The sequence below is a fragment of the Sceloporus occidentalis genome, unplaced genomic scaffold (assembly GCF_023333645.1).
Source record: "Sceloporus occidentalis isolate IW3139 unplaced genomic scaffold, rSceOcc1.0.p SCAF_4, whole genome shotgun sequence".
NCBI lineage: Eukaryota > Metazoa > Chordata > Lepidosauria > Squamata > Phrynosomatidae > Sceloporus > Sceloporus occidentalis.
The window spans coordinates 82,317,328-82,389,416 of NW_028316984.1; the positions used below are offsets into that span (position 1 = coordinate 82,317,328).

Here is a 72,089-nt window from a genome sequence, read left to right on the forward strand (position 1 = left end):
TTGCTTTGCATACTGATATTCCAGTCTGACATGGATATTTCAATTCTACCTTGTTCGTTTGTTCTTTCACCTTTACAGGCATGGTAGGATTTTCGGTTATAGGTCCTAGTAGGCGAAGTGCCTCATCCCAAAATAGGCCAAGATGTGCTCTCTTCTGCTCGGACTGTAATCTGTCTTTGTGCAAAATTCTAAGTCAGCAAGAAAATATCCTGTTACCTGAGATTCAAAATCCACAAAATAGTGATACCTTTATGGGACCAACCAAAATGTACAAAATACATGAAAGCTTTCAAAACTCAACTGGCTTCTTCATCAGGCAAAGGTATTAAAAATCATAAAGGAGAAAGAAGAATATCACAATATTAGAGTCACAGGCCCACATGTTGACAAGATGTTGTTATTGTTCTCAGTTAAGATGGTATGGAGGGATATTCATGCAGGCAAGCCAGTCCACCTTCCTAGAGCCATGTGGGTTCTGGAAGACAACTGTAAAGTCTAGGAAAGAAAACTCCATTAGCAATACAAAAAGATACTTCCTTTGAGATCCATGTTGTCTATTGCAAGGCTACTAGCCTCTTTGTTGGGCAGAGAATGTTGAATTTCTCCAGAAGCCTCCATGCAGTTGCATTAGGAAAACCTTTGGGTGCTGTTTAGGTAAAACAGGCCAAATGCAGTCTCAGGTTTTGTTTTTTTTAATGTTTTACCTTTTTTGGAAGTAGAAACCTCAAAAAGTAAAGTCATGAGAGTAAGAGTTACTGAATTCATTGGGACTTTTTATAAGAATAAGATGTTAGTTTGCAATCGTATGGAACAGGGCCCAGTAAACACAGAGGAAGTTACTTCCTAGCATGCATAGGGTTGCACTATAAAAGTATTTTTTCCTTCTGTTTCCTGCATCTGTAAAGTTAATGTAAAAAAAATGCCTGCATTGTTTATACATACATTTTTTACATTTCAGTGTAGTTCTTTTCCTTCTAGCCTGAACTGACATTATGCAGAGCATTCCAATGCATGTTTACTCAGAAGTAACCTGAGAGCTTTTGAGGATACAAAATCATATCATGCAAGGCGAAGGCCCATAAGCCATTCATTAAGTGGCAGTTACATTTAGGGCTGTGGTCCTATAAGGTTACTTACTTGGAAGTAGGCTCACTGAACTACTTTTCAGTCAGTGTGCATAGGACTGTTGGCTCACAAAGGATGATGTCTTGATGTTTTCTTGAGTGACTGGTTGGATTTTCTGTTTAGGCACTCCCTCTTTGCTAGAGTTGTTGGGCTATTTGCTTCACTGTTAGGGAATTTAATTTTTTAGGAGCGCCAATTTCAGGGAAAATGCACGGAACTTTGAATCAAGGCAGAGATGCTTTTACACAAAGGACATGACAGCCATTGGCAAAATATATACGGAGAAGGTAGGGTTGGAGAATTAGTGCCCAGTATCTTCCTGTCAACAGCTAGCATGGCGTAGTGGTTTGTGTGTTAGATTTTGATTCTGGAGACTGGTGTTCAGTTTCTGTCTTGGTCATGCAATTCACTGGTTTCTTTGGGCAAGTCCCAACCTCAGGGGAAGGCAATAGAAAACCTTCTCTGAACAAATCTTGCAAAGCAAACCCCATGGAGTTTATCAAATGGAACAGGAGGCTCTCAATTTCGAAAGAGAAGATAGTGAGGTCAATTCAAAAATTCACGCATTTACGTGATAACTTATCACACCTTAAATTTGCTGTAATGGCCTCCCCGAACATGACCCAGATTCTGTGTAAAGTAAGCCATCACATTGGTGGGTTCTTATTTGCGAACTGGCACCCTTGCGCATGCTCAGTGAGACTCCAGATGATTGGAGCATAGCATATTTATTATTATTATTATTATTATTATTATTATTTATAGTATTTATACCCCACTCTTCAGCCAAAAGGCTATCAGAGCGGCTTACATTGTTTTAAATTAGACATTTGCCTGCCTGAGAGGGAGGAACCAAGGAACTCCACAATTTACAAAAAAGGGGGGGGGAAGAATGGTTGAAAGAACATGCTCTTTTCACGTTAAAACGAGCATATATTCACTCTTGTCACGTTAAAATGTGAATATAATGGTTATTCAATAGCTCCCGGTCCATGCCTCTTAATTAGCAGGCAGCAGCCCTCTCTCAGCAATGCTGAAGAACAAGCGGAAGCAAAATTGAAGCGGAATTGCAGCAAGGCTATATGGCACCCCCCCCCCCCCTTCTGGATGGGTGTGTGTGTGAAACCAGGACCAGAGGAGACATGCACATCACACCAAACAACAGCGCACTGAGTGCGAAGTTGCCTAGGGATAGGGTTTGTGACTTCGCTAGTTCACCGAATTTACTTGTGGACTGACGCGTGATTGCGTTCGGAGTGCGTTCAGACTGCCAGCGATCATGTTTGGTAACCTTTTACACAATAACGTGAATACGCATGATTGTGTTCAGGATGACACTGGATTATACTTCCAATTTCAGTTATGTGATATCCTCCCATGACAGGGTTGCCATAAACTGGAAACAATTTGAAGGCATATAGCAACAAGAAATCTTGTCTCACTTTTTCTTGATGCCTGAAGTCCTTTTGTGCTCTGTTCCTTACTGCTTATTGATGTAGTTAGTTACAGGTTTCTGGCTAGTCCTGTGCTTCTAGTGTTTTTTTTTTCCCCCCCTTCTTGCAAGGTCAGAATTTCCCCATTACTTTGTCATTGGAGGCCGTGTACTCTCTGTCATAACTGAAAGTTGTTTTCTCAAATCTCCTCAGCTTTAAGAGCCAACAGAAGAAGAAAAGGCCTTTGTTATGATTTCTCTCTTGGCATAAGAGCTATGCACTCACTCTACCAAGCACAGAAATCTGGAGGGAGCCTTGTAACCCACCTATTTATTTCTGATACACTTTGCTCAGTGCAGAAATGGCAGACCTAGTGCAACCCCAGTATATGACTGTTCAGCCTTGACAGGAAAATTTCCACTGAATAGAACTGACCCCATGGTCCTCACATACCTTCCTCACATACCGTCTTGATTTGGCAGTGAAAATCCAGATTAATCTTTACCATCCTAGTTTTTCAGATGCTTATAAATATCTCAGTTTCTTTCTCTCCTCCTCTTCCTGTCCTCCCTTTGTCTTCATCTGACTTCATTTGCTGCAAATTGTTCAAAGTGCAAATACTGGTTTGCACTCAACTCTGACTCAGTATCAGCAAGGAAAGAGGAGGGGCAGAATCTTGCCCTTCCCAATAGACTCAGGCAAAAGCAAATTGTTGCAGTATCTGTATCACCCAGTTTGTGTGTTCTTCCTCATTAATACCTTTTACCCTTGGCTACACTCTAGTGTTGTTTGGCCACATGGTTTTCTATTAGGGTTTGAAAAAGTAGGAAGAGCCCTGCTGGATCATATGAAAGATCCAAATAATAAAGCATCCCTCTCCTAATAGCAGCCAGACAAATGCTTTGAGGAAAATCACAAGATGGGCGTGAAAGCAGCTGCCTCCCCCATCTCACTGTGCCCCCCCTCAGCTGGCAGTCAAAGACTGCAACAGAAGAAAGGAATTCTGGGAGCAGATTGACATAAAGAAACACTTGGAAGCTTCAACTGAGACAATGCAGGGGGAGTATAAATGTAAAACAACAACAACACTAAATACAAATACAGGGGGTGTGAGATTTCTTTGCAAATTTTCAAATACGTATTTGACTGCAAAAATGGATTTAGGAAGATTTTCCTGCATACTTACACTATAAAATGTTTGGTTAAACTCTGACTCCCTGAGTTTAACTTATCTGTACTGGGAGGTGTCTCTCTGTGTGTTAATGCAGAGGCAGACTAACAGATGCATCTAGAAAAGACCAGAAAGTCCCTGATTTTGTTCCTGTTCTTTCCAATTTTACTTTAGAAAGATCAATACATGTTTCGTTATCTTACAATATTTTCTGCCAGCTGATGGTATGATCAAATACTTTTTATATCAGTTCTCCAGGTTGGTTTATTTTAAGCCAGTATGAAGTCGGAAAGAACAGGAACAGATTTTTCAGTCATCCTGGATGCCCCCTGAAGACTGCTGGCTGAGTTTGAAGGGAGAGATTATCTCACCAGATGTGGAGTTGTGGCAAATGAGGATGATGGACAGTTATTGGCAGGAGAATGATGATAGGAACCCCCAATTCTGGGAAGTGATGGGACTTCCCCTCTCACCCCCACTCACTTCCATTACGTACGCTCACATGCGCATACCATTACACACCCAAAGAGACGTCAGTTGGGTGGAAATGTGTTGGAACCAGACATGACCTTTCCCTATGTTGGGAACAAGCCCTTTCGTAAAGGGCTCTGACGTCGGGAGCCTCCGTGGTTTCTTGCAAGGCCAAAAAGGCCACTGTATTGTTTTGGTCTGGCTCCTTCTCTTCCCCCACAAGGATTCCCCTCCAACAACCAGCCTCTTCCCTGAGTCACCACCATGTACTCCTTTGGACATCTCTTTCCCTAATTTTGCCACATCTCTCAACTCTGCTTTTTAGTTAGTTCTTCAATTGCAGCCTGCGCTTGGAAACTGTCTATTATGGTGACATTCAGTGGCAAATAGGGATTACTTTCCCCCAGAGCTTCCCATCTTCTTGGCTGCTTCCCCATGGGATGTCTCTCCCTCCTGGAATCAATCCACCCCCCCATCCCCTCATTTTTTTTAGAATGAAGATTTGGAAGGACTGGGGGCAGTACTTTCAACCCCTCCCTGCATCAAGGTCTGTTTAGTCTGCAGGGATATAATAACCCCCCTTCCTTAGCACCACTGTAAACATCTGTCAGGGTCAATCTATCCCAGGGTCTTGCCAGGCACAGCCTCTTTTGCCCCACCCCCATCACTTTTGCCTGTTTCCTTCCTCCTTCCTCTTGTCTCATGCCCCATACATGGACAAGAAGTTAAAGGGATCCATTCACTCAGAAACTCCTATGAGGAAATGGGGCTTATGCCTCCTCCCCTCTGTTCCTTTATAGTTGTTGGAGAAGGCTTCACTGTCCCCTCCAACCATTGAAAAATTAGCATAAGTATATTCTTGTTATGTGAACCAATGACTCATACTGTTGTAATGAGCAATCAAAGCTATTGACTGAATGAGGCATGACCCCCCCCCCCCAATATTTTTTTAAAATGCTGGCTGCAAAGTATTTTAGCATATGCCCTGCTTCTGGCAATACTTTTCCATTCTGCCTAATGGCAAGTTCTGTATAACTCAAAAGCTTGCAAACTCCTGCAAGGATGAAAAAAAGTATTGTCTTACCCACTTTGTACCAAGAAAATATACAATTTCCTGCAACCCACAAACCAGATGTTTGCATTTAGATATCACAAATCACAGGCACATTCATCATTATCTCTCAGTAATTTATCTTACAAATACTAAAATCAATATTAATTAATACACTTATATTTGAGATGCTTAAAAATTTGTTGTTGTTAATTGCTGTCAAGTAGACTTCAACTGATGGCGAGCCCATGGCTGATAGACCTTCAATTTGTCCTATCATCAACAGCCTTGCTCAGATTTTACAGGTTCAGGGATGTAGCTTCCTGGATTGAGTCTATCTATTTTAATGTCGACTGCCTCTTTTCCTACTTCCTCCCACTTTACCAAACATAATCATCTTTTCTATTGAGTCATGTCTTCTCATGATCTGGCCAAAGTCTGACAGTCTCAGTTTAGTCATCTTGGCTTTTAGAGAGAGTTGAGTCCTGATTTGTCTTTTTAGCAGTTCACAGTACTGTAGAACTCTTCTCCAGCACCTCCTTTCAAATGAGTTTCTTTTATTCCTATCAGCTTTCTTCACTGTCCAGCTTTCACAACCATACATAGAAACTGGAAATACAATGACACCGAGAATCCTAACTTTCATATTCAATGATATATCTTTACACTTTGAGATCTCGCCTAGTTTCTTTATAGCTGCCCATCCAAGTATTAGGGTTTTTTTTTTCCTGATTACTTAGCTGCAGACTCCATTCTGATTACTGAGCCAAGGTTCATCATTTACTTTAAAGTTTTGTAACTCATTATTTTTGTTCAGCCTGCATTTGTTCCTTGACTTTCTTCAGCAATTCTTTCAAGTCTTTGCTATTCTCTACTAGTAGTATGGTATCATCTACAAAGCTGAAACTGCTGAAGTTCCTTCCTCCAATTTTCACACCTCCTTCCTCTGAGCCTTATCCTGCTTTGTGTATGTTACATTCAGTGTACAAGTTAGACAGCATGATAAAATGTAGCCTTGCCTGACCTCTTTGACAATTGGAAACCATTTCATTTCTCCATATTGTGTTCTGATGGTAGCCTCCTGTCTAAAGTACAGGTTATGATCAGGACAATAAAATGTTGTAGCACATCCATTCCTTTAAGAGTGAGCCATAGTTTTTCATGATCTTTGCTGTAGTGTATAAAGCACAGACCGGTTTGTTCTTTGGTGTGCTGTTATCCCATGTATGCTTGCAATATGAGCCCTAGTGCCTCTTCTTTTCTTGAACCCATCCTGAACATCTGGCATTTCTCACTCTTCCAAGTCTATGATTCTTTGGCTCTTTACAGACCACCGAAATACGGCGGTCTTCCAGCTCTGCTCTTTGCTGCACGAGGGAGCCGCTGCATGCAAACCGCGCGACTCCCTCGCGCAGCAAAAAAGGAGCTCCAAAATGGAGCTCCTTCTCGCGGTGCGGCTATGATGCCGCGAAACGCCGCTGGCGCACTCGCGGCATCATAGCTGCTGCGACACATGCGGAAGCACAGCGTCCGCTACATAAAAATGGCAGTGGCCGTCTGGAACGGCCGCAGTCATTTTTTACGCACAGAGCACGTATTAGGGTTAGGGAGGTGCGGAAGCACCGCACCTCCCTAACCCTAGTACGCGCTCTGTGCGTACTTTAATGGCGGTGTGTAACCCACCTATGTTTCTATTTTAAGTCTTTCCTGTAGAATTTTGGGCATCACTTTACTTGCATGGGAACTTAATGCAGTGGTCATATGGTTAGTGTAGTGTAGTCCTTTTCTGGGACTGAATTTTATATCGAGCATTTCCAATCTGAGGGCCATTGTTTTGTTTTCCAGATTTGTTGACTGTTACAAATAGCAGGCACTATTTGCAATCAAACAAGTGCTCTTAAATAAACTTTTTGTGACACAAGAGTGCAAGAGGTAAGCTTACAACCTGTTTGCAATGGGGTATAACCTGCTAGAGAAAAAAGATATGATCATATGCAGTGCACATAATATGTGACTTTTGCTTCCCTCATAGTAACTTAACTGCAACATAAGAGTTAATATACCAAGTACCTGGATTTATGAGGAAAGATTTCCAAGACGGAGGCAGGATTTTCTGACATGCCTGGACCCCCCACATCTGTTGTTATAGAAATAATAAAGCACCGGCCTCTTCAGGACCGTTATAATTTGAAGTATTTGTATCCTGCCTGCTCGCAGTACCTAACACCAGAAAGAAATTGGAGACTCTAGATCCTATTGTAGAATAACCAACACAGTTTCAAAATCTACAGATAGCTGGTCTGTTGCTGCTAAAACACTGGAACTGTGGGCAGCTCCCTTTCTGGGGACGTTAGACTCTGACATTGTCAATCGCTGGCCTATAGATGAGAAGGGGGGTGGGTTTCAGCAAAGTTATTTGCATCTGTAATCCTAGGGACAGGTTTGCAGGAATCATGGGGCATAAAAGGAACTATTTACAGGGAGCTGAGGATTAGAATAGCAGGATGAGGGTGGAATCACAGTATGGAGTCAGTACTATTTTTAAGGGGAGCCCTGAACTGGAATAGAAGTTGGCCAGCAAATTGGGGCTGAGGCTCATTTTCAGAGACTGGGAGAACCGTGTGTGTGTGTGTGTGTGGGCAGGGGCAGCGTTCAGTCCTGGAGGATGGAGATGGCCCGTTTCCCTCGCTAGAACATTAATAGTCAATGACTTCAAGCAGCCAAATATCCTTGTGGTGTCCAGTGAGGCAGCTGCTTGAAGACCATATAAAGGATTGTTTCCCAACTTGCTACATAGTAAGGGAAAGCTGTTCTGGACTGAGCTCGAGTCGCCCAGCAGGGTCAGGTCACACGGTGCCTGCTGTGCCGGGGAACGAAGCCCAACACAAGCAGAGGCCTGGCAGACGGAGCACAGCTAGATGCAGCAGCCCCAAGTAAGGGATGCCAGGGAACCAATAAGACCATTTATTAATCTCCCCCAGCTCTGAATACATTACAGAAATGAATAGCCAAATCATGTACATGGTTGGGATCCCAAAAAAGATACTCCTAAAACACTTTCAGAGCTTCTATCATACAGACACCTATGGATATTTCCCGGATCATCAAAAGCTAAGAACACAAAGCTGGCCTACACATCTCCTACAGAGACAGTGTATTGTGTGGATGCAGAGTGAATGAAAGTGTCCTTGATAAGACTCCCTCCCTGTCTTGCATATCATTATTAACAGTAATTTGAATGCCAGCTGGCTTTCCATCTTTCGCTTGCTTTCCATTTTGGGTCTGAGGCTATATGTGAAGGAGCCTTAGCAGAGAGTGCAAACATGTAAAATGGAAACCACATGAAAGTTCTGTTTGCTTGGGTTTGACCTATTGTTGTTGTTGTCTACCTTCAAGTAATTTCTGAGTTATGGTGACCCTAAGGCAAGCCTATCATGTTTTTGGGGGGAGGAGCATAATTTGTTCAGAGGAAATTTGGCCTTGTCTTCTTCTGAGGCTGAGAGCATGTGACTTTTCCAAGATTACCCAGTAGGGTTTCCATGGCCCAGCGGGGATTCAAACTCTGGTATCCCAGTGTCCAGGTCCAACACTCAAACCACTACACCACACTGGCACTTGCCTGATATGTAGTCTTCTACAATACAGTATTAAATGCTTCAAAACTTCAGTCTCTTTAAGTCAAAGTGAAAAGATACTATGATGCACAGGCATGACTTTACATTTACTGTCTTAACATTTGTCATGTTTTATCAGCTTCCACTTCCCAACATCAGCACGTCTCTACCACTTTTTATTCCACCCACTATGCCCATTATTTCCATGAGTTTGTGGATAGGACAAGTCTAAAGGATGCAGATCTTTAGGCAGAATTGATGCAGTTTCTCTCTTTGTACAATGTATTGCTGTTTGTTTCATCCTGCGTTGATAGCTAACCCTAACAAAGATTCTTGTTTGCACTTATCTCTTCCACAACCCTTTACCAGTGACTTTACCCCCTGCTGATCAACCTTGAAGTTTTACACATAGCCTTCTTATGAGCCCACCGTTATTGACCTATCCTATTGGCCAGAACTGAACTGTAGGTATGCATGCAATTTATGAAGCTATTTATTTATTGTGGGGATTTATGTCCCAGTCTTCAACTACATTTCCCAGGAGACTTAGAAAAATCCAAAACACAATTTTTGAAAACTTACAAATCAAAACATAGAGCAAGCTACTAAAAGCAGTAAAGTCAATAGGAGCAGCATAGAAATAACAAACCCTACTTTACTCAGATAAAAAATTGTCAAATGAAATTGAAAAGACCTGAGAAAATAAGGCAAAATATATGACAAACCATCTATTGCCACCCCAGTATCAGGCATTATTTCTCTTAAGTGACTGGAGTAAAATGTTTCCTCAGGTTTAGAGTGAGGAAACTTAAAGCCAGAGTGTTGCAGTGGTTTGAGAGTTGCTCTAGGACTCCAGGAGACCAGGACTGTTGCCACACAGCAGGGATAAAGAAATTTGGTGCTGCTTTAACTTCCATGGCTCAATGCTATGGAATTCTGGAATTTGTAGTTTTGTAAGCTATTCAGCCTTTCTTGTCAGAGAGCACTGGTGCCCACCAAATGACAAATACCAGAATTCCATAGCACTGAGTCATGGAGGTTAAAATGGTGGCAAATTACTTTATTTCTGCAGTGTGGCAGCAACCCTAGGTTCAAATCCCTCCTCTGCCATGGGAATCATTGGATGACCCTGGCAAGTCACACTGTCTCAGCCTTGGGGGTTATGGCAAACCCCCTCTGAACAAATCTTGCCAAGAAAACCCATGATAGGATTGCCTTAGGGTTGCCATAAGTCAGAAATGACTTGAAGGAACACAACAAGAAGTAAGGCATTTTAGTCCCTGCTTTCTTTGCAAGATTTTCATGTCATGGCACATCCTTCTGTTGGTGTACAGGATGACTGGATTGTGAAAGCAGCCAAAGTCCAGCAAAACTGTATTATCTGCAACCACAACCAGCATATTTTGATGGTTGTGTTCTGGATGTTTCAATATACCACCTTTCAGCCCAGAAGATCACTGGCAACTTTGTTGTTTTCTATCAGTGATACTTACAAAGGCTTCCTACCCAACACAAATGTGTCGCTTTTGATTACTGCTGATAGAAAAGAGGTATTTTTCATTTGAATATAGCTTATAGCCAATAATGATACAACCTAAATGCACAGTTGTTCCTCTGCTTTATGAAACACAGTTCCCACTTATATTTTACGGCCACTGCTTTTCTTTATCCTGCTGGTTATCAGTTTGTAGCAGTTGTGAAATGTCAAAAGCGGGACTCTTTTCTCAGCAGTGTGCTTCAGGCTTTTCCTTTTCCCAGTGAAGTTTAGATGAGGTGGGGTCAGGCACCCCATCGCTTCCCAGATGTTGAAGGGAACACACCAGCAAATCTGGAGCTTGTTCACAGCTCCAACATCACTTCCAGCCTCTTGTGTGATACATGCTGAGTTCCAGCAACTTGATGGCCTCCTAGAAAATGCGTGTTCCCTTGTGTCCCAACTCCTACATCACTTCCAACCTCTTGTGTGATAGGCTTTGAGTTCCGGCAACTTAAGTTCTAGAATATTGACCTTCCCTTGTGGCCTGCCATGTGGGAATTGACAGCACTTAAGAGTGGGTTTTTTGTGTAGAGAGAGATACAGCCAAAGCATCCCATGCTGGCTGGGGACTGGATTTCTTTCACGATTCATATTTTTGGGAGTCAGTTTGGCCTCTCCAACCCCTTCCAGTTTGCTGGTTTGACTGGCAGGTCAAGAGATGTGTGCCTTGGGCAACAATACAGTGAGCCTTCCACATTTCATGGGGTTAGGGGCACAGGATGCCCATGAAAGTGAAAAAACCACAAAATAAAAAAATACCTTTTTTTTAACCTGAGAGAACACCTCTGTAGTAATCTCTAGGTCCTCTAGCACATCCCTGGGATTCATATCTAAAATCTAATCTCTTTTTTTGATAAAATTACCAACTTGATAGATGAAAGCAATGCTGTGGATATACTATATCTTGATTTCAGTAAGGCTTTTGCCAAGGTTCCCCATGACATTCTTGCAAACAATCTTGTAAAATGTGGGCAAGACAAGGTAACTGTTACAAGGATTTGTAACTGGTTGACCGGCCGAACCCAAAGAGTGCTCAACAATGGCTCCTTTTCATCCTGGAGAGAAGTGACCAGTGGGGTCCCAAAGGGCTCTGTCCTGGGGCCAGTGCTATTCAACATCTTTATCAATGACTTGGATGACAGAATTGGGGGTTTACTTATCAAATTTGCAGATGACACCAAATTAGGAGGAGTAGCTAATACCCCAGAGGACAGGATCAAAATTCAAAATGACCTGAATAGACTAGAAAGCTGGGCCAAAGCTAACAAAATGAAATTCAACATGGAGAAATGTAAGGTACTGCACTTAGGGCAGAAAAATGAAATGCACAGATATAGGATGGGGGACACCTGGCTGAATGAAACTACATGTGAAAGGGATGTCATATTGAGCAAGCTTGTTTTCTGCTGCTCCAGAGACTAGGACCCAGAACAATGGATGCAAGCTACAGGAAAAGAGATTCCACCTCAACATTAGGAGGAACGTCCTGACAGTAAGGGCTGTTCGACAGTGGAACACACTCCCTTGGAGTGTAGTGGAGTCTCCTTCCTTAGTGGTCTTTAAACAGAGGCTGGATGGCCATCTGTCAGGGATCCTTTGATTGAGATTTCCTGCATGGCTTGGGTTTGGACTGGATGGCCCTTGTGGTCTCTTCCAACTCTGTTCTTCTGTCTGCTGGAAGTTGACCATGGCCTGTTACAGACTGCCAAAATAAAGCTGCTTCAGGTCTCTTTGGAGATATGCTATTTAAATGATGCATGGGTCCTAAGAGTCCGGAGGTCGCGCCAAAGCCACACTCCATTCTTAAGCACTGGAGTACAGCTTTGCTGCAGCTTCTGGATTCTTAGGACCCATGCATCATTTAAATAGCATATCTCCAAAGAGACCCGAAGCAGCTTTATTTTGGCAGTCTGTAACAGGCCCATAGAATTGCATTGGAGGACCTACAAATGCCTAGAGAAGTGTTCTCTCTAGGGATCTCTAGGTTCTCCAGTGTGACTTCTCATGGATGTTGACCACTGAGTCACATTGGAAAACCCAGAGATTCCAAAAGAGAACATATTAATCAAATCCGTGAATAATCAAAGCTGTAAAAGTCAAAGCTGCAAAGGTGGAGGGCTGACTGTACAGGCTCTGCATACATATAGAACAGAGATTCCCAAGCTTTGGATCTCCAGATGTTTTGGACCTCAGCTCCCAGACTGCTGACCAAGATGGTTGAACTTTCTGGGAGCTGAAGGCCAAAATACCTGGAGGACCAGAGTTTGGGAATCACTTACAGAAGGTTGATGTAGGTCCAAAACACACACTGCAGAAAAAATCCAGTTTGAGACTGAGCAAGGAATGGTACGGAATTCTAGGGACTGTAGTTTTGTGACTTCCCTGTCAGAGGGAGCCCTGGTGCCACAACAAACTATAATTCCCAAGGATTCCCCAGTTAAAGCGGGCTCGGTGGTAAGGAATAATTCTGAGAAGTGCAGTTTGGTGAGACACCAAATAGCCTTCTCTGTCAGAGAGAGTTGTGGTGCCACCACAAACTAGAATTCCCAGGGATGCCCTAGCACTGGATGCTTCTTCCTGCAGCCGTTGTCTGTGGTTGCGGGGAAAGAGTTGGGTGGGCTGCTGCTCCCTCTTCGTTCCCTCTGCTGCTGGTAGGGCTGTGTGTGGGTCGAGGAGGAGGAGGAGGAGGCTCCTGCTGCTGCCCCCTGGGTCCCCTCTCCTCCAGGCGGGGCTCCTGCAGGGCGGCCAAGGGACCCAGGTGAAGGGACATGTGACACCTGCTTTAATGGGCTGCCGGCTTCCTCCCCTGAACCCGGGCCAGCTCCACTCCGGCCCTGGGCCAAGGCGGCCTCGGGGAGGCAGGCAGGGAGGGAAGGAGGGAAGGAAGGAGGCCAGGCAGGGGAGCCCAGCCAAGCCAAGGCAGCCTCCAGAGGAAGAGGGGGACAGCGCGAAACTCGAACCCCGCGCCCAGAACCAGTGCTGCTGCTGCTGCTCCTGCAGCCACACTGGAGAAATAACCCGGTTTGGCAGCGCTTGAACTCTTTGTCTGGCTCTTTGCTATGGAATTCTGGGAGTTTGTTGTGGCCCCAGAATTTCATAGCCTTGAGCCAGGAAGAGTCAAAGCGCTGCCAAAACGGATTATTTCTCCAGTGTGGATGCAGCCCTACTAGAATCATAGCGTCGGAGGCGCCACCCAGTCCAGTGCCATTCTGCCACGCCATCATTCCTTTGAAATATATAGCCTACAGCACCTGGTCTATTCCTTGGTGGCCCTCCCATCCAAGTATTAACCAGGACCGGCACTGCTTCGCTCTGACTGATGGAGGACAGGGGCTCAAGGGCTGCCATGCGTCGAGGTAGACTCAAGGGCAGATATCAACAACATCCACAAGCCTCCTGGCAGAAGCGGGCAAGAGCAGTGGGCAAAGCAACCTCCTTGGGAAGCCAGGCCATTAATAAAGCCTCAAAAGCATAATGCACAGGGGCAGGAGTGGGCATATATTGTTACATGGGGCCCACAGACACTTCTCAAACCACATAGGTGCCATGAATAACTTTTCAGGGACTTTTCAGTTCTCAGGATTGTCAGAGAACCTGGAGAAGAGTAAGGACAGGAGTTCTCAGGTAGCCTTGGAGGGGGAGGCCACCAAGGAATGGTATTGTAGCTATGGCCTGGTACAAACGGGCCTTACCAAAGCCCTCGTCATGGGCTAGGGCTGCCTGGGGGCCCTGCAACCCTCGCACATGACAAGGGCATAACAATGGCGGCGCCCTGTATACATGGGTGCCACCATTGTTACATAAGTGCCGGGCGGCATCCGCACAGCGCCTAACGAATGCGCCAGTGGCACACTTGTTATGCTGCTGCCACAGCTTGAGAAGAACCCACTTTTTGCGGGTTCTTTTTCTGCCCGTGGGAAGCCATGCGGTTTGGCGGCTGCAGCTTCCCTCCAGCGGAAAAACAGGTGCCAGGAGGACACCCTTTTTGGATGGTCTGTACCACGCCTAAATTTCAGAGGAATTTGGCAAACCAGCTCTGTGTATTCATTCCCTAAGAAAAGCCCTGTTCAATTTATGGGGTTGCCATAAATGGACAGGGGGATGCATACAAATCTCACTGAGGATGTATTCACACTCCACGGTTACAGTGTTTTAATACCTCTTTAACAAACATGGGATTTGTGGTTTGATGAGGGATGTAAAATTTTCTAAAGCACTCTCCCCTGAATTACAGAGCCGCTGCTCTTTAGCTGTATTAGGTTCCTCACTACAGTTCCAAACTACAGTTCCCAGGATTCCATAGAATGAAACCATGACAGTTAAAGTGGTATCTGACTGCTATACAGTCATTGTGTAATGTGGATACACCCTGAGTTCAGCAAAAGATTGATTGGTTGCTGTGCAAACGTGTGTGGTTGGAACCCGACTAAGATGATGGTGTATTGGTTGTTGTGTGCCTGCAAGCCGTTTTTGACTTATGGTGAGCCTTGTTGTGTACCTTCAAGTTATTTCTGAATTCTGGCAACCCTAGGGCAACCCTATCACTGGGTTTTCTTGGCAAGTTTCTTCAGACAGGTTTTGGAACTGCCATCCTCTGAGGCTGAGAGAGTGTGACTTGTCCAGGGTCACCCAGTGGGTTTTTATGCTGAAGGAGGGAACTGAACCTTGATTTCCACAGACATAGGCCAGCCTTCAAACCACTACACCACTGAATGAATGGGCTTCACATAAATGTTGACTCAGCGTTCAGTAATTGACTTGATGGATCAACTGTAGTTGGGACTACCAAAAGGACTGAGTCCAGTGAGTCCCAAAGCAGTGTATGCAGGATGATACGCATATGTCTTTCTGACTACAGGCTTCGCACCAAGACTACTAACTCAGTATCACCAGTATTGTGCCAGGGTTACTGATGTAGAATACATCCAGACAGGCTGATTCTGTAGCAGTTACTTTGCAAATGTACTCAAGAATTTGAGTGCTTATCAGTGCCACTTAGGCTGGCTTAGGACAGTCTTTTTAAAGCTATTTGATGTTGCAGAGCGGTAGGTACCACCACTCCCAGTATGTCAGGGATTGGCACCATATTTGTGCCTGTGACACATGCCTCTCCAGGCTGGCCCTACAATTCCAATCCTTGGGTGTGTCACTCAACTTGTGTGCCTGTCACTCAACCCTTTCCCTTTAAGGTCTCTCACTGGACAGGGTATTTGGACCATTGGGTTCACCGCTGTAAGTGTGACCTTATTAAAAGTGTGGCTTCTATTAAAAACTGAACAAGAATAACCAGGCACAGCTGGAAAAAAACAACAATAAACAGGTAGAAATGTACTAATACACAACTGGACCAAATATTAACCTCTGAACTACACAGGTCCCTGAAACCCTATTCAGTTCTTTCCCCTGGCTGGCTGTCCTATCTTTATGCCATCTTCCTTGCATCTGCCATCTGTCAGAAACAAGGCTCGGTTTTGTATTCTTTCTCTCCCTAGCCCTCCCTCACAGTATTGCCTGGGCAGTAATCTCTGCACCCCCCAGGCTTGCCTGGCTTCACTCTTCATGTCACCCACTGTTGTTGTTGTGTCTTCAAGTCTCTTCCGACTTATGGCAACCCTAAGGTGACCCTATTGTAGGGTTTTCTTGGCAAGATTTGTTCAGAGGAGGTTTGCCATTGCCTTCCCCTGAGGCTGAGAGAGTGTGACTTGCCCAAAGTCACCCAGTGGGTTTCAGCCAGTGGTATCACTAGAAGGGTGCAGACTGCACCAGGTCAGGAGTGTTGTCAATTTACGGGTAATTCTCTGGTTTCTGGGTAATAAAAAGTGTTTCTGGGTAATTTCTGGGTATAAAAAATTTCTGGGGAATTTCTGGAAAATTAAATTTTATTGTTGGGTAATTAAAAGCCTTTCTGTTTATGGGGAATTATTTCACTTCCTGCCACCCAAAAATGGCCAACCCGGAAGTCCTCACCCCCCCATGGCCAACCTGGAAGTCCCCACCCCTTTTGCCTTCCCCTTGACCCAGATGCCCTGGGGAATTTGGGGGTATTTCAGGGATTTTCAGGGGGATTTCCTTCGAGGGTGATTGGCAACTGGTTGCCAATCACCTTGGAAGGAAATGCCATGATTGGCTTCGTGGAATGCCCCCAAATTTCCTGGAATGGGGGTGGGACTTCCGGGTCAGGGGCACAAGGCACTATGGGAAGGCTAAAGGGATGGGAGGTATGTCGGGAGGTTTTTGGGGGGCGGGAAGGTATTTTTGGCTGGTTTTTGGGGGGCAGAAAGGTTAAATTTCCCTGAATTTCCCAGAATCTTCCCAGAAATTTAGCAATCCCGGAAATGACATGGAAAAACTTTGAAATTCCCGATTTCTTGGGGGGGGGGGGAATCCCAGAAATTGGCAATACTGTTGGCAACATTGACCAGGTGACACCTTAAGGGGAGGTGACACTACGTTCCCTCAAACAGCTACCTTTGGGCAGAAATGGGCTGTGGCATTCACCTGCTTCCCTTTAAAATGCTTTAAGAGATGGTGGGAGTGGGGTGAAGCTCAGTGGAAGGAGAAAGGAAAGCAAAGGAGAAAGGAGAGGCCCCAGAATTTTTTAAAATTAAAATTTCAAATTTCAAAATTTATTTTTTAAAAAAATCACAATTTTGAAAAAAATCTTTTAAAATTTTCTTTAAAAACATCCCATTTTAACCAAATCTTCACTATGTACACGAAAATACACTTAGGTTGTGCATATGATACTGTAATTGGAAGGTTTCATTTTAATTTTGCGAGTTATTGATGTAACATCTGTTAGCATGACATTCAGTGGTATATGGGAATGATGACTGATGAGTCACATTAGTGCAAAAAAGCATTACTAAGGATTCTGTAGGTGACACCAGCCCTAGAAACACCACTGTTAGCAGCACATGGAAATATTACTGGGGAGGGGCACAGCTTTCAGAATCCCCCCCTCCCCAACGGCACATCTAGGAGCAATGCTGGATGTGGATTTTCTGCAGATTTCCTAGATGACACACCCCTCAGGTAACATTTCACTACCCCCACCCCACTTCCAAAGTAACATTTTCAAGCTCTGGACACTAAGCCCCATTTTTCTGTCTTTGCTGAATATGTCCAAATGGGTTTTTGGTTTGGCAATCAGGAGCCTAATGGTAGATAGAATTGACATGGATGAGTAGGATCATCCAAGCCATGCAGCTGTATCACTTTAGCCTTACCCTTGAGGGGGGGGCAAGACAATACAGATTTGGGTTCCTGTGACTCTCTTATTTCAAAATGGCGGCTTCGTCTGCAGGGATGGAGCAGGGGAAAGGCAAACATTGTTCATTTGCATATGTCAGTTCATTAGCAAGCAAGAAATTTTATAGTCACACATTCTCTCACACTAAGGTTGAGCAAGAACAGTGATCACCAGTACTGAGCAAATTGATCACATGGCATCCCACAATTTCCATCATGTTATACTGAAGTCTAATTTCAGGCAAGAATGTGGAAACAGTTTTGGATTGGTGCTTTATACCCACCTAGTCTTTTCCAGCCTACATTATAAGCAAAAGGTTTTGAGGTGGAAGGAAAATGGGTGGCACAAACCAAGCCAAGTGGGAATTACAGTTGCTTGCCTATTTGGATCCACTGACAAAGAAGTCTTACACAATTTTCCAAGTTGACTATTTCATTTGTCTACTAGCAAAGCCACATTCATGTAGCACTGAACAGGGTTGTGCATATATTTATATGTTTACCATTGCTGCTCTATATGGGCTATGGCTCTTAATCCACTACTAGGATTTTTTTTCTGTAGCTCAGTGGCAGGGATCTGAATTTTAGAAGCAAAAGAGATTGAATTTGATCACGGCTGCTACCATGATGGGTTCCAGATGTTTGCTGCTTTCTTAACATATACATTTTAAGTCACTTTCCATACCAGTGCAGTTCAGGCACATCTTAGGAGCAGGACTGATTAAACAGGGATCCTTTCCCCAAGTTTCCTGTAGCAGTGGATGAAATACTAGGGCTGTAGATTGTATTCTTATATACCATATAAGAACTTAGTCTATAACCCATGTGATACATACTGTACATAATTTTTTGGATGGTGTGCTTCTGGCAGGATCCCATTAGTCTGGAAAAGTATCTTTTTACGCACCCCAATATTTAGATCCTTCATGTCTTTTCAAATACTGGGTCAGATAAAAAAAGTAGGTATTTCTGTTCTATGCAATGTCAGCCTCTTGGTCTAATGGCCCATTCCTGTTCAATCTTGGGAAGATAACAAAGAGATTTTCTTAGTACAGAAAATATCTTGCATTTTAGGCAACTTATGCAAATTCAGAATAAGTGACAAGAAATGTCAAAGAATGTAATAAATAAAAAGAGGCATACTAAACAAAATAAAACACTACAAAATTATCTTTTTAGGATCTTTGGTTCATGTTATAGCAGAGGGTGGGAATATTGCAGACTTGTGGTGTGTAGCTGTTACTGTTTTATTAGAACTCTGAGATCCATCAACCAGAGCCTGATACAAAAGACAGTCATTTAGAATTTAAGACGTCTGAGCACAGGAGTTTGTTCTGAGTGCCAGAAGAACTGAATGGATCTTGCAGAATGCCACACACACACACACACACACACCACTCCCCCTTACTTTAAACTTTATCCATTTTAGCATTACAAGTGCATGTGTGGGAGAGTGTAACTTTGTTACTGCTATTGTTAAACAACTGGGAACCAGATATCCTTGCCAGTTTACTGGAGGTGAGTCAGATATCTTTGGTAAATCTAAATGTACCTCTCATTCACACCTCTGCTACAGTGCACTAGTGTTGGTGTCACTGGCTATGGTAACTCATATTGACCTCCTCCCATCCCAAACCATCCAGAATCCTTAGGAATGTTTTTTGTACGAATGTTAATTCATACAGTCATAATTCCTGTATATCACTGAATGTCATGATAATAGTTGTGACATAAACAACTAGCAAAATTAAAATTAAAGTGAAAATTTGGTAAAAGGTATTTTTTAATTTTTTAAATTTTTTTAAAAAAATTAATTTTAATTTTAAACCCCCCTCTGCTCTACTTTGTCCTTCCACTGAGCCTTACCCCAATCACACCATCTCTTCAGCATTTTAACAAGGGACAGGCAAATGCCCACAGCCAAAAGCAGATGTTTTCTCTCGCTCTTTATTTGAGTATCTTACATCACAATTATTTTCTTTACATTTATCATTCCAGTTGACAAATTGTAGTCAATACATTTCTAATACAAAATTTCCCTACCTCATATCTTTCTCCTTCCCACACACACACACACACACACACACAATGTCCTCTGGAGGACATGCCTTCTTTTCCTTCTTGTTTTTATTTCCTATTTTTCTTCTTTTCATTGTTATTTCCTCTTCTTTCTTTTTCTTCTTTTATTCATACACACACACACACACCCCTTTCTTTCCCCCATATAGAGAGAGGAGTGAAGTAAGTGCCAAGAGAACTAGAAAGAACCCAACAACCACAGTTAAAGAAAAATTCAAAAGAGAAAAGAACCAGTCAGGCAACAGTATACATCCTGTTTATTCCTTTCTTATAATATTTTTATCCGTATATCTATAATTACTAGCTGCCAACTTGTCAGTCTTAATTCAGTTACATTAGTCTTATCTTACTTCATACTCTCTTGAGAGGAGTAGAAGGAATTCCTGTCTTTCCTACCGTAATTCTTTCTTCCTCACTGTTCACCACTGCTCCCAAAAACAGATGTTTGAGGAGCAGTGGTTTCATCCCCCCTTAAGGTGTCACCTGGTGGGATCCATACCTTCGGTGCCCCCCCTAGTTACGCCACTGCTATAGTATAGTGAACAACCCCTCCCAATTTTTTGTTCGATTGATTTTATATCATGGTGTGCTGCCCAGCAGTGATACTCAAAGAGGTGGTCTCTGGACACCAGGGCAGGTCCCTAAGCCTGGCAGGTTTCCAGAAAACAGTGATAGCCAATGGACCCAAATGCAGTACCAGTTCCTGGCACATTGCGGGGGGGGGGGGAGTTTCTGGTCCATTTCCTGTTACGTTAACTTGATACAGTCTTTTTGAGCAATTCGTTGTGATACTGTAAAGTCTAATCATTTTGCAGTTCAATGAATTAACATTTTAACTAACATATTACATTTCTTTTTTCCATCCATCCAAGGGTTTATTTATTTATACCCCGCTGCCAAAATTTTATTAAAATGCACTCAGTAAATGAAATAAGCTAAACTGTTACAGCAATAGAAACAATACAATAATAACTTTTATCTTAGCGATCTGGGCCAGTTCTGGAAGATTTGCTTTCCTTATTGCTAGAGTTTGTAATATCTGACCAGAATCCAGGGCTGCATCTGCACTGCAGAATTAATGTGGTTTGACTCCTGCTTTAACTGTAATGGATCAATGTTATGGAATTCTGAGATTTGTAATTCTAAGAGTTATTTAGCCTTCTCTGTTAGGGAGCTCTGGTCCCACAACAAAACCAAATTCCAGGATTCCATCAGATGGAGCCATGATGGTTGAAATGGTATCAGACTGCATTAATTCTACAGTGCAGATGAAGTCTGAGATGGGACTGAGGTGATCTCACAGTTTGCAATATTGTATTCATAAGTTCATAGAATCAGAGAATTGGAAGAGACCACAAGGACCACCCAGTCCAACCCAAATTAATGAAGCCATTTTTCAACAAAAGTATAATTATTTATTAGTCCCTTATTTACTTTCATACTATCTGACAGATTCTCTAAAAGCCATAGATTCCATACTGTCTTCCATCAGGCATCTCAGGAAACATTTTCAGTTCTCCAACTACTAGAGATTTCCATTTCAGCAGCAGTAATGAGGAAAACAATCAAATTTTTATGTTTCAAATGTCTAATTTAAATGGATAACAATAAATGTTCAGTGCAATATTTAATATCTTATTTAGTAATTATTTTAATTTAAAACATTAAGCCAGAATGAGTTTATATTAACTCGGAACAGTCTTTTTTCAGCAATTTGATGTGATACTGTAAAGTTTGGTTATTTTGCATTTCAATGAATTAACATTTTAACTAACATACATTTCTTAGAAATTTAAGATAAACAAATCAGCAGTCCTTAACAAACATGCCCCTTCTGCTGTTAAAAACAGGCCAACCAAACTACTCTATGCAGAGCTCAGAAAGGGTGCTGTTTTGGACTACAACTCCCAGAATCCCCCCAGCCAGCATGACCAACTCAACTAGAATGAATACAGTCAGCCCTCCATATTTGTGCCATTGACATTTGTGGATTTGGAAAATTGCAGATTTGATTATTTGCTGATATGATTAATATGTTCTCTCTGGGAATCTCTTGGTCCTCCAGTGTGATTCTGATTGAAACTGACCATAGATTTATGTTGGAGGACCTAGAGATTCCTAGAAAAAACAATTCTCGGAGTGCCTGAGATCTGGAAACCCTAGGAAGGACTAAAAGCTGGGGGAGGGGGGGGTTGATGCAGAGAGATTTGTATGATGTGTGAGGAAGAAGAGAACTTAAGATGCATTGCTATATCATGGAGGCACAGAAATCAGTAGTGGGGGAAAACAGAACAATCACAGGACCTGCAAAATAGGAAAGATCTGTAGTGAGGGGAAACAGAGAGAAAATAAATCACTGAACACAAGGAAATGGAAGAGGTGATTGAAAATTTTTACTGTGGATTAAATGTGGATGAGCCTGTTGTTGTTACCATTTTAATTCGTGTTAACTGTATTTTTTAAAACATTTTTATAAATATAAAAATGGCTCTCTGGATTATTTGAGTTGTATACTCAGCTGCAGTCTTAATCCTCACCAACATTTACATCCCTCAGATTCACATCAGAGGAAGCAGACCTAGGCCCTATTCCCACTCACTCATTTGCCCTGGATGGAACTGGGCAGATACGGATCCCCCCTCTTGAATCTCTCCAGAAACAAGTGCCCACTATCTTTTACCTTGATCAGGGTAATTTACCCCTCTGAAGTTCACATTTGTGGTACCAGTTTAAAATGAAGGCTGTCAATCAAATTCACTTCCGCTTTCGTCAAAGGTGACGTTTCCTACAGCCATTGGCCAATGGAATGGGTGCTTCCCCCCTCCTTTAAAAAAAAACTGGCGGCAGCATGCACATAGTCTGTCAAATTTAAAAACCTCCAGGTGTGTGTGTGTGTGTGTGTTGTGTGTATTTGGGTCATTACAGATTATGGCAACCCTAAAACGACCCCATCCTGGGGTTTTCTTCTTGGCAAGATTGGTTCCGAAGAGATTTGCCATTGCTTTTCCCCTGAGGCTGAGAGACTGTGACTCCCCTTCGCTTCCAGCCCTTGCCTTCCCCCATGCCATGCTATCCCGTTCCCATCACAACAACAACAATAATAATTCCTTGCCCCAGAATACCATCTCTGCATCCTCTTGCTTTGTTTTCCCTCCTTGTGACCCCAGAATGCACACACATACATATGTAGCAAAAGCATTCATATATTGTATCAATTTGCCAAATTGAAAGGGAAACATTTGTAACATTTGCATTGTAGCATTCGCATATTACACAAAAAGAATAATAATAATTTTAAAAAGCCTCTTGCAAAGTGAGGTGCCATGCCAGGAGCAAACAGAAAGGGAAATGTAGCACAAGCACACACATTCTATCAAAATGTATCACCCTGTAGCAAAAAGCATTCACATACTCTGTCAAAAATAAAAATACAAAAAAGGGAGATAAAAAACAAGGAAGCTTGTTCGGTTTTCTGCCCTCCCTCTGCCCTAATTCCCTCCCCTGAACTTGACCCTTTGTCCTGCTCCTTCCTCCTCCTCCTCCTTCGCCCCGATTCTTCCCTCCATGGCTCCCTTCCTTCCTCCTCCTCCTCCTCCTCCTCCTTCGCCCTGATTTTTCCCTCCATGGCTCCCTTCCTTCCTCCTCCTCCTCCTCCTCCTTCGCCCTGATTCTTCCCTCCATGGCTCCCTTCCTTCCTCCTCCTCCTCCTCCTCCTTCACCCTGATTCTTCCCTCCATGGCTCCCTTCCTTCCTCCTCCTCCTCCTCCTCCTTCGCCCTGATTCTTCCCTCCATGGCTCCCTTCCTTCCTCCTCCTCCTCCTCCTCCTCCTTTGACCTGATTCTTCCCTCCATGGCTCCCTTCCTTCCTCCTCCTTCTCCTTCTTCAACCTGATGAAGGGGAGGCATGTTCCGCCCTCTGCCCTCCTCTGACCTAAATCCCTCCCCTGAACTTGACCCGATCATGACCGGGGCAAAATTCATTTGCTGGACTCGGTTTTTCTGAAAAGATACAGCTTAAAGTCTACTTTCAAAAGACCCGCACCCATTTTTGGGTGGCAGGAAGTGAAATAATTCCCCATAAACAGAAAGGCTTTTAATTTGGGTGTGGAAGCCTCAATTTCGATTGTGGAAGAATCAGGGCCAATATGAACTTCCCGTGGTTAATCTGGTTTCTGAACCGGGGTAAAAGGTAGTCTGAATGGCCCCTTTGTCAGAAAAAGCTAATGCTACAACTTATTTTGCACTTTCAAAGGAGCTGCAAGATTCCTCTGCATTCACGTCTCTTGCAAACCATTTGCAATTTTTTCTCTCTGGATTTGAAAGATCTTTCATCAGTAGAGACATGGTAGGAATTACTCTGCAAAGGTACGCTATGACTACAACAAACTCTCACTTAAGTTCTGCATCTAATTTTGTTCTCATTCCTAGCTCAGGAAAGAGAAATGTTAAATACAGGGGAGAACAAACTACAGTATCTCATGGGATATAGCACAAACTATAAATGTGATTAATAAAATGCATACTAGAACATGAACCAATGGATTCCAGTTACAAGCAAAGAGAGTTAACATAAACATTAGGAAGAGCTTATTTACTATAAGAGCTGCTTGGCAGTGGAATAGACTGCCTGGGAGGATGGTAGACTCTCCTTCAGAGGTCTTTAAACAGAGATTGGATGGACATTTTAAAAAATCTTAATTGTGAATTCCTGAATGGCAGGGGATTATACTAGATGGCCCTAGCAGTCCCTTCCAGTTCTACGGTTCTATGATTCTAAAACTAATTAACTAAAAAGATAAAGAGTACCAGGTATATGGCACAGGAACACTATGTAATCATTTTAAGGCACAAGCTTCTTGCCTGTTCCTTTTAGAGAACCCAACAATCACTTTAAAACTATTACAACAGTTACAATGTCTGTTCCTGCTGAATCCCATAGGCTAAAGGTGGCTTTCATCCAGAAAAATCCCAATACAAGAATGCAAAGAATACACAGTGCAATTTTTAAAAGGCCTATTAGGTTATGCTTATGGGAAAGCTGCAAGGGACCATTATGCAACATAGATACTAACGATGCCTGTGGCAAAAGAGCGATGTGGTTCTCAGGATACAGCTTTTAATTAAAATGGTAGCACATGCAATGAAACTATTCTTGTAGCCACCAAATTCACTGGGGGGTTTGTGTGGGTTTTCCCCGGCAAGTCCCCCTGATAATTGCAGAACAGCATTTGCGCAAGCACCAGCAAGCAAACACTGTTCTGTGGTTTGTGACTCTAGGCTGCGAAGCACCCCACCTTTCCTGCTTTATTACTGACCCAGTGGCATCCAGCAGTAGTGGGGGGTTTTTTCTCACAGTGTTGGGCATATTTCATGAAACATGAACTCTCTAGCACTTGTCCGCAAAAGGATGTGAGGCTTGTGAAAATCCACATACCCAACTCCTTTGTCAAGCTCATAAAAATGCCAGGCGAATCAAGCGCACATCCATTCTTGCGAAATATGCAGAATGTGAGTTACGATTTCTGTCTTCCGCATCTGTCCTTTGACGATGTAGAACAAGACAGGAAATCTGCGGTTGAGGTTCACGCTGATGTTGTCTTACATCTGGCACACAGTTATATGGTATTTTGAGTAAGACGGACTACGCTTAATCACTAATCATTCCCACCTCCACTGTCAAGATACATTCCGAAACCCAAGAAGACACAAAGGAAAACAGTGGTGAAGGGAAGGAGAAAGACAACACAGATTTAACTCTGTCTAGGGGTTTAGTATACAGACACATTTAATGGACTAATTTTCATCTCACTTCCAACTGCTTTTTATTAACCTGCTTTCTCGCTACAATGCTGCATGTAGGCTGTGTCCATTCTGCCTCCCCTCCCTTCCTCTCTTTTTAATGTGATTTTGGAATCTGTTCATTGAGAATCGAGTCGGGTTAGCTAGCTAATGAATACAGGTAGCAGTGTAGCATACCACATAAGTTTGCCAAATGTATGACAACATCAGCATGGAGCCTGACCTTTCTACTTCCTGGCTTGTTAGAGCTTGGGAAACAACTGGAGGAAAAAAGTTTAGTATGCTTAAGACTCATATTAAATGTTCCTTCACTCTGAAATCTTCATTGCCTCTGATTGGGATGGTTAAAGTTGAAGTTGATCACATAACTAAATATTGGTGGTTGCCTAGGTGCAAGCAGTCATTGATTTAATGCTTATGCAAAAAGAAGTTAGTATTAGCATAGGTACTTCCTCCATCAAAGAGGTAATTTTTCCAAATCTGAATGCAATCAAAAGACAACAAAACTTGTGGCATGGCATGTGGATAGAGGGGTCAGATATTTGGTAATTCTAAAAAATGCCTTTTAGAGATATCAACAGTCTTTCAGTCAGTAGCAGTTTATATACTGGTAAAAAGTCATGAATTTAAAAGTAAGCAAAGTTTGAGACTACAGTATATATTATGCTAAATACATACCTTCCAACTGTCCAATTTGGCAGGGAAAGTTCCAGTTAATCCTCTGTTATCCCACTTTTTCAGCTGCTTTTAAAATGACCCAGTTTCTCTCTCTTCCTAACACTTTCCCCTCTGTCCCCTGTTTACTTCAATTCTTGCAAACTACACTATTAACAACATATCTGAAACAATATTATAGATGTCTTACCAGATAATAAAAACAAAAAGTGGTGTAATATCTTTAGTAGTATCAGTTAAAATGCTGCAGAAGTGTGTACGTTTTCACATTTTTCAGAACTCTTCACCAGAAGAGTTATACTCTTCACTAGTATAAATAAGTAGGCAATGGGGTAAGAAATAGAGAAGTTAAAAAAAAAAATTAGGCCAGCTGTTGTGGCCATGAAGTCGGCTGCTAGATTGTGTCTCAGGATGGAAATTGCAGACCAGATAATGATGTGGAAACTGTCAATTATAGTCTGGGGGGGGGGGGGGGGAGAAAAAAGAAAAAGGTCTGTTCCAAGAATATTTATGGTAACTTATGGGAGAAAAATGCATTACATTTGCAACATACATTAGAAATTGTATTTTTGCCAAAAAACAACCAAGGGAAATTATATGAGAATATGTGTATGGGTATTGTTGTGCATGGATAAAAGAGAAAGAGAGAGAGAGATGTGCTTATGTGGTAGTGTATAGTGCACCTATTTTTACTATAGCAGCTTCTAAGAAAAGAAAACTACTGCCATCTGCATTGCTTCTAGTCTGCTCCTGAAGGAAAACCAGAGGCTGCTTGGTTATGCTATATGGATGCCCATCTTAAACTACAGCTTTCAAAATCTAAGATATGTTGCACAGCTGCTTTGGGAGGTGTGCACAGTTAAGTCGAATTTTTCCACGTACAGTACGTTGATAAAAAACAGGAGATGAAAACTCTATGGGCACAGAATGAAGTCTGATATAATATTAAAAGGGTATTTGTAGTACATTGCTCAGCTGAAGGAGGAATTTGGCTTCCTCCTAGCTTCAGAGGTGAAAAGGAAAACACATATACGTGCAAATCAAATGTTGACCAGCTGTCCCTTTGCTGTCCCTTCTCACACACTCTAGGAGTGACTTCTGAGTTTTAAATTCCTAAAAAGCACTTTGGGAATGTTCATGAATGGATTACTGACAGTGATTTTTTTTTAAAGGAATCTTTTAAAAAGTGCTTAATTGATTCAGGCACTGCGATAGATAGACAGATATTGCGACATCATGGGTCCCAGCAATCGGCTGCAGACACAGCCAACTTCTGCTTCAAAGCTGTAGAACTCCCCCCTGAAAAATGTCCCTTAAGGCAAGTAAGGTATATTTGGACTGCATTTCAGGTGGGAACTTCCAGAGCACATCTCTGCTTTTTTTTTTTTTTAAATTACATGTACACATTTATCCCCAATGTCCTTGTTGCATATTCTGGTGGTGAAGAGTGGTGCTGAGGACCAAAAGAACAACCTCCTGTTTTTCACAGGACTTTTGCTTCCTTGAGTCTCTCCCATGTGGATCTTAAGACACTCTGTAAAATCTTGGATCTACTTTTATGGAGTAAATGTACTTTCTCTCCCTCTCTGAGACTAGTATAGCTTTCATCTGTCCAAAGTACTGAGCCGTTCCCTTCCAGTCAGATCCTAGTTGGAAATCCATTTGGTGTCTCCTCACTCATACAATAAGATCTGATAAGAGTTATAGTGCAATTTCCCCACTACAACTTATAAGACTTATAACGCAATTTTATAGTGCAACTGTGCCCTCTAGATGTGTTGGAATAGTAATCCCATCAGCACAACCAGGTTGGCTTATCCTGGCCAAGGATAATGGAGACTAGCTACCCAGACTAGAAAGGATTCTTGTTGTTGTTGTTGTGTGCCTTCAAGGCATCACTGATTTATGGCAACCCTAAGGGAAACCTATTATGGGGTTTTCTTGGAAGATTTGTTCAGAGGGGGTTTCCCATTGCCATCCTGTGAGGCTGAGAAAGTGTGACTTGCGCAGGATCAATCTGTGGGTTTCATGGCTGAGTGGGGAAGGAAAGACTGCTGTGAGGCATTTGATTTGGACCAGATGGCTGATCAAGAAATCTTGCTATTTCTTTCTAAGCCTGATGTTTTGAAAAATATATATAGTTTTGTGGATTTAAAAAAGGCTAATCCCTTCATTTTGTCCACAGTTTTGAGAGGCAAGAATGTACCCAAGAGATACATGAAGTGCACTCAGAAAATAATGTGTGTGTGTATATATGTATATGTGTGGTTGTGTGTGTGTGTGTGTATCCTGGATTAACAAAATTAAGAAACAAATTGAGTCTTCAAAAGCAGCAGAAATAGAAACTATACATAATATTAGTTGGGATGTGAAATGTGAATGTAATAACTTAATCAAAACACGAGGAGCATTTCCTGGAGCACTGAAGCACATGTTACTAAGTGCCTAGTAAGAATATAGTTTTACTGTGAACATAAACAGTAGTCTTAATTTGAATTCGTTCATAAAGCTCAGTAATATCTGTTCTGATTGACAGCCAAGATCTGCCTGAAGTAGACTGCCAAGAAGTTCCATTTCTACAGCTAGCATGTATATGTTTGCATGGAGAAAGTTGGTGATAGCCAGAGGTGTCTAGACTAGAAGGTTGAGCCATCTCCGTACTCAAATGGAGGGGAAAAATCCTTTCTGTGTGTATATATTGAGCAAGCTACCTGTAAATTTTATTTAAACAGTGGGATATGTCATAAATTTGTTAGTGAATTCTCTCTTGGAAAAAAATGGTTTTTTCCATTGTGTTTGTAGGAGTTCAAAGCTGGAATGCAATGGTGTATCTGAAATGGCTCAGTATGTGATCTTGCATTGCTGAAACACCATTTCACAACATTCTACATTCAGTGCATTCATAGAATAACCCAACTAATTCATCTTGTTCATAACAACTTCATTCTGACTCTAATAATTGTTCAATAATCTTCAGTCTAAGCCAGGATGACCCTTTACAGTCTATTTGGATCACAAAGAGTTCTAATTTGTAATGGCCACAATAGGTAATTGCCATAATCTAAACTCCAAAGTAGTCTAGAAAATACAAATACATCAAAATGGACTTAAATAAACTTTTATTAGTAGAAAAAAATGTATAGTGGTAAATAATAAGACCAAGTTCCATTATGTGTGCTGGCAACAGATCGTTATTTTAACATGAAGGTGTGATATAAAATCATTTGTCTAGAAGTGAAGACGGTAGGTCACATTCTGAGGCTGTGTCCAGATGGCAGCTGTCAACACAAATGATTTAGGCTGTAACCACAATAAACCAGAAGTGAGGCAAAACTATCACAAGAAGAGGCAGTGACTAGTATGGGGATATAGCTGAGAGCCTACATTAGAGATTCAGTATAACTTTATGTTCACAGAAGTTGTGTTACATCAGCTCATTACAGAATTGTGACGTTGCACCATCAAAATGCATTGTGCATATATGTCAAATGTCAGTGATGCACAACTGTGTAATCAATGTACAATGTTCAACTCATAAAGCTCAGTGTTCAATGAAGCGCAATGGTACCAACATATGTAACACCAGTTTCATAACTTTCAGCTAAATACGTCTGTTATACATTGCCCACAAAATGTCCAACTACTTGCATAAAGGAACTCACACATGTGTAAGACACCAACTGGGTGCCAAGCTGTATAAATAGGATCAAACTCGGGGACCTCAGTCAATTGGGATGCGCCCTGACAATCACCTGTATATAGGTCTTGAAGTGCCTTTGGAAGACAGGGAGGAGTAATTTGGTACCATGACATGCAAACAGCTTTATGTCATGGTGTGCTTCAAGTGAGATACTGTGGCTAGTAGGCTTAGTGTGCTTCTTTTCTGTGAAGACAAGAATATGCCAGGTAAGAAGTACAGTTTTATGTTTGCTAGATGAGTCCATTGGTAGAATGTTAGGTTGCAAGTACTCATTTTGAAACACATAATGGGTGGGAGACTAGATTGATCTGGATATAACAAACACTAGGTTATCCACACTATCCCCGCATCTTATGTTATCCTGCCAGACACCATATCTTTTCCTAGAGAGGATAGACTGGTGCTCCCTTGCTATCTTTCCACAGACTGGTGGAGACATTTTTGTTTTGGCAGGCCTTTGAAGACTGACTGCTCAAGTGGAACAGACCTTGCATCATTCATTGTTTTGTCTATTTCTTGTTTTCTTTTTAATGGCAATGTACTGTATTTAACCTATTTTGATTTTATCAATAGTTAATTACATTTTTAACTTTTGCATGAGGTAATTTTCATTTATCTGTGCTTGTTTTAACTGTTATATGCTGCCTTGGGTCCTGGACTAGGGAAAAGGCAGGAAACAGCAACAACAATAGTACATGTACAGTATCCTAATATCACACCCTTCAACTTTCCTGATTTTGCAGGGATAGTCTCAGTTAATTCTTTGGCATCCTACTTTTCAAGCTGCTTTTAAAATGTCTCAGTTTCTCTCCTCTCACCTTCCCCCTTTCTTCTGAAGCTTACTTGAGTTGATGCAAACTGAGTTCAGAGGGGAGAAGTAGTTTGTACTCCATTATCTCTGCAAGGAGGAGAGTAGTAGGAGGAATATTGTCCTTCCCTGTAGGTTTGGCAAAAGCAAACTACTGCAACCTCTCCTAATTTGTCTGTTCTTTCTCATTAATATCTTCTGTCATTTTGATCACACTTTGATGTTGCTTGGCCACATGTGTCTGGTTTTCATCTGAAACGCTGGAGGGTATGTAATATTAACTATGAAACTCTGTATGTGAAATAAAAATACATGATTACTTATATTCTTTATTAAGTTCTAAAATTTGCCTTGCTAACAAGATGGAAAATGTTACTAGGCAAAGTGAGCCTTAACACTAAGCAGAGTAAGCAGAAGATTCTACTGGTGTGGCGTGGCACTGAGCCCAGAACTGAGGGGGACTCGGCATTAGTAGCCAGGTTGTTACTGATTTTGTCTATTTGCAGGTACATATGTGCAGGGAGAGGGCAGGTTATTTTCCCCATTCATTATCATTTGATTATCTTTACATATGAAGACCCTTACAAGCACAGCATATACTTAGAAGTGCTCTCCATGTGCTCAGTGTAGCTTACTCCAAATTAGTTGTGCATAGGATGTAGTGCAGGCTGCCTTTATTATTCCTGAGATGGCGCAATGGCAATTGCTGTATTCATCTTTTTTAGAGGTTGATCATTAAGTACACTTCAGATAATTCTTGGTCAGGTTCAACTGCACAGGAGTGGTCCTGTTTTGCACAATCACTTAAGGCCGGGGGGTGCTAAGTAACTCGTCTTAACCTAGTGCCCCATTTGCCCTTTCTGTTTCAAGCTCCATGGGAACAGCAACAAGGTGTCATTTGAAGGACAGAGTTGTATGTATCATGTGTCCTGCCCTGTACTCCTTATGCTAGAAAGTTTAAGTATCTACTTTCAGTTGTGAACATAGTTCCAATACTGATCTTCAACAGCCAGTCCTGGTGACTGCAAAATGTGGCACTTGGGCAGGAGTGGATGAGGATCCTTTTGTGTCTTTTGTCATAGAAATCAACATGTTTCAGACAGCCCCCTTATTAGCACCTAGCTGGGCATTATGGTCTGAAGTATATAGGTTAGTTCCAATGAGAACAGACCCACTGAATCAACTGTTGAGTAGTGAGTTAAATCCCATTGATTCAATGGTTCTGTTCTAGTTGGGACAAATAATAGGATTTAGGCCAAAATTATTTGAGAGAAATGTGGTTGTAAGAAAGGAGCTGAAAAGATTGTGGGCTTTCCTTTCTACCTTTCCATTGAACTGCTCTCTTTTTCTTCCTTCATCTCCTCTGGAAAGAATGGGACAGAACAGGTAGAAGGACACCCATCAGGATGACAAAACTTCTGTTGGTTGGAAACATTAAGCCACTACAGTTGACTTCTCTCTCACACCCCCAAATATGCAAGAGAATCTTCATACCCTCCAAAATTTAACAGATGAAAACTAGAGTGTATGTGGCCAATCAACATCAGAGTGTGGTCATGATGGCAGACATTATTAATGAAGAAGAACACACAAGTTAGGATAGGCTGTAGCCACCTGCTTTTTGCCGAGCCTAATGGAAAGGGAAAGATTCTGCCCCTTCATCTCCTCTCCTCATGCCAAGTTGAGTGCAAACTACTTTTGCCCTTTCAACTAGTGTGAAACAACTGAAGTCATTTGAAGATGAAGGGGAACATGGGGGAGGAGAGAGAAACTGGGACATTTTTAAAATAGTAAAAAAAAAGTGGGATTAGAGAGAATCAATCAAGACTATCCTTGCCAAATTAGGACAGTTGGAGGATATGAATCTGTCGAAAAAGGAAGGAAAATTCACTGAATTTTGTCAAGTGTGTAGGAGAGGGAATGGGTGGGCCCTGTCCCTGGTGGAAAGAAGAACAGCGGAAGCACTGAAGCAGGATGGAATCAGCCGGGCTAGGCTGGGCTTGGGCGTGGTGCGCACAGGAAAATGCCGCGGGATAGTCTTTAATGAAGCGCGAGTGGCCAGGGCCAGGCTGCGTGCTTCATGGGTGAATCATCACAAGTGGGAGGCATTGGCATGAGTAACGGGGCAGGCTCTCATGGTGGCTATGCAGGCATGACCAGGTTCTCAGCCTTGGCCTGCTCAAATCAGAAAGGGACACCTATGTGCTTCACAGCATCTGGCAGAGGAAAATAGATAAGCCTAGAATAAAGAAGCCCCCTTTGTTGAATTTCCACCAAATAGTTTTGGAAATCTTCCTTTCTTTTTTTGTCCATAGAGTTTCTGTGCAACTCAAGAGTATATTGAGCTTTTTCTTTGTGCCTATCATGGTCATATATTCCTTTTCTTTTGTAACCCAACATCTCTCTTGGAAAATGCTAAAGTGTCTTACAATTTCAAAATTTCAGGCCAAACTAATAAGGGTATGAAATCTCTTTACTTTGTCAGATGCAGCAATGTTACAGTAGGGAAAATAAATATCTGGCAAAAAAGGTGTAGTGTACAATCCAATCACCTGTAATAATTGTTGTTGTCATGTGCCTTCAAGTCAACTCAAGCTTATAGCAACCATATCCTAGGATTTCCTTGAAAAGATTTAGTCAGAAGAGGGTTGCCTTCTTCTGAGACTGAGAGTATGTGACTGGTCCCAGATTACCAGTGGGTTTCCATGGTTGAATGGGGATCCAAACCCTGGTCTCCTGGAGTCTTTGTACAACACTCAAACCATTATACCACACTGGTTGTTATGATAATAAATACTGTACCTATTATCAAGGGACAATTAGAAATGAAGGCTAGAATCCTCTTGGGCACATAACACAGATGTACACCAGTTTAAGTACTTTGCGGAGGGGGGGGCATTGCACTAGGAGGTATCCACTACTTCCTTGCACAACAGCCTTTCCTCCAGCTGTGCAACTGCAGTAGCTATGAGGTGGAGGAAACAGCATGGGACTTCAGGACAGGGAAAGGCAAAAGAGACAATTTGTTTCTGGCATGGTCCAGACAAAAATACCTACTTTTGTGAAGCTTCTAATTACAATGAGAGAGAAGCTGCCATTGATTTTAGTTGTTTCTAATCATATAAATAAGTGGGATCAAAGAATGGAAGCAAGCATAGATTCATAAGCAAACAGAAAACTCCTTGGTGACAGAGTAGTCATTAGGAAGATTTGCACGAAGAGAACAGGGCACTGCCCTAGTAGGGCAAATGACTCTTTGATAAAGTATTTGTATAATTGGCTCTTTTTCTTCTTTTGCTGCAGCAGTTACCAAAGGTAGGGCAGTGTCAGAATACCCGGGGCTCCTCTCAGTTCAGTGACTCATTTGTTCCTGGAGTGGTGAGCCATACCGTCCCTGGCTCATAGGTTATTTATCATGGGTTTTGAGGCATACCTATATATCTGTCAATATCTCAAAGTGAAGGATGGGACTGGGTTTCAGAAGCAAATGGCTTTGAGTGCCTTCTCCCTGCACTTTCTCTCCTGGGATGGGGTGGGATGGGGACGGGCAATGTAGGCTTTGCTCCCCCTGTCACAGTGCTCCCTTCGCCCACAGCTCCTTACAAGTGTGCTCCCTGCAGGAGATTCGTGGGGGATCCTTGCCTTCCTGTGTGCCACGCTCTGGAACCTGCCTGTGGTGCCTGCACTGAACAGCACGGACCAAGGGACCACCAGACACTCCATCCAGCAGATGTACGACCTCACTCGCTATCTGGAACACCAGCTGCACACGCTTGCGGCCACATATGTGAGTGTAGACGCCTTGAGAGAGTCGAAGATTACTGAGTTGAGTAACCTAGGGGAAAAACTCCCTCCCCTCATCTTTGTGCTCTGCTCTTGCCCTCCTCAGCCTTTTTCCTCTTGCTTTCTCCTCTTCCTGCTCAGCCTCCTGCTTATGTCTCCTGTATAAACTGCGCCTTACCGCCTTTCTCTCCTTTGATGCCTGTGTAGTAAGGTGAGGTCAGGCTATGTTCGTCCTTGTATTCGTCAGATCTCAGACACACATGCATGCACATCTTGAATCCCAAAAACTAAGTGGGAGGACGAGAGTATCAGAAGGTTGCAGAACTTGACTCTGCTCTGGATTTAAGGAAGAGGTTCAGGGAGGGAGGCAACCTGTGACTTCAATTGACAGTAACACCCACTGAAGAACAACATCTGCCTCACATGCACCCTTACATCTAAAATTATCTTATGCTTGGTGAAGAGCTAAAGCAGTATTTCCCAAACCTTGATCCTCCAGATGTTTTGGACTTCAGATCCTAGAATTCCTGTTCTAGGGCTTCTGGGAGTTGAAGTCCAAAACACCTGCAGGACCAAAGTTTGGGAAACACTGAACTAAAGTATTGCTCTCCCTGCACAGCCGTAGCCCTCACTTGGCAGAGTATCTGACATGCTTCCCCCTCCCTGCCTTCCGGCACCGGTGGAGTCTCCCTGTTTACAATCTGTTGTGCATCTCCTGCTGGGCTGAGGTGAGGCCTCGTCTGTCAGAACTCGCCAGGGAAACGCCCTGGCTGCGTCAAGAGCAGAGACTGGGGCAGCCCCTCATCCATCTGCATGGCATCCCTGCTCCCTGGCCTAGCTGGCATTCCAAGCCCTACCCCTTGGCAGGGTTTTCTGGCACTGAGCACCTGAAAGCAATCATAAGAATGAAAATAAGGGATTCATTTGGTCTGGGCACTGGAAAATGTAGGCCCACACATGTTGTATCAGGGTTCTAGAAGGTTCTTTTAATGCATCTGGAGAAGCCCATATCGACATAGTCTGCTATATGTATGTATGTATGAAGGGACTTTATCACACAAGCATAAAAGACGGGAGCATAACAGGATGCTCCCATCAATATCATGCAATAATGCGAGGATTATCATATGACGCCATCAAAGTGGCACTAGAATTCCTCTTTATTCATAGGATAATCACAAGATAATTGCAACATCATGAAACATAGCGTGATAATCTTTGCATTATTGTGTGATATTGATAGGAGCATCTTGCTATGCTCTTGTCTTTTTTTGCCCATGCGATAAAGTCCTATGTGTGTATAGTGGACCCTTAGTATCCTCTGGGATTTGGTTCCAGGAGCCTCCATGGATACCAAAATCCATGAATGCTCAAGTCTCATTAAACCCAATAGTGTAGTAAAATAGTATCCCTTAAGGTTTGCTTTCTGGAATTTAAATCTTTCCAGAATATTTTCAGACTATGGATGACTGAATCCGTGGATATGGAGGGGCAGCCATATGCATGTGTATATGATACTTTTAGTGCCATGTGAGGAATTGCTTATTTATTTGACAACAGTATACTCTTTCTTAATTTAATTTAATTTAGTCCCTACTTTGTTTCTACCAGCACCGGGAAAAGGAGATACTGTACAAATAAAAGCGCACAGTAGTAAAAACACACAAACAATATATAATTAAACTAACTAGAAATGTGTGGAGCCATTGCTTTCCAAACTTTGCAAGAGAAAATTGCACACAAGGTATCAAAAGCACATTATCAAGTGCTCTCTGTTATACTTAACAATGCTACATCCATCTTCAGTCTCAGAGGAGCCCAGGTAGGCTGATGTCCTATGGAAGTAACCTCACTTTCCTTAAGATGGTATTGCATTGTCATAGTGCTTTGCAAGATTTAAGGCTCTGTTGCATAGTGCAGTCCTACTAATTGGAGAAATGCATTTTAACAACCTGATTCAGTTCTTATAGGCTGCCAAAAGATTAGGCTTTGATATAAGTTTTTAGGAGACAGTCCAGGTCTGTCAGGTTAAAGTAGAAGTTAGGGAAATGTGGACTATGGGCCACAGCTAGCCTCTAAACCTCCTTTTTCTTCTTTTTTTGGTGCTCTCTGAAGCCCTCTACCAGTTTCCTGGAGCCCCCAGAAGCCTCCATTTTTGGTGTGATTTTTTTTTTGTGATTTTCACCCCAAAAAACTTAAATACCCTCAAAAATGTAAAAATGCCCCCTCACCCTAAAGAACACCCAACTCTCCAAAATATCTCTGCATGTTTCTATGTTGTCCATTTATTATTTATTTATTTCCAGGATTTATATACTGACTTTCTCCGCAATGGGATTCAACAGTCAAATTTGTTAGTTTAAACAGTGTGACTGATATATTGTCTAATGCAGAGATTCTTTTTGATTTGGACCGTTAGGTGAGGCCCATAAGGGGGAATTAGCTTCGGTCCCCTGTGAAGTTCCCCATCAAAGGACTAATAATACAGAAGGGAAATTGAGATTATAAAGAGAAAACTCATCATCATCATCATCATCATCATCATCATCATCATCATCATCATCATCTTATCCCACCCCTCTGTGCAACACAACTGGGGCAGTTTACAAGATTAAAACATACATTCCCATATCCCACAATCCCACCCCCCAAAAACAAAACAAACAAAAGACAAACAAAAGATGAGGAAGTAGTATTGGTTTGAAGAAGACTAGTGATGGTGATGTTTTCAAAGAGCGGGAAATATAGCAACTAGGCAAGAAGAAAAAGGAGATGTTTACATGTGTGTGTGTGTGTGTGTGTGTGTGTGTGTGTGGCTTCAAGTTGCTTGTCAACTTATGGTGACCCCCATGAATTTCATAGTGTTTTCCTACTCAAGGAATACTCGCAGGTGGTTTTGCCATTTCCTTCCTCTGAAATATGGAAATACATTTGGTATTTCTTGGCAGTCTTCCATCCAAACCCTAACCAGGGTTGACCTTGCTTAGCTTCCAAGATCAGATGGGATCTGGTGCTCCTTTAGGGACCTCTACATTGGCTACATGCCCAATGGCTAGGAATTCACAGAAATAGGACACAACATTGTTTTGAAAATCCTGCAGTTTTTTGTGGAGGCAGGGACAGCAGCCAGCCCACTTGTTGAATAAAGGAAGACAACCTGAATTTTGCAAACAAATTGCCCCGTTTTAGAGGGAACAAGTTATTACTGATGGAACTAGCACAGCAAGTACAGGCAATCCTGGAGGGCTGGGTCTCATTTCCAAATCCCCAGCTTCTTCATGCGCTATATCAGCCCCTCCTTCTGAAATCAGAAGGGATTGGAAGACCACTCCCAGGGTTTTTTGTTTTTTTTTAAAAGTGGATTTGGATTTTAAACAAAGAAGGGAATCACATTATCTGCAGGTTCCAAAGGTGCTGTTATCCCCCACAGAATATTTATTTGGGAATAGGTGATAAGGACTACAGTCATGGCCCTCTAGCAGAGGAACTGGGTCAGTGAGTGATGGACAGATGTTTTATGGTGGTTCAAGAAGGCAGAGATTAAGCACTGGGAGGGCTATATAGCCTGCTATCCGGAGTGCTGGAAACAGCTTTCTTCACTCACATAGGCCATCATCACCTTAAACTGTAGAAAGCATAGTCTCCCTCCACACTAGAACACACAGCCATTAGGATTTTGTTATTTTGTTCTAATCCCCTTGCCTTCTGTCTTTCTGGATGGTTGTCTCCTTACCTACTGCTTTCCCTGAAGCATGTTAGCATTTGCTGGTGCGTAATGATTGGCAACTAAGCAGTTCAGCAGGAGGGAAAATACACACACATGTGTACACATGCACACTGCCACATAACCACAGGGGCTCTGTATCTCACAAGGAAGGAAACCAGTTAATTCTTCTGCTTTGCTCTTTTCTCCTTGAGGGGTGTTGTAAAATTTCTGCCAAGGGATTTCTACTGAAGCAGAGCTGCTCCCATATGTGGCAATGTGAGCAGTGGGTAAAAAAAAGGATATTCAGGGGGGTGGTGGGAGGAAATATATTGTCTTCACACATCTAAAAGACATTAGTGTAACATCCACATAGGTTTTACTTAGGGATTGCTGTTTAAGCACATTGAATCCCTGCAGTGTATCAGTATGTACCACATTGCTTTCAACCTGAAAAATTCCTTCCTTATTGTTCTCTGACAAGGATGATTGTGGGATGTGGGTAAGCAATACAGTCTGCACAAAGTGGGAGATTCATACACAGAATTTTGCACTATCTTTCTCATCTACCATCTTTTTGCACAAGTTATACTTGAGTCCTGCTCACATTGATGTAGTAAGTAAAACTCCCATGTAGAGCTTGAAAAGCTACCTATGGTCTACAACTTCCAGAATTCTGAAAGTTGTAATCTAGGAAAGGTGACTTCACCTTTTTCACTCTGCTCCCATATTAAGAATGTAAAATTAAATCAAAACCCTTTGTGAATTCCTACTCTGCTATTCACAGCTCTCCATGCTATTTCTTCTTAGATCTCTTCACTCCATGTTTTTAATGCCACAAATAGGCAGAAAGATTTGTAGAATTTTTTGCATCAGATGCCCAAACAACTTGACCTAGCATACTGCATGACCTTGATATGGAAGATTGGGGGGAGGGGGGATATGTTGTTGTTTTACTTTGGCCAGCAAAGGCTAGGACCCTGGAAAACCAGGAATATTTGAGCAAGGTCCCTCAGTTGTCTGAGGTGTCCCACTCTGAAGAAAGCCCCCCCCTCCAAGGCAAAAGTGAATAAGGAAAGCCTTTGCACAATGGAGGTTAATTGTTGGAAACTCCCATTCCTGTGCATCCACCAACATCTGGCTGCCTTGCACCATCTTGCTTTCCTTGCTCCTACTGCCCTGCAAACTCCATCAGTATTAAAGATGTAAAATATCCTTTCCCTCTCATCCCCCCCCCCCTCTTTCCCCTGCTGGTCTCATGCTGTTGGCCACATCCCAGCCTGCTCTGTGAGTTGGTTTCTGCTGGTGTGCATTTGTTCTTTAAAGAGAGAACCGTCTCTACTTGTCCCCAGGCGACATGGAGGAAATTAATTTGTCTCCTGAGCTTGTCAGATTGTTCACACACCCTCAGGCTTTGACACACCTCCCTTCCGCTCTATGCTTCACCCCACCCGCTTACCCCACTGCCTGGGCAATCCTGCTGTCCCGCAGGGCACTAGTGCTGGCAGGGGGTGGGGAATCCCAAGAACGTAGATCAGTAAGGCAGGCAGGTGTTAATAAAGTGTGTGTGTAAGCATGTATATGTGTATGAGAAAGTTTAGGGGGAAGCAGGGATCTCTCAACCGACACACACAAGGGATGCCACTGATTAACAAGGAGATCCTAGCATGTCAGTGGATATGTGGATATCTGTGAACAGGCCTGCACTTGTCTACACATGGGCATGCCAGCAAGTGGATGCATGTGTGTACCCCTGCATGTATATCAAGCTTATATAATAATAATAATAATAATAATAATAATAATAATAATATTTATTTGCACCTCGCCTCTCCCTGTATTGGATCGAGGCGGGTAACAACAAACAAAAACAATAAAATCAAACATGACTATCAATCTCCCTCCCACTCTAAAATACCATTAAAAACAATTCCCAATAAAATGGTTAATATAAAATGAGATCAAAGTCTGGTGGCTACCGCTAAACAAATGGAGGGGAAATTCTAAGGAGATCAGTTTGGGAAGGCCTGCTGGAAGAGATCTGTTTTATTGCCTTCTTAAAGACCTCCAAAGATGTTAGATGGCGGATCTCATCCGGCAGGTCATTCCAGATTTTTGGACCGGCAACAGAGAATGACCTCTGGGAAGTCGTCTTCACTCTAGTTCTCTCTAATTGCAGTAGGTTCTTCCCAGAGGACCTGAGAGTGTGGGAAGGATTGTATGGGAGGAGGCGTTCCCTCAGGTAAGCTGGACCCAAGCCATGCAGGGCTTTGTAGGTAATAGCCAACACCTTATACTGTGCCCGGAAGCTAATGGGCAGCCAGTGTAGGAATTTTAAGATAGGTGTAATAGAATCAAATTTGGAATTCCCTGTCACCAATCTGGCTGCCATATTTTGGACCAGCTGCAGCTTCTGAATGTGCATGAGGGTTGCCCCATGTACAGTAGAACACATTGCAGAAATCGAGACAAGAGGCTACCAGTGAATGTACAACCGTTTCTAGGTTTTCCCGTTCCAGGAAGGGTCATAGCTGGCGAATCAGCCGAAGCTGATAATGGGCGCTCCTGGCTGTTGCATCCACCTGGGATGACAGCTGAAGCGATGAGTCCAGGAGCACCCCCAAGCTACGGACACAGTCCTTTAGAGGAAGTGTGACCCCCATCCAGAACTGGAGAGCTTATCACCATACCTGGATTGGGATTGCCTATAGCGAGTACCTCCGTTTTATTTGGATTCAATGCGAGGTGCAGCTGTTTCTGCTCATTCAGTATGCACTCATGCCTAGCAGTTTGCTGTGTATCTTTTTTTAAAATAATCTTTATTAAATTTTACATTATATACAGAAATGAAAATGAAATAAAATAGAAAGATAGAAAATAACCATTTGCTTTTGTCTTCTTATTTCCCTTTACCCCCCACTCCACTCCCTTTATTAACTATGTAAATACAAACTTAACAGCTGTGCTAATATATTCCTCAATTGACATTTAAATTGATATGGCTACTATTCCTTCACAACACCATAACTTTGTGTTTAAATAAATGCATATGCTCTTGAAACAATAATAATAATAATAATAATAATAATAAATCTTTATTTTTATACCGCTTTTCCTTGGAGATCAAAGCGGTTCACAGGCGAATACAGATGTAAACACATCATATTACAGCATAATATACAATAAAAAAGATTGCCTTTTTATCAAAAACGTGTTGTAACAATCTGGTATTCTTCCAATTTGTCTCAAAGTAATTAGATAATAAAAAGAAAAACAGTGATAGTTAAAATAAGACTTATTAAGAAATTCCTTTTAAACTGACCATCTGTCTTTACAAAATTTTATTAACGGGTCCCAGATCTGATTTGCTTCTTCTATTCCATCTCTTAGCTTCATTGTAATTTTATCCATCTCCACTATTTCCAAAGCTTTATATAACGAAGTATCCACTGTCGGGACTTCATCATTTCTCCAAGCTTTGGCTAGGGAGATCCTTGCAGCTGTTATTAAGTACAAAGTCGGTTTTAAATTCTGTCTTAGCTGTGTATCTTTAAGGTATTGACATAGCTTTTTGTGGGGTTTTTCGGACCCATGTTCTAGAAGAGAAAAAAACCACAAAAAACTATGGATGTCAGCCATGAAAGCCTTCAACTTCATATTAACATGGCTTTTTGCTTTTTTCATATACCCCACTGTGTGAGAGAGTGTGAGGTGGAGGATAAGCCTGTGGGGAGTGAGGGCTGAGCAGAATATGGTATAAGAAAATGGACAGCCCCTGTGCAAGTGAGCCCCTGTTGAAGTGAGAGTGACATTCTCTTCTCTTTCCTTTCCAGCTCAACTATTTAGGGCCACCTTTCAATGAGCCGGACTTTGACCCTCCTCGGATAATTGGGGCGCAAGCTGTGCCAAGTGCCACCGTGGACATAAAAGAGTGGCACAGCCTAAATGACAATGCACGGCTAGCAGCCAATTACCAGGCGTACAGCCATCTGCTGCGTCACCTGAGGACCATGGATGGAGCAGCTCCGGCTGCTGTGCCAACTTTGCACCACAGCCTAGCTCACTTCCGTGCCAGTCTGCAAGGGCTGTTGGGCTCTATTGGTGCCATCATGGCATCCCTGGGCTACTCGCTTCCCACTCCAGAGCCCCCACCTGTTACGCCTAAACCTGCTTCTCCTAACTTCCTGCGCAAGATGGATGACTTCTGGCTGCTTAAAGAGCTGCAGACCTGGCTGTGGCGCTCAGCCAAGGACTTCAACAGGCTGCGAAAGAGGGTGCCACCTTCTGCTGTTATGCTGCACCTGGACAGCAGGGGCTTCTGACCCTTGCCCATCACCACTCTATCTTCACCTCATCCACTGTCCTCATAACTGTTGCTCAAGGCCTAGAGGTTTTCAAAAGATCTGAATCCCTACAACATCATCCCCACCTAATGACACACAAACACACAACAGTTTCGAAAACTGTAACACCCTCCCCCCCCCCCCCACTCCTACCCTCTCATGGTGCTGCACTGCTCTCTGTTAAGAAGCTGTACCTTAAGGTGAGCAAACCCATTCCACCAACCCTTTCTCTTTTGTTCTTTCTTCCCTCCTCCTTCTGGATGTCCTATATTTCCTCACACACTTCCCAGAGGGGGCCATTAATTTCTTTAGAAGGAAAGGAAGAACCTTATTCCCTCCTCCCACCTCAGTGATGAGCAATAAAGCCCTGGCTGCAGGGCAGCTAACATCTGGCAGCCTCCACCTCTGACATTCAGCTCTCCTTGAATTTGGCACTCTCTCTCTCTCTCCCTCTCTCTCTCTTTCTCCTCCCTGCCCACCCCTCATCCCAGAGCCTGGTTCCTGCATTCTCTCTTTCTCTCTCAGTCTCTCTCTTTAAAGGGCTATGCCAATTAGGAGCTTGGAAAGGGCTTTACTGATCAAGCAGTTTTGTGGGAAGGCCAACTTGTTCAAGATGATGCTTAAGCTGGCCTTCTAGTTAAGCCATAAACTCTTAACCAGGAAGGCCGCTCAACAGGAGGTGGTAACACGAGGCACAAAACATAAGGGGGCATGATTAAGTGCAGGCAGTGGTGGTGATTTCCCCCTCAGACTTTTTCCTTTCCCTCCTCAAACCCCCTCCCCATCTCCACAACTCCAACCACAAGTGGCCAAGTTAAAAAGCCTTCCCTCTCTAGCTGTTCACTCATGCCATATTCATTGAAGTCAAGGGCTACAACATTATACCGGGGCCATCATCCAAGCCAGCCCCAACGGGGGTTACCGCCTGCCTATACCTCTCCTCACAATGCTGTAGCAGGTGGGCCTGGTGAGGCTGTGCAATTTACACTGTCACCAGGAGGGGAGGAAAAGGAGGAGAAACCACCACAAGACCCCATCCTTATTCTGCCCCACCTCCGCTCTGTCCCCTTCCCCTTCTCTTCCTCCTCCCCCCCTACTGTCAGGTTGTGTTATTCTCAGTTTGTCTGTATTAATATTTATTTATTTTCAGATGTTATTTATTAGATTGTATTTATTGCAGAATTTCTATTCTTGTATTAACAAATAAAAGGCTTTCTCCAGAAGTTGCATTAGCTTTATTTTAATCATGTCGAGGTATCATTCAGGGAAATTCCTTGTTATGCTAGGTAGCTAAAAAGCCAATGTGATTCTAGGCTGCATCACTAGAAGCATAGTGTCTAGATCAAGGGAAGTACAGTAATAGTGCCACTCTATTCTGCTTTGGTCAGACCTCACCTGGAATAGTGTGTCCACTTCTGGGCACCACAATTCAAAAATGCTGTAGAGAAGCTGGAGTGTATTCAGAGAAGGGTGACCAAAACGATGAAGGGTCTGGAAACCATGTCCTATGAGGAGAAATTTAGGGAGCTGGGTATGTTTAATCTGGGGAAGAGATAGTTCAGAAGTGATATGCTAGCCCTGTTTAAGTATTTGAAGGGGTGTCATACTAAGGATGGAGCAAGCTTGTTTTCTGCTGCTCCAGAGAATAGGTCCTGGAGCAATGGATTCTGTGTTTTTGCTTGCCAGAGGGTTGGACTGGATGACCTTTGTGGTCTCTTCCAAGTCTCTGATTCTATGGCCCGGTACATACCTCTATGAAGCCAATTCTAGGGTTCAGGAGCGTGCAGCACCCACACGCCCCCAAACCCTAGGACGTACAGGCAGCACCATGATTGCGTGGCCCCGCCCACATGGGGCGTGCATCTATGAAGCAAGCGCTGCACAGCTTCTGTATGTCACTGCACTGTGCTTGTATCACTGATGCACCATAGTGCGCTAATGGTGCACTCATGGCATTAGGCGCACACTCCTAAACCTGTTTTTTTTTTTTAGTTCTTTTAGGTTCGGAGGGACGCTGCGCGGTTTGGCTGCTGTGGTGTCCCTTGGGAGCAGAAAGGGGTGGCTGCAGACTGCCCTTTCAGGGCGGTCTGTACAGCCCTTATGATTCTATGATATATTTATTTATGTTTTTTATATGTCACCTTTCTCCCAAAATGGAATTCAAGGCAGCTTACAATAAATTAAAAATATAAAAACAAAAACATTAATTACAAAAGTTAAAAAAAATAATGAACTAAAACTAAGATTAAAACATAAGTTAAAAACAGCATTGTTAAAACCATTTTAAAAAGTAAAGAACTATTAAAGCATTAAAACAGTACCCCACATTACACTAGTAAAATTCACCCATCAAAAGCCTGCCTACATAAAAAAATGTCTTTGGCTGCTGGTGATAAGAAAGCACTGAGGGGGCTGACCTGACCTCCTGTGGAGCCAAACCCATTCTCTTTCTCTCTTTCATTCTCTGCACTTGCCTCAAGGAATTTCCAGAGAGATAGCCTAATTTGGCTGTTGAGGCAATAGCCAATAAAGGCTGAGATCTTGAATTGTCAGACATAAACATGAACTCTATCATCATAGGTATATCTAATAATGACATCCCCCAGACTCACCTTTTCAGCCTGGCTGCTGCAGGTCAGACTAGGGGGAACTAACATCTGCTATGCTCTTCTGCTCATGGAGTGTGTTGAGAATAGGCAGCTGGGAGAATCCCTTGGGGTCCTGCCACAACTGCTTGTCTTAATGCCACAAGAGCACTCTAGACTTCATTTCCCAGTGCTCTGAATTGCAGTGCCTGGGTAACCCTTCTGTTGGGGCTCTACCACACTGGTAAAATGTTTTTTTGTTTTTGTTTTTGAATCACATTTGGTTGGTAAGAATCGTAAATGTGAATCCATAACAGTTATCAGATTGCAAGTCCAGTTTACAATCTTCTAACTAATGAACAGGATACCAGCCACAATGTTATGGCAACCAGAGGATAACACACTGATGATGGCATATGGTTCGGTCGATTAGAATGTATTTCATGTATCTGATGAAGCAGACTCCATCCAAAAAAGCTTATGTTGCAATAAAAGTGCTCAGCTTGTTGGGGGCAATTCTCTTACAGATTGTAAACCACTTAGAGAGTGCTGAGTCCACTATTAAACATTGCACTACAACAAAAATCAACAGGTGATTTCCACCAGCACCAGAATGAACTATAATGATGGGATGGGGTGGGGAATTACCTCCTGATTGCATTAGTTGCAGCTACTAAAGGTATGGAGCCTCTCTGCCCATAAAAAGGTGACAATCTTATTCTGGCTCAGCTCTCCCAAGCAGATTTGCTAAGATGTTGTCCTGTCCACAGGAGACAGTAGCAGAGGAAATTGCTGCAGAGGCAGCTGACTATATATCAGGTTCAGAACAGAGCAGCACAAGTGGATATGGTCTCCCGTTTAGTCTGAACTTGGAAAAGTTACTTTTTTGGGGAATATAACTCTTGGAATACCCCAGCCCAAACTAGCATCAGTAATCAATATACAGTAATTCTCCCTCTTCAGTCTTTGATTTCTCTTCATACTTTAAGCTGTCAACCAGGGGCTGTGATAAAGCAAAAGATAAATGCCTACATCAATGAAAAAGGATATTCTGATCCTCCCCAGTGATCATTTAAAACAGGAGAGAGGGAGAGCAACATAAACACAAGACCATACTGATTTATGTGTAAATCTCACTAGGGCCAATGAAGTTGCATTCTAGGTAATACTGGACTAGCTGCCTTAAAATATTTAAAGCATCTCAGCAGTTCTGGCCCAACATGCTGCCTAAGGCAGAATAGAAAATGGTATTCCTCACCCACCCACGTCAAGGCACACAGTACCCAAAACCCGCCAAGTTATTTTGGCACCAGAGGTAAAAAAATCACACTATAACAGCAAATTAAGTAACCAAGAATTTGCTGCCTTTTCATGGCTCCACAAATCTACCCCCTGAGGTGGCTGTTTCTCTTTGCCTAATGGTAAGGCTGACACTGCATTCAGATGTACAATCAACATTCTGGAGTTATGTGAATGAAGTTGGTGCTCCCATTCACCTCTCTCCACATGCTCATGGATTCAAGCAATTACTTCTGTCTTTCAAACTGCATTTTGTATTTCCATTCAAATTAGTATACAACAATTATAACACCTTGACATCATTTTAACTGTCATGGGCTACATCCTGTGGAATCCTGGGATTTGTGGTTTCGTGAGGCACTAAAACTTTCTGGCAGCAAACTAGATTTCTCTGCCAGAGTGCTCTAATATCTAACCAAACCACCAGGAGTCCATAAGATGGAGCCATATCAGTTAAAGTGGTATCAAGGTGCTGTCTTTGTGTAATGCTCACCCCTATCCTAAATGCATGGTTGAGGTGAGAGATTAACCAGTAGCTTTTTTGGGATAGCTGAAACCTATACTATACACTACATTTACACTATTCAGCTGTAGCACCATGATATTATTTTAACTGCCATGGCCCCATGCTATGGAATCCTGGGCTTTGTAGTTTGGTCAGAGGCACCAGAGGAGCTCTCCAGCTGAGTAGTCTAAATCCCAGGATCTCACGGAGGAAATCATAACAGAGTGAAATCACACTGCTATAATTGTGTAGTGTGAAGAGTCATTTGAATTTCCTGGCTTGCTGAACAAGAGCTGATTGTTAATCTAGAATCAGTTTACCCCCCACTTCTCACTTCGTGAGGAGCAAGAAAAGCAAACACCTACAGAGCAACAGCTTTATATCACAAGGGAGAAAATGAGGCACATTGAAAGACCAAGGATCTTATCGGCTGGCTATGTATCTTTTATAGTCTATGTGTTTTATAGTCTACTAGTTGAAGGCATCTTCAGTCCGAATGGCTATATAGTTTAGAAGCAGCAGTTTCCGAACTTTGGTTCTCCAGTTGTTTAGGTTTTCATCTCCCAGAATAACTGACTGTTGGCCAAGCTGGCTAGGGCTTCTGGGAGCTGAAGTCCAAGAAGGCATCTACACTGTAGAAATAATGTGGTTTGACATCACTTTAAGTGCTGTATCTCAGTCCTATGGAATCCTGGGATTTGTAGTTTTACAAGGTCCTTAGCCTTCACTGCTAAAGAGTGCTGGTGCCTCATAAAACTACAAATCCCAGCATTCTGTAGGATGGAGCCATGGCAGTTAACGTGGTTTCAAACTGCATTGTTTTGAGTTTGACAGTGCAGATGCATCTGAAAACACCTGGAGGACCAAAGTTTGGGAATCAGTGGTTTATAGGTATGAAACTGTATGAAGGGAGAACAGAAACCTTGAAGTTGCCACCAGCAGTTAGCACTAAGACAGCAGTCACCTCAATCACACCAGAGTCACCTCTGTCATTCAACTGTATCACAATCTTCCCCACTGTGGAGAACTGTATTCTCATTGTCATGATGTACTGTCAACTCATTTTCAACATATGGCAACTCTAAGGTAACCTATCATCCGGTTCACTTGGCAATGTTTGGTCAGAGGGGGTTGCCAATGCCTGTTAGTATGGAAAATCAGTATGCAAATAGATCTTGTAGCATCCTTGAGACTACTGAAAGAGATAAGTTGATAGCATTCATATACCGCTTCATACTGAAATAACAGTGTCTAAGTGGTTTACAACTGTAAGCTACCAACCTCTCTCTTTCAGTTAGTCTGAAAAGTGCAATAAGATCCCTTTTAAGTGAACAGAGTGATGGAAGATTTTGATTTTAATTAAGACAGAAAGCACTGAAACCACTTAATGCTTATTTGTGAAAATAAATGCTGATTTGACATTCTGATAATTAATGGAAATAGGTTATTGGAAGACGTTGTCAGGGATGATGGGAGTTGTTGCACTTCACCTCAGGCTGTAACTCACCACCAAGTTAATGAAGCTGAGCTGATCAGTTTTGGCCAGTGGTTATTGCTTTCTTCCAAAGCAGCAGAGTTTCTGAGAATAAGCTGAAGACCCTGACAAACCTCTTCAGGCTTTCTCACTCTTCTTCTTCTGATGTCTCCAACACCATCAGGATTTGCTGACTCTTGTTGTTTTCACTCAAGACACCAAACGACTTTGTAGTCTTAAACAAAAGTACTATTTTATTCTACTATACACTATATACAGTTACAATTCTTGCTCTCAGAATATGCCCAACTATCCTACCACAATTCTACCAATCAACCACAACAATCCACAACAACCAGCATCACATTAACAAAACTGGCAATTATTATAGCTATTGTTAGCTGCCACCCACTGGGTGTGTACATTCACATGATTGGTTGACTTTGTTCACCCCAGACTCAAGTCCAACCCATGAATATGATCTGATTATCTTGTCCATGAAACAAGTCTCAGGTGTTGCCAATATTCATTCCAAAATTTGTCCTTGGCTCCCAAGACTTCCAAATTAGATCACCTTTTACACCTGTGTGATTTCTCTGTCTATACATGCTTAGTCATTTTGCTTCTCACATACATATTTTATTTCTATAACTGCATATCCCATGTTGCATTTCTTGACAGACGTGTACTGTTATAGTGGTAGGTAATGATGCTATAAATCATTGCATGCATTTATGACCCCCAAAAGGAAGATTGGGAGTCATATTTTCCCCCTTCTTTGTTGCTTTCATTTTTTTATTTTGCATTTCCCCTTTTTGTTTTGTATTTCTTTTCTTTTTCTTTTTAACTTCTGTAAACTTTATTGCAGCTTCTTAAACAAACAAACAAACAAACAAATAAATAAAGTGGACTGCTAAAAAGACAAATACAGTAAATGGCTCCTAGAGCAAATCAAGCCTCAACTCTCCCTGGAAGCCAAAATGATTAAACTTAGACTGTTGTACTTTGGCCATATTATGAGAAGACATGATCACTAGAAAAACCATTAATGCTTGACAAGGTAGAAGGCATCAGGAAAAGAGGAAGACCACTTTCCAGATGGAGAGACTCAATCAAGGAAGCCATGGTCCTGAGTTTGCAGGAGCTCTGCAGGGCAGTTGGCAATAGGGTGACTTGGAGATCTCTCATTCATGGGGTTGCCCTTAGTCAAAGTTAACTTGACAGCAGTTCATATCAACAATGTTAGCAAACAGGCCTAAATAACTTAAAGGGACCAGATCCCCTGGTCTGATCTTTGAAGCTATGCAGGGTCAGCTATGGTTACCACTTGGATGGGAGACTGCCAATGAATACCACATGCCTCAAGCTATATTTCAGAGGAAGGAATTGGCAAAACCACCTTTCAGTATTCCTTGCTTTTAAAAAACCATGAGCTATTAATGAAATTGCCAGACATACATAAACATGTTAGCAATGACCAGTTTTAATGATTATCTGTATCCTCTTTGATGATACCTTTCCATTTCCTTTCCCTTTCTTTTCTTAGCTATGCATAAGTGGTCATTCCATTTATAAACACACTGTTAATGCTAATCTATAAAGAGAATCCAGCACTGTGGCGGGATACATACCGCCATTTAGTACGTCTTCTATACGTACTAGGGTTAGGAAGGGGCGGTGCTTCCGCACCCCCCTAACCCTAGTACGTATAGAATACGTACAAGATGGCGGCGCCCCTTCCACATGGGCGCCGCCATCTTTGCGTATCGGACGCTGAGCGTCCGTACGCGTCGCGCCGCTTGTGACGTAGCGAGCGCGCCCCTGGCGCCTCGCTACGTCGCAAACGCGACGAAAAAAGAAGCTCCATTTTGGAGCTTCTTTTTCGGTCCGCGCGGGAGTCGGGCCGTGTGAAGGCTCCGGCTCCCCCGCGGACCTACTGGCGGTGGCGGCAGAGCGCCGCAAAGTGGCGGTATGTACCCCGCCCAGGTCACTGTTTCACTGCAAGACCTTGGGAAACAGAATGGTTCACATACCACAACAGCTTGCCACAGATGCCCAGGTATATTACACTGAAGGGAACTAAAAGGAATGCAATATGGTGAAGAAGAACAAACAGACAAGGACCACTCCACTATATGATTCAGCACAGCTTTAAAAAGACAAGGAAAATCTCTTGGTGGGCTTGGCTACTTTAAGCCAGGGACAATTGTGATATTGTCTCTTGCCCTCAGCCCATTCCAATTAAATTATGGCACATACTGATCCTCCCCCGCCTCTGTTGTTTCCTTTCTCAGAATTCCTGTGGGTGGTCTAAGGTAACTGTGTAGAGCACCCCTAATACCCTGCAGCTGGTTTGGTAAGCTCTTCTTTCCCAACTAGCAAGACCATGGGGACAGTGGCAACTAGCTGAAACAGGCTGCAAAACTAAGCAATGAAAAGCCAGAGACTCTAAGAGGAGAAACTGCTCAGCAGCTGTCTTTAAAATCACTACCATCATCATCATCATAACAATCAGAAGAACTAATAACCTGAGCAGCAAAGCGACTGCGCATGTTCTAGTTTCCAGCTTCATCCCTCTTGCTCTCATTATTAAACTTTATTTTGAGACCAGAGCCAGGAATACAGTCCCGGAATCCTTGTTCCAAGCACCCCCTCCTCACATCCATGCTGTAACTAGCAGGCCTCCCATACCTCACCTCTTAAAACGTGTCTTTTGTGAGACTGTAAGAAGCCAGCTTCTGTCCCTGGAGATGGATAACTAGAGGGTCTTTGTATCCTGGTTGGCTGCTTTCACCCTTTCCAGCTGTAGTGAGATCACCAAAGTGTTAAACAAGGAAAGAACAGAGACTGACCTTCTGGCCACTCTCCTATCTACTTCTTACACACACACGCAGAGCCCATAACTTCTGACAGTCAATGAAGCTGGGCTATAGTACCTCAGCTCCGATGTGCAACGCATGACCAGACACTTCCCATTGCATCTCCCTTGTCAAAGCTGCTCTTGCAAGACAAAGACTCTGCACCAGTCCTGCTTCCAGGCTTCCTGCAGCCCCTTCTTTATCCCTGGAGTCACGGGAGGAATTCTTCTGTGTCACCTGCTTTTTGGGGCAGGAGACGTTTTGTAAAAAAAATTTTGTTTATAAGCCCTTAGAGAGCTCTGGTCCCCACTGAGGCAGTCTTTCCCATGCAACTCTCTCCTCGTTCACATTGTTTACTTTCTTACCTATATCTGGTCCTACATGGCTGTACTTCCTCCAGAACTCATTTCTCCAGAGATACCTACAAGCCCTTCCAGCCAAGGGAACAAATAACACCAAGGTGATACCATTTCTTCCTGTCTCTTCCTTACGCATAGATTACCTACAGACATTAACACTTTCCCCTTTCAAGACATGTCAGTACAGTAATGTCTATTTATCTTGGTTTGGCCATAAACATACCAAAAGGGTATGAATTGTTTATAAACAAGTATCTCCCTTTTCTTTCATGCTAGCCATTCATCCACCCTGTGTTGTTTGTGAAAATGTATTCCTCTACACTGCAGAAGAATGGACTACCATTGGGGCTTAAGGACTTACATGGACAAAATGCAAGAAAGCAAGAGACTGGAATGAGTTCAGTGATAATCTAATACAGCTTTCCCCAAATAAACCCCTGTCAGATGGGTTGGACCATGACTCCCATCATCCTCAGACAGCAAGCCTGGGCTATGGACTATTAGGAAAGACTGATCTAGTTTAACATCATGCTTGATAGTCAGCTCAACCTTTCTCCCAGAAGAACCCCAAAGCAAAAGGCTTTCCCAGTCATTTGTTCCCAGGAAATAGATTGCAGAGGCACAAGAACATCCCAACATCCGTGAGGGAAAGACCGCCCAAAAAGGGCAGCCTGCTGGCAGCCTAATTTCCTCTGGAGGGAAGCGGCAGCCTTCAAATCACGCAGCTTCCCTCTGCAGGACAAAGAACCCTGAAAAATCAGGTTCTTTTTCGTGCTGCAGGACTGACATAACAAGTGCACCACTGGTGTACTCATTATGTAAGTGCCACACGGTGACATGTGGATGCTGCGTGGCACTTATGTAACAATGGCAGCACCTGTGTAAATGGGACACCACCATTGTTACGGTGCGACGCCATGCTAGGGTTAGGGATCATGCGGTTGCCGTGAAGTCCCTAACCCTAAAATCGGCACCAACACTGCACATTTGTGCGATCCGTACCATGCTATGGAACTCTATTCAATTTTCAGTTTAAATTAATCAGCTTTAAAAGGAGTCTAGGCAAATGCATGGACAATAGGTCTATCAATCAATATCCATAATGAATTTGTCTAATCTTCATGGACAGCCCAAGAGTTTTTGCTGTTTGAATAAGAACAAATGCACCTCCTATACACTTGTCTCAGGCATGATGCATAGTATGCAGTGCTACATATTCAGGGGTAGCCATTTTAACCATGCAGCAAAATACAACAAAATACAAAATCCACAAAACATTGATACCTTTATTGGCCAACCAAAATGTGCAAAATATATCACACAAGGTTTTGAAGCTTCACTGACTTCTTCATCAGACAACAATCATACAGGAGGAGAAAAGTGACTATGGCCTGGTACATATGGGCGGGAAACTGTTTGAACACCAAAAACCAAAATTGTTTTTAAAAAGAAAACAATAACAGTAAACTTTCCATCTTCAAACTTCCCTTTGCAGCAAAACTTTAAATTTTTGTCAGAAGTAAAGGATCCACCACATGAAAAGTCACATTTTGCAACTTTAAAAGGGAAGTTAGGAGCCTTGGTGGCACAGTGGTTAAATGCCTGTACTGCAGCCATTCACTCAAAACCACAAGGTTGCGAGTACAAGACCACCAAAAGGCCCCAAGCTCGACTCAGGCTTGCATCCTTCCGAGGTCGCTAAAATGAGTACCCAGACTGTTGGGGGCAAATTAGCTTACTTGCTAATTAGCTTACTTGCTGTTCACCGCTATGATCTTTGGAATAGCGGTATATAAATAATAAAAAAAGTTTTAATAAAAGGGCTCCTGCATGGCAGGGGGTTGGACTAGATGGCCCTTGTTGTCTCTTCCAACTCTATGAACATCTTGAAATCTGAAGCAGGACTGAAAATTATATTACTTAATTAATATCCCACTTTTTTCCTTATATAGGATCTAACGCAGCTTCCAAAGCGGGTATTGGAAATGTGGTTTGCAATCTTTCCCTGAAACCAATGGATTGCATGCCTCTTTTTATGAGTCAAGGACTAGGGATGTGGATAGTTGGTTTATAAGGCAGGTCAAGGCCCCCAGCACAGTTCTATAAAAATGACACCCATGACTGGAACTGAGCCTAATGGCCTGCATTAGTCACTGTATACCAAAAGGTTAAAAGGAAGGCTGGAGAAAAGTTGAGGGTGAACTAGGGGTGAGTGGGGTGGGTGCGTTGATCCCTGACCTACTTGCTCAGAGCCCCTTTCTCTCAGGCCTTTGGTTGCTCCTTGTGGGATGATGATGGAGGGTGATGATTCATGGCATAGTGGATTTCTTAGTCCCAGGGGTGAGTCTGGGGCAGGGGCTGGCAATTGGCACCTCCTGCTGTCTGCCTTTGTCTCATGGAGTCTCTTGTGCTGAAAAGCAACTGACTCAGTCCTATTTGTCAGGAGGACACAAAGCCCAGGGTGGATATTTTCAGGGCCTGATGGAAACATGAAGTAGGCATTTCTACATTGCCACCTCAATTTCCACCTCAGATTGCTTTAAAAACATTGATTTAAGGAATTCCTGCTAGTCTCAGTTGGGTCTTGAGAGTAAGGGTGCAACAAGACAAGTATACCCTTCAACTGTCTTAATTTGGTAGGGATAGTCCTGATTAATCCTCCATTCTCCCACTTCTTCAGCCGTTTTTTTTTTAAATGTCCCAGTTTCTTCCTTTCTTCTCAGCTTACTTCAACTGATGAAAAAAACTGAATTCAAAGTAGAAATGTAGTTTGCACTCAATTAACTCAGAAGAAGTGAAGGAGGAGGGAATGCAGTCCTGCTCCTCCCAGCAGACTTAGGTAAAATAAAAATGCTGCAGCCTCTCCTTGTTTGTGTGTTCTTTCTCATTAATAACTTTTGCCAGCTTGACCACACTCTGATATTGCTTGGCCATATATGGCCCAGTTTTCATCTGTAAAATATTGGATGGTTTGAACATAAAAGTAGGACAAACAGTGGATTTAAGAGGAAAATTGAAAAAGCGGTGAAAGGTGCAACATTCCATTTCCCCTCAGAATCAGGCAACCTTGTATTTGCATTTCCCATTTTGAAAATTGTCAGTTCTCTGCATCATGAAGACAAAGCCCTCAGGTGAGGCCCCTCTCTGACCCAAATCCCCATTCTGCAGAGAAAGGAAAAGAAGTGGGAAACTATCTTACACATAGCATCACTCACTCAGACTGAAGGCCTAACCAGCGCAGCATTCAATAGTGTACATACAGCAGTCAACCAATTATTTTTTTTCATGTATTTAAATGTTTACATCCCACCCTGTTATCACTTCAAATTATTTCCAATAAAATCACTTCAAATAATTTTCTTCACCTTCTTCACCCTGGAAGCATAAAAGTTCTCAATGCGATCAGAGCCCCACTGAGCATGCGCAAAGATACCAATTCGAATCATTGAATCCACATGGTATGTACTGGTGTGATCATTTATTTTGCACTTGCTCCGCTTTGCCTCAGGAATGACCACAATTCCACTCTTCACGTGTGATAATTAATCACATGAATTGCCTTGGATTCGAATTGACTCTGCTTCCCCTTCCCTTCGGAATGGCTTTGGATTGGAGTTCCAATTTTCATGTGTGATAAGGTCCTCAGTCATTTTCATGGACCAGTTCAAGTTTGAAGCATCACAGCTTTTGTGGGGGTAAAAGCGACATCTTGTGGGTAGAGACAGTAGTTCATATAGTCCAAAGAAAATGTCCCCCCCCCCCCCCCCACACACACACACTGATGTTTCAACAGTGACTGAGGCAAAGAAGTTATTGAGTACTTCTGCCTTTTCCCTGTCCCTGGTTAGCATTTTGACATCTTCTCCATGCAATGGCCCTACCATTTCCTTCTTCTTCCTCTTGCTATGGACATAACAACAACAACAAAAATCCTCTTTATTGTTCTTAACCTATTTAGCAAGTCTGAGCTCATTCTGTGCTTTTGCTTTCCTGACTTTCCCCCTACACATGCTAGCTATCTGAGAAATTCTGATGAAGACCTCATGAAGTAGGTTGTGCTGAATGATGGAGATGAACAGAGTGTGGAAAACTTTTAATGGGAATGCTAAAACCTGAAGGGATGGGACAGATATGGACACAGGGTGGCCATATGACATACTAGGAGTCCAAGTAGACCACAAGTTGAACATGAGTCAACAGTGCGACGTGGCAGCTAAAAAGGCCAATGCAATTTTAGGCTGCATCAATAAAAGTATAGTGTCTAGATCAAGGGAAGTAATAGTGCCACTCTATTCTGCTCTGGTCAGGCCCGACCTGGAATATTGTGTCCAGTTCTGGTCACCACAATTTAAAAAGGATGTGGAGAAACTGGAGCATATCCAAAGGAGAGCAACTAAAATGGTGAAGGGTCTGGAAGCCATGCCCTACGAGGAATGACTTAGGGAGCTGGGGATGTTTAGCCTGGAGAAGAGAAGATTAAGACATGATATGATAGCCCTGTTTAAATATTTGAAGGGATGTCATATTGAGGAGGGAGCAAGCTAGGACCTGGAACAATGGATGCAAGCTCCAGGAAAAGAGATTCCACCTCAACATTAGGAGGAACTTCCTGACAGTAAGGGCTGTTTGACAGTGGAACACACTCCCTCTGAGTGTAGTGGAGTCTCCTTCCTTGGAGGTCTTTAAGCAGAGGCTGAATGGCCATCTGTCAGGTATGCTTTGATTGAGATTTCCTGAATGGCAGGGGGTTGGATTGGATAGCCCTTGTGGTTTCTTCCAACTCAATGATTCTATGATTCTACTTTCTCTTCCATTCTTTTACCACTATGCTTTGAAAGAGTAACTTTACGATACTGCAAAAGCAATGTATTATTAAGCAGTGGCGCGGGACAGACCGTCCAAAAGGATGGTCTCCTGGCGCCCAGCTTTGATCCGCTGGGAAGCTGCTGCCTCCAGACCATGGGACTTCCCTGGGGACCAAAAAAAACTTGCAAAAAGCGGGTTCTTCTTGCGGTGGCATTATGAAGTCACAGTGCGCCAATGGCACACTCGCACCATCACAGTGGCCCTGCAATGTGCGGATGCTAGGCATCTGTCACATAATGATGCCAGTGCCCATCTATACAGGGCACCACTATTTTGACGCCCTTGTCACGTGTGAGGGGCAAGGGGTGTCTAGAAGCGCCGCCCCTGGCATGTGATGAGGGCGCCCTATCGCGCCCGTCTAGACCGGGCCAGTGTTCTACAAATTGAAGCTGACATACTTCGGCCACATCATGAGAAGGCACGACTCATTAGAAAAGACAGTGATGCTGAGGAAGGTGGAGAGAAGTAGAAAGAGAGGAATACCTCATGCCAGATGGATAGACTCAACCAGGGAGACCATGGGCCTGAGCCTGAAGGACCTGAACAGAGAGGTAGCGGATAGGGAGGCACAGGAGTTTATCACACGTGAAAACTACAATCCAAAGCAAATCCGAAGGGAAGGTGAAGCAGAGTCAATTCAAATCCAAGGCAATTCACATGATGAATTATCTCACATGAAGAGTGGAATTGTGGTCATTCCTGAGGCAAAGCGAAGTGAGTGCAAAATAAATTATCACACCAGTACATACCATGTGGAGTCACCAATTCAAACTGGCACCCTTGCAGTTGCACAGGCTCCATGGGGCTCTGAATGCATCGTGAACCTTTGCACTTCCAGGGTAAAGAAGGGGGCCACTTCCTGGTTCCATTTTCACGTGACTGCTAGCCTCACGTGAATGATGGCTTCACATTTCTTCCTCCCTTCTATTTTCCCATCCCTGGCAGCCAAATCCAAACAGGTCCTCTGTGTCAGAGCCCCCATCAATTTCAGCCACATCTGCATCTATCCTTCTGCCTCTCCTCAAGGCTTGAGACTAGAGGCAGGGTACCCAAAGGAGAGCAAGGCACTGCAAAATATATTATTATTATTATTATTATTATTATTATTATTATTATTATTATTTTGAAGTGCCTTGTTCTCCTTTGGGTACCCTGCCTCAAGTCTTGAGGAGAGGCAGGAAATAAATTATTATTATTATTAATATTATAAAATTCTTTTACTGCAAAATAATCAGTGTAGAAGCTGCAGCTTTACTTGGAAGTAAATCCTTTGGATCTGAAGGAGACCCATTTTGGAGGAGTGCAGAAATGATCCAGTTTCCCTTATTCTCCATGCTCCCCAAAATACCACCTCCCTGAATCCAATCTACTCTCCTTCCCTTTGTAACAGTTGCCTTCCGCACTGGGGAAATAATCCAGTTTGACTCCACTTTAACTGTCCTGGCTCAGTGCTATGGAATTCTGGGAACTGAGGAGAAGCAGAAAATAAATTGTTTTTATTATTAAAGAATTATTATTATTATTATTATTATTATTAATAATAATAATAAAATTCTTTCCTGCCTCTCCTCAAGGCTAGAGGCAGGGTGCCTTGTTCTCTTTTAGGTACCCTGCCTGGAGCCTTGAGGAGAGGCAGGAAAGAAATTATTATTATTATTATTATTATTATTATTATAGAATTATTATGCAGCCTCCGTTCTTGAAGGAGTACTGGAAGCAAATGGAGCAAAATTGCAGCACTGCATCATGGGAAATTTGCCACCTTGGAGGTTTGAGAGGGTGTACCAGGACAGAAGCAAAGTTGCATTCCACACCAGACTAATTCAGTTTGAAATCGAAGTGAGCTTGGAAACAATTTTTGTGAATTCACTTGTTACCGAATTCACCTACATCAGAAGTCACTTTGGATTGGCTTTGGATCTGGCTCAGAAGTACTCCCCATAGAAAGCAATCACGTGTGATAATCTATCACATTTTAACATGAATTTGCATGGTTGGACCAGGAGTGACTTTGGACTGGAGCTGCAAAACCCGTCGTGTGATATCGTCCTTAGAGATGTCTCATTCACAGGGGAGTTTATCACACAGGAGGAATTTCTCTTAATTTTGAATGAAAAGAAAGTGGGGCCAGAACGTATTCACATGGATTCGCTAGTTCAGCGAATTTACGTGAATGCGAATTGCGTTCAAACTGACTTGCCATTGCCCAAAAATAGCTTGCCATTGCCCAAAATTGTATGTGGTAGTCTATCACGCAATAATGTTAAACCCCATGATTGCATTCGGATTGCCATTGGATTATACTTCCAATTTCCCTTGTCTGATAAACTCCAGGTTCACCATGAATTGAGGTCAACTCAAAGTCAACTTAAAACAACAAGTTCTACAAATTTTATTTATTTCAACTATTTATGAGCTGCTTTATAGAATCAACCCTCCCAAGGTGACATCTGCTCTATAAATATAACAATCACAACATATCATAAATTAGAATAATTGCAAAAGGCATCCAAGTGTTTCACTTCAATAATTGTAGTTCCTGATTGAAAGGATAGTTTGCGGTAGGCCCATGCTGTTTTAAAAGGCAGGAGGAAATAATCTCTTGGGCCTCATGATGGAGTGATATGTACGAGATTGAGAATATATTTTGTTGGGGTGCAAAAGTAAGTGTGTACGTGAACTGTGTTAAATGGGCACTGAGGCATTTGGTCATGGAAAATGTAGTGTGAACTGCGTTTCAGTTCAAATCGATTCTGTGATCCTGCATCTATTCGACTCAAAATATTTTTTTTTGCGAGTGTGAATGACCTTCACCTTTTTCACAGAGCTTAGATAGGTACTTTAAAAAAGCAATTAGTTACAGTTCCAGTGACAAAAAGTAATTAGTTTCCATTATAATCACTGTATTTTAAAATGAAACTCTGCTTTCCCAGTTCTCAAAAGTAACTAAAATGGTTGTTGTTGCTCTGCACCTTCAAATAATTTCTGACTTATGGAGGCCCTAAGGCAATCCTATCATGGGATTTTCGTTGCAGAATTTGTTCAGGGGGAAGGGTTGCCCTTGCTTTTCTCTGAGGCTGAAAGTGTGTGACTTGCCCAAGTTAACTCAATGGATTTGTATGGCCAAGCTGGGATCTGAACCCTGGTTTTCCAGTGTCCTAGACTCTGGAGACCAGAGTTCAATTCCCACCTCAGCTATGAAACCCACTGGATGAACTTGGGCAAATCACACTCTCTCAGCCTCAGGGGGAGGCAATGGCAAATCACATGTAAACAAATCTTGCCAAGAAAACCCCATGATAGGTTTGCCTTAGGGTCACCATAAATCAGAAATGATTTGAAGGCACATAGCAACAATAACAATCCAAACACTGAAACTACTAACCATGCTAGATCTCAATAACTAAAACAGAGAACTTTTAACTCCTTAACATTAATCTGAATGCTACAAATAGCTGGTCTGTGGTGCAAAATACATTCTCTTCCTGTCCATTTCTCATTGCTTCAGCATTTACAACACAGCAATGTATGAGTTCATACCTGAATCCTGTGATATTCCTCCACCATTTCATGAGACCATGTGTCCCTAGAACAATAAAAGTATCTAGAAGTAAGAATTAAACTACAAAAGAAGTGAAGTACAGTCAGCTCTTCATATCCTTGGGTATCCTGTTCCAGACCACCCGACAGATAGCAAAATCTGTGGGACCTCAAGTCCCATTATTCCCAATGGCATGCAACATACGTGTGATCGTGCTGGCGTGACTGTGTGCACATGCTGCCATTGGGAACAACTGGACATGGCCATCAATAAATGCTCCAATCCACAGATGGCAAGCCTGTGGAAGGGGAGATCCGACTGTAATTCTCTTTGCAAAAATTTACAACCATAATACAATGTAATTATATTTTCAAGCTCTGCTTTTGTCCCAAATGATTACTCCTCAGGACTAACTGCATCTTAGCTTCAGATTCAGAAATGGTTACTTTCTTGGACTACAGCTCCCAGAACCAACTAGTATTATCAATCTGATGCTATCTAGAGAATTCTGGAATTTGTAGTCTTGTTGTTAACTGCCTTGAACTCATGGCGAACCTGTGAATGAGACCTCTCCAAGACCCCCTGTCCTCAACCTCTCCGCTCAGGTCCTCATGTCCCCCATGATTGAATCTAATCATCTGGCATGTGGTCTTCCTCTCTTTCTACTGCCTTCTCTTTCTAAAGAATATTTTTTGTTCACAATGTGGCTGAAGTACAGCAGCCTCACTTTAGTCATTCTGGCTTCCAGGGATTTCAGGCTCGGTCTGTTCTAGCACTTGATCTGTTCTAGCACCTTCCAGGGATTTCAGGTTTGATCTGTTCTAGCACCTATTTGTTTGTCTTCATGACCATCCATAGTATCTTCAGCGCTCTTCTTCAGCACCACATCTCAAATGAGTTGATTTTCTTTCTCTCAGCTTTTTTCACTATCCAACTCTCACATCCAAATAACTTTTCCAAGCTCAATTTTGCTTTTTTTGAAGCATAAAAATTAATAACACATGGCTCTTTAAAATGTCCCTCACTTTCAATTTAATCCTGAATTTGACCAGAGCAAACCTTTCCAGAGCAAACCTATCACTCCATCCTAACATCTGTTTGTCTCTTCTTATAAATAATTTCAAAAATGGTTGCCCAGATTTTCAGAAGAAATCATTTCTCTTTGTTAATTCTTCAGCTTGAGGACTGGTGTCACAATAAGCATGTAGTATGTCCCAGGAAGAATATGGAAACCCTGGTGCTGCAGTGCCCGCTTGGAGGGCTCATTTTCTGCCAGAACCCCAACATACACAGGAAAGCCATGAGCATGCATCTTTCCACCTAAGTTCTGCAGGATTATTCTTATCCATCCCTTTCCCCGATACTGAGGGAGGGTATAGCCATGTGATATACAACCATAGGGATCACTAAGGGACCAGGCAGCCAATTGGCCTTCCTTATCTAGCAGGCAAGCACTAGGGAAGTATCTGATCAAGCTTTCTAGATAGCACAGGCTCCGATCATTGCGCCCAAAGTCCCAAGCATCATTGAGTGTGGTTGCATGAGATGGGTTGAGGGTACCAAAGTGGAGAAGGTCACTTCTGAACCTGAAACACAAAGGCAAGCAGGGATGGGTGAGCAAAAAGAAAGTCTTAAAAATTTATCTTGAATTGATGCAGAGGCAGCCTCAACAAGTAAGAAGGAACTTTCAAGACCCTTATCACATGAGAAAAGAAAGCTGAAATAGATTGAGAGAGTAATGGCTTTCTCCGTGCCTCTCCACTTTCCTTCAAAACATTTCTGTTCTCTTACTGAAGGGGACAGGCATAAAGGCATATCTTTTGTTGCACTGGAAAAATAGGTTTGGCAAAAAGGCACACTTTTATGGCCATCTCTCTTGGGAAGGAGAATGACAGCATGCAGAGAGGCAAAGAGAAAGCTGCTAATCTCCCAATCCATTTTGGCTTTCTTTTCTTATGCAACAAGGCTCCAAGACAAAGTTTTGTACTTGAATGACTTGCAGCTCCCCCACTTTCTGCTATTGAATGGGGAAAGAAAATAATGGAGAAATGGACTGTTACTTTTCTTGCAAAACTTCGGCCAGGACCCTAGAGTTTTTCTTACCCTGAATGTAATGAAAACATTTACTCTTATTGGTTTGATATTATCTTCCAGTTTGTTTCTTTGCATGTGGGAATAAGGAGAAATACAGTTTTTGACTGTAAGAATTACCCATGGAGCTATCTATAGGGGAAGAGGTGGACTAAAGATTCAGAGTTTTAGAAAGATTGCTTTCATATGAGTAGTTCCTAGCACTATCTGATTATTGCCTTTCTCTTGCAAAATTACAGTAGAGGGTGCTTCCAGGACAGAATGAAGCCTCCTGCTGCTTACAATTTAAACCGTGGCACAGATATTCTACATTTTATCAAGAGAAATATTTCTAGTAAGAAAAAAGACAGGGAAAAAAACAGAAAACCATGGGAAAGTTACAAACTGACAACAACAATGCCTGGATCTTCTGTAAACTACAATGAATAAGGTAGTGCAATTACACAGTAGTTTGGAAGCAACCCTGACTATACACACTATCAGAATATTCACTATTCATCCAGCTATGACCTGTACACACATGTGGGTGTGATATGGCTGCCATCTGAAACTTATCACATCTTGCTTATTATTCTTGTATAATTTCATTACATTTTAAATCAGTAATTTAAAAATTGTTTTGCCAGATCTTTACAAATGAAACGGAGAACTCCACAGTCCAAACAGCTAGGAACAGGCTGTGACAGCTGCTGTCATAATCAGTGGCAGTATTCTGTAGTATTCAGTAAGGGCAGGCCTGCGTTATACAAGGAGCCCTGGTGGCGCAGTGGTTAAATGCCTGTACTGCAGCCATTTACTCGAAACCACAAGGTTGCGAGTTCAAGACCAGCAAAAGGGCCCAAGCTCGACTCAGGCTTGCATCCTTCCGAGGTCGCTAAAATGAGTACCCAGACTGTTGGGGGCAAATTAGCTTACTTGCTAATTAGCTTACTTGCTGTTCACCGCTATGATCTTTGGAATAGCGGTATATAAATAAAAAAAACAAAAAACAACAAACAAACAAAGTGAATGCACCAGGTAGGGGTAGGGAGGTATCTCCTATGTGTATGTACCTTCAAGTTGCCTGTCAGTTTATGGTGATCCCATGAATTTCATAGAGTTTTCTTAGGCAAAGAATACTCAGAGGTGGTTTTGCCAGTTTCTGCCCCTGAAATATAGCATACACAGCACCTGGTGTTCATTGGTGGTCTCTCATCCAAGTGCTAACCAGAGCTGACCCTGCTTAGCTTTCAAAATCAGACATTATTTGGTGCCTTTAGTGAATTTAGGCAGAGAATATCCTATAATATCCTCTTTTGTCCAGATTTTCTCTCATTGGGTGTGCTCTACCTTCTGTAAGAGTCTGAAAACATAACTTTTTTGCACTATAATTACTACAACCCCCTAGGAAGCATGGCCAGGCTGGTCATGGAGTTCTGGGAGTAGTAAAGTTTCCAAATCTTGATCTCAGCTCAGTGCATCTTTATTTTGGCACACTTCTCTCTAATCCAAATGAATTTGGTTTGCCTCTCCCACCACAACCCTCTCCATTTGCAGAAAAGGGACTGGACAGCACCCTCAGTGTTTGAACTGAATTAGGAATGTGGTGATAGGCTTTACCATGATTGGCTGTATCATCCCCAGTATTTTCACTTGAAAGCAGAAGCATTAGAGGGAGATGTCTATTTGGAGGTTCTTGACAGTATAATGCCAAGGCTCTACCAAGCCTGCTGAAGGTGGTATGATAGGAAGCCCAGAATGTTATTAGCAACTATGATAGCCTTTAGGGCTGAAGGGTGAGGTATAAATACCATAAATAAATAAAATAAACAAATTTCTCCTTTCTGTCACTTCTACCATATGTGCAGTGAGACAGGGCTTGAAACGTGTATTATTTTTACTAGAACGTCTAGAATTCCCCAGGCCCCAGGTCAAGCTTTGCAATAAGTGCATGGTAGGAGAAGAGTTCTTCCACTCTCACTTCCTACAGAGGTATGGGTTGGGCTTGAAGTTCTCAGAGTGGGTTTCTGCTGTATGTTTAGCCTTTCTACAGCTTGGCTGGACTGTATTAATGGGCTTGTGTATGTTATGTATCTAAAGGGATAAAACTCGAGGTTTGGGACTGGGAGGAAGATACATGCTATCTATTGAGGTGACTGTACCAAGAAGGTTGGTTACAGGATTGTCAGATGCCTCTTATTCAACCAAAGAGCAGTGGTGTCACTAGTGGGGTGTGGGGTGTGTGGACCACACCAGGTGATACCCTAAATGGAGGTGACACTACTGTTCCTCAAACATCTGCCTTTGGCTAGAAATGGGCTGTGGTATTTGCCTGTGTCCCTTTAAATGCTGAAGAGATTGTGTGAGTGGGGTGAAGCTTAGTGGGAGGAGAAAGGTGAGGACCCAGGTTTTAAATTTTAAATTAATTTTAAAAATTGAAAATATTTCTTTAAAAACATCACATTTTACCAAATTTTCACTTCAGTCACATGAAACCATGTAAATGCATATAGGCTGTCTGTATGATATTGTAATTTAAAGGTATAATTTTAATTTTGCTAGTTGTTTATGTCACAAGTATTACCATTACATTCAGTAATAAACAGGAATTATGATTAACGAGTAACATTAGTACAGAAAATTACTATATTACCAAGGATTCTGTATTGTATGGTATGAGAGGTGGTCAATATAGGGGAGACACCATGAGTTACCACATCAGGTGACCAGGGGCGTAGCTAGGATTTTAGGAAGGGGGGGGGGGTCCAGACTAAGTGCCACCATTATAATGGAGCTTGGATGCAGCGGCGCAGCAGCACACACCATTCATTTTTCTAATGGAAGGGGAGGGGTCCGGACCCCAAGGAGCCCCCCCCCCGGCTACGTCCCTGAGGTGACACTAAACCTAGTGATGCCACTGCCAAAGAGCTCAACAGAACCCACAGTCCCACTGCTCAGGCAATGGTGGTAGCCAGGGTGGATGGGTGAGTGGGAGTAAAAATCACTGACCTGCTCTGTGAGAGAGTAGAGGGGTTTGGGTGCATCAGTGGCAAATAGCAATATGGCTCCAGATGGACACATCTGGTCTTTGCTATATCTTTGGTGATTTCATACAGCCCATCTTGGAGACCTGCGTGAACAAGAGGTTACACAGTTGGGGGTGGATTCCAACTTTTGAACTTCTGCATTTGCATGACCATTGAAAGCATAATTGTAAAACAAAACAAAGCTACATATGGGGATGATCTAAATAAAAGTGGTTTTCCTTAATAATCATTACAAGTGCAAAAGTTTTCTGGTCAATGGAGTACAAATATAAGTCATATCTGACAAAGGACATCTGGGAAAAAGGAAGGCCAGGATCTCCCCAGGGGACTCTTTGGGCAGCCCAAGTAAGTTTGCTGAGACAAGCTCTGTTTGGACAAAACATACACATCTGTGTCTACCTTCTGGCACATCTAATGCACATTGAACTGAAGGAATCTCTGCTGAATTTGATGATGGTCATCATCCATCTTACATGGTGAATGTATAGGTCTCATGTACCACTCCTCTGGGTGTGTGGATATGATGGCAGATGCCGTTCCATCAGAAATTATGGAACTGGGTGGTGAATGAGGGGCACACTATCCTCCCTTGTAGATCATGGTGGGCCATAACAAGGCTGCTCCACCCCAAAACTATGTGGGTCTGTGCAGAAGGCTACTCAGAAGCTAATAGAAAGGGAAAGCATATATTGTACAAAATGTTCTTGAGGAAAAGCTGTTCCCTACAAAGTTTCAAGAACTGTGTGGTTTTGTTCACCAAATGTAATGTTCAACAGGAAAAAAATCTTTTAAAGATTTAAGAGTTTCAGTGGCACTAATGTCACCTGCTACTATCTTGTTACCTTCCTGTTACCTGGCCAGACTGCTCTGGCCTAGAAGATTGGCTCTGATAGAAAGTAGATGCATTAGTGATAGGTAACAGTGTGGCTCTAGAACAACACATCCAGTCTTTGCTATATTTTTGATTATTTTATACAGCCTTTCCTGAGGTCTTGTGTGAACAATAGGGGACAAAGTTGGATCTGATCCAGTGTGTGGTCTATACTGTATGTTGTTTCCAGATTCTCATTTTTCCATGTTCTGAATCTGTGGAAGAATGGAAGAAAACAAAGGCTGCATCCACACTGCAGAAAAGTATAGCAAATGGGATTTGGGCTGCATCCATACTGCAGAAATAATCCCAGGTTGACGTCACTTTAACTGCCATTTCTCAGTGCTATGAAATTCTGGGAATTCTAGTTTTGTGAGACATTTAGCCTCTCTGTCAGAGAGCTCTGGTGCCACAACAAACTGTAAATTCCCAGAATTCTGAGCCATAGTAGTTAAAGTGGTGTCAAACTGGATTATTTCTGAAGTATAGATGCAGCCCAAATCCCATTTGCTATACAATGGTCAAAACCATTTCCCCCCTTAAAAAGCCCAATGCATTTCAGCCTTATCACCAACTGGCTTTCTTCAGGGACTTTTGAGTTCTCAGAATTTTCTGGAGTCACAGTCTGCCCTCTCTATACAAGTGGATCTTTGATGATTAGATTATATTAGATTATTACAAGGACCATTTGTACAGAGAGTGCAGACTGCACCTCCAGAAATTTCTGAGAATTGAATAGCCTTTGAAGAAGACCAGTTGGTGAGAAGACCAAAATACATGGAGCTTTTTAAGAAATAAAAGGTATTGACCATTGTATAGCACATTGGACTTTGACTTCTTTTATTCTTCCACTGTGAATATGTGCTTTCTGATTTTCAAATTTTGTTTTTGAAACTGTGTGGGCCAGATAAACATGTGAACACCTAATGGGGCTGGAAACATGTTGGCAGTTTCCAGTTTATGGACAAAAATAGAATAGGAGAATAACAACTGGTCTGCTACCAGTGATAGTATCACTGCTACTTGCACTAATGCTACCAGTGCTTCTACTACCAGTTATACATTACTACCTTGATTACCAACAGTTTGGAAATACCATCACAGTGTAATCTTCACAAGGTGACTTATCTTGGTTCTCTGAGACACTGCCAGCATGGCTGGGCTTGTTAATCGGATATTCACCCTATATTGACTGTTATGAAGTCACCGGAGTAAACAGAAGAATTTGTGTAAAGTCGAAGGCTTTCATGACTGGCATCCATAGTTTTTGTGGGGTTTTCAGGCCACATAGCCCGAAAAACCCACAAAGAAGAATTTGTCATTGCAGCACCTTATATCCTTGCAAGGTGTTTTTGGTTGAACACTTTATTTATAATTGTTATTCTCCTATATCAATTTCATCATAATTTCATGTTCATTTAGAATTGTTTAATTATATACCGTATATATATTGGTTTAGAATTTTTGTAGCATTCTTTTATTCATTAACATTCGTACTTAGTGATATATAGTGTACCCATTTGTTGTTTTTTTCTCCTATTTTTGTCCAGTTACTGTGTAAGCCTCCTGGTGTGTTAGTTTCCAGTTTATATCATGCACTGCATCTTCATCATAGGGGCAATCTGGCCAAAGTATTGATTATTCACTTCTCTGTGCCTGCAGGGGCTCACCTTGCAGCTGAAAGGCCCTGCCCCAGTCAATGCTGTCTTTATTTTCCAAGAGAGCTCGACAGGCATCCATGTCCCAATAGAAAGTGGCGTGCAAATTGGCATAATAATCCCATTTATCTTTCACCACCTATAGGACATAGTATATAAATGCATCAGGATATTACAGCCACAGATGGGATACAAGAAGAAGGTCTGGGCGTTGGATAAGAAAGATTAATTGGATTAGTGTTGAAGAGCAATGACCATATGTAGACAATGAAGTCAGTCCAGAACCACTGATGGCATCTTGGTAGTTGCCTCTGGCAGAGAGGTAGATGAGTGGTGTAATCCTTTCCCTGACCCAAAGGTTGTGATGAGTAAATGTGTTGTGCAAAAAGCTGTTCGCTCCACTGGAGGACAATATCCACTTCTAAATTGAAATCAACATGGTTAGAGAGGAAAAGGGTGGATGTATTTAGGAAATATGGGGATTTTGGTAAAAGTGAAATGACACTTGGTACAGGAGACCCCAAACACCCTTGATGGATGTTACTGGTTAATCCTAAACTAAGGGTCCACCTTAGGAAGCTGATTTTGGAACTCATTGGGGGTTACAAATAGTCTGAATAAGTTGTTTTTAACAATTTGGAGAAGGGTGTCATTTGGCTATTTTATCTTGGGTTCTTTTATTGTTTCAGCTAGCCCTGATAGCTTGGGGCTGATTGTACAGGAGGAATCAACCACTCCAGGACTCAGATTTCATGTCTTACCTCCATACGTGGGCGAGTGAGGACAGTTTTAAACTCAGGCCAAGAGTCTACCACCACTTCATGCTGAGCTGGGTTTCCACGGTTGATGTACATCACTGCCCCATAGACCTGCCAAAGAAATATGGGGTTAGGCTGACATGGAACAAAAGCTGAACACACTTCTAGAATAGTATTAAAGGCAATTAAAATGATCACGAGGCAATGGTGACTTCCCTGTGAGAAAATGTTATGTCTGAGGGTTTGAAGATTTTCTTTGTGTCTTAATGCTGGGTCATCCATTGAAGCTAGATGAGGAGAAATTAAGGACAGACATCCTTTTAACACAGTGCAAGTGAAATCTGCTGCCAGAAGATGCCACAATGCCCACAAATTAAGGAAATTCATGGAAGATAAAACTATTTCTGGAAGATTATTAATTTATTTATTGGGTTTTCTTGTAGGGTTGGGATGCAATGTGACTTCTTTTTTTTTTACTTTTTTTTTAAAAAAATACTTTTTATTGAATTAAAAGACAAACACATTATGTTCTTTACATACATTCAGCCTTATTGCAACATTTGCTACATGTTATCTACAAGCTAAACAAAGAATCTCATTCTGTAACTATCCCTCCCCCCATACCTCGTATTCTGACTTGTTACAACTTACTTTTGCCTGTATACAAGGCAAGCTTATACAGTGGTTCCTTATTATTCCTCCTTTCTACATTATATATCATCCTTATCAGGTTTCCCTTGACCTCTTCTCGATTACTTCAAAGAGAGTGTCTGCATTCATTACCTAATCTTCTTGTTATACTTGCCCTCTTTCCTAAGTTTATCTTTATCTCAGTCTTATGTAACAAATACATCTATGCCTATTATCTATATCATCCTTAACCTTACGTCTGATGCACTCTACATGTGATTCCAAATATATTGCACCACTCCCTTCTCCTTTTGTGTTGTGTCTTTTTAGATTGTAAGCCTGAGGGCAGGGAACTGTCCAATTAAAAAGATTGCATGTACAGCGTTGTGTAAATTTACAGCGTTTTATAAATAAAAGTTAATAATAATAATAATAATAATAATAATAATAACAACGCTATCTCCATGCCACTTTCCCTTGTGTCTATATTTACATATACATTTCATTGTATAACTTATATTTCATCTTTCCATCTATTTTCACAATATTTTATGAAAGGTTTCCAGTTTACATCATCTTCGTTATATATATCATCTCTGAGCGGTTTGGTCAAATTGTCCATATCAATGACTTCAGAAGATTTTATCAACCAATCAGCGATGGATGGGATTTCACTATCCTTCCATCTCCTTGCTATTGTTATTCTTGCTGTAGAAAGTAAATAAAGTATTTGTGTCAATTTTTCCCTGACCTTTACATCTTCAACTATATCAATAAACAAATTTCAGGTTTCAATTCAAACTTAATCTGTAAAATTTCCTGTATTGTCTTATGAACCTCAATCCAAAATTTCTTTATTTGCGGGCAAGTCCACCACATATGGTAAAAAGTTCCAGGATTCTTTTTGCACCTCCAACACGTATTCTTTATATCTTTATACATTTTGGCTAATCTTGCCGGAGGTAGGTGCCATCTATAAAACATTTTAATGAAATTTTCCTTGATATCTATACATTTAGTAAACTTTAGATCTGACCCCCAAGTTCTCTCCCAATTTTTCAATGGAATATTATGTTCTATGTTCCTTGCCCATGAGATCATGTTAGATTTAATTCTTTCTGTCCTTTCTATCTGTAAGAGAAATAGGCCAAACAGGAAAGGAGGAGGAATAGCACTATATGTCAGAGATATTTACACCAGTGAAGAGATCCTGGACATCAATCATGGAAGCCAGGTGGAGAGCATCTGGATAAGAATCAAAGGGGAGGGAAACAACAAGGGTGTTACGGTGGGAGTCTACTACAGACCCCCAAGTCAGACTGAGGAATTGGATGATATCTTTCTAGAACACATGACCACACAGTCAGAAAAGAGAGATGTAGTAGTGATGGGCGACTTCAACTATCCTGATATTTGCTGGAAGTCAAACCCAGCAAAATCCTCAAGGTCTAGCAAATTCCTCACTTGCCTGGAAGACAATTTCATGGTCCAAAAGGTGGAAGAGGCAACAAGGGGGTCAGCTATTTTAGATCTGATCCTAAACAACAAGGATGACTTGGTTAATGGGGTGCAAGTGGTGGGATCCTTAGGTGGAAGTGACCATGTTCTCCTGGAGTTTGTAATACAGTGGAAAGGAGAAGCCAGGCAGAGTCAGACACGCATCCTAGACTTTAGGAGGGCGGATTTCAGTAAACGTAGAGAAGTATTGAGGGCGATTCCATGGTCAGAAATACTAAAAGATAAAGGAGTTCAGGACAGATGGGACTTTCTCAAAAGGGAGATACTGAAGGCACAATTTCAAACAGTTCCAGTGAGAAAGAAAAACGGGAGGTGTCTCAAGAAACCAGGATGGATGACTAAGGAACTTTCAACCGAGCTAAGTTTGAAATGGAACATGTATAAGAAATGGAAAAAGGGGGAAATCACGAAAAAGGAATTCAAAGAAATAGCAGGCATGTGTAGGGGTAAAGTCAGAAAAGCTAAAGCGCAGAATGAACTCAGGCTTGCTAGAGAGGTTAAGAACAATAAAAAGGGCTTTTTTGGATATGTCCGCAGCAAGAGGAAGAAGAAGGAAACGGTAGGGCCACTGCGTGGAGAAGATGGCAAAATGCTAACAGAAGACAGAGAAAAGGCTGAATTACTCAACACCTTCTTTGCCTCAGTCTTCTCAGAAAAGGCAAAGGGTGCTCAACCTGAGGATAATGGACCAGAGGACAGAATAGGGGAATTTCAGCACAGAATAAGTAAAGAGATAGTAGAGGAACACCTTGTTAATCTAAATGAATTTAAGTCTCCGGGACCAAATGAACTCCATCCAAGGGTATTAAAAGAACTGGCAAAAGTAATATCGGAGCCATTGGCAATCATATTTGAAAACTCCTGGAGAACAGGAGAGATCCCAGCAGACTGGAGGAGGGCAAACGTTGTCCCCATCTTCAAAAAGGGGAAAAAAGAGGATCCCAACAATTATCGTCCAGTTAGTCTGACATCAGTTCTAGGAAAGATTCTGGAGCAGATCATTAAACAGAGAGTCTGTGAACATCTAGAAGGCAATGCCATAATCACAAAAAGTCAACATGGGTTTCAGAGAAACAAGTCATGCCAGACAAATCTAATCTCTTTCTTTGATAGAATTACCAGCTTGGTAGATGAAGGGAATGCTGTGGATATAGTATATATTGATTTCAGTAAGGCCTTTGACAAGGTTTCCCATGACATTCTTGCAAACAAGCTTGTAAAATGTGGGCCAGACAAAGGAACTGTTACATGGATTTGTAATTGGTTGACTGGCCGAACCCAAAGGGTGCTCAACAATGGCTCCTTTTCATCCTGGAGAGAAGTGACCAGTGGGGTCCCACAGGGCTCTGTCCTGGGCCCAGTGCTATTAAACATCTTTATCAGTGACCTGGATGACAGAATTGGGAGCATACTTATCAAATTTGCAGATGACACCAAATTAGGAGGAATAGCTAATACCCCAGAGGACAGGATCAAGATTCAAAATGACCTGAATAGACTAGAAAGC

The 72,089-nt window shown here is 42.3% G+C and overlaps 2 protein-coding genes across 2 annotated transcripts in view; one reads left to right on the forward strand and one right to left on the reverse strand.

The window, feature by feature from the left end:
- The first annotated feature begins 13,948 nt into the window (after positions 1–13,948).
- Positions 13,949–43,747, forward strand: CLCF1 (cardiotrophin like cytokine factor 1). The gene is made up of 4 exons (XM_089523065.1): positions 13,949–14,077; positions 34,018–34,092; positions 34,310–34,501; positions 42,034–43,747. The coding sequence occupies exons 1-4, from the start codon at positions 13,949–13,951 to the stop codon at positions 42,520–42,522; spliced, it is 885 nt and encodes a 294-aa protein (XP_089379191.1). The 3' UTR covers positions 42,523–43,747.
- Positions 43,748–61,195: 17,448 nt separating this feature from the next.
- LOC149314131 (glycine N-acyltransferase-like protein 3) overlaps positions 61,196–72,089 on the reverse strand; it is a 15,590-nt gene continuing 4,696 nt past the window's right edge. Inside the window, exons 2-5 of the mRNA XM_089523376.1 lie at positions 68,438–68,545; positions 67,689–67,815; positions 65,110–65,230; positions 61,196–61,616 (exon numbers count right to left, since the gene is read on the reverse strand). Coding sequence (XP_089379502.1) covers positions 61,196–61,616; positions 65,110–65,230; positions 67,689–67,815; positions 68,438–68,545 — 777 coding nt within the window. The remainder of the gene's footprint in view (positions 61,617–65,109; positions 65,231–67,688; positions 67,816–68,437; positions 68,546–72,089) is intronic.

Coding starts and splice junctions, on each gene's coding strand:
- CLCF1 (XM_089523065.1), top strand. CDS start 13,949: ATGAATAACTTTTCAGGGACTTTTCAGTTCTCAGGATTGTCAGAGAAC. Junction 14,078..34,017: donor GGTATTGTAGCTATGGCCTG/GTACAAACGGGC, acceptor CTTTTGCTGCAG/CAGTTACCAAAGGTAGGGCA. Junction 34,502..42,033: donor ACACGCTTGCGGCCACATAT/GTGAGTGTAGAC, acceptor TTTCCTTTCCAG/CTCAACTATTTAGGGCCACC.